The sequence below is a fragment of the Pelophylax lessonae genome, assembly GCF_965119305.1.
Source record: "Pelophylax lessonae genome assembly, chromosome: 3".
Classification (NCBI taxonomy): domain Eukaryota; kingdom Metazoa; phylum Chordata; class Amphibia; order Anura; family Ranidae; genus Pelophylax; species Pelophylax lessonae.
Window position 1 is genome coordinate 666,266,712 of NC_138770.1, and position 72,089 is coordinate 666,338,800.

The 72,089-nt window shown below is 46.5% G+C and overlaps 1 protein-coding gene across 1 annotated transcript; it reads right to left on the bottom strand.

Annotated features, from left to right (window-relative positions):
- Nucleotides 1-8,000: 8,000 nt before the first annotated feature.
- On the bottom strand, nt 8,001-41,200 carry CRIP3 (cysteine rich protein 3). The gene is made up of 9 exons (XM_082252416.1): nt 41,064-41,200; nt 36,860-36,954; nt 26,276-26,333; nt 18,342-18,455; nt 18,189-18,260; nt 17,616-17,710; nt 16,919-16,976; nt 8,501-8,587; nt 8,001-8,389 (listed from the first exon to the last, which is right to left on the bottom strand). The coding sequence occupies exons 1-8, from the start codon at nt 41,104-41,106 to the stop codon at nt 8,511-8,513; spliced, it is 612 nt and encodes a 203-aa protein (XP_082108542.1). The 5' UTR covers nt 41,107-41,200; the 3' UTR covers nt 8,001-8,389; nt 8,501-8,510.
- Between the last annotated feature and the right edge of the window lie 30,889 nt (nt 41,201-72,089).

A 72,089-nucleotide genomic window follows, 5' to 3' on the forward strand; every position in this document is an offset into this window, starting at 1 on the left:
TTCGGCCTCAGTGCCGAACCAGCCAGGGTGTACAAATTGCGGGCCACAGCCTCCGCCTTCCTGTCAGCTGGGGCGTTAAAGGCCAGGGACTCTACAACCGTAATCATGGTTGCCTTGTTTAATCTAGGAAAACCGGAGGGTCCACCACTGGTGGATCAGTCCACTTTTTAAGAAGAGACTCCTCATAGGGGTATCACCTAGCAATTCGCTTAGGAACCCCAAGGGTACACTTTGGTCGTTCTCACTCTTCAGTGACAATTCCGTCAAAATAGGAGGGGGAAAGGGAATTCCTTTGGCGCTCTGGATAACTTGAGAGTGCCAAAGGGAACCTGCGCTTCTGTCACAGGTGCAGCTGCGTCCTCCAACTTAAAGTCTCAAGCACAGATACAATCTTGCATCCACCAGTGCCTTTACGTGCGCAGTTGCAGGAGTGGAGGAATCATCCTCACTATCTGTGGACTCAAGGCGTGTGGTCGCAGAAACAGCAGGGTGACCCATGTCCGCGACGGCCAAATCAGATTCATGATCTGATGGGACAGGTGAGGCAGGGGGTGCTTTTAGTCAGCCCGTCGCCCAAAAACCACCTCCACCCGGGACACAAAGGACTCCAGGACCAACGTCAGTGCATCGATGGATGGATGGAGCCCAGAGGGCCCCGCAACTCTAGAGGGGATCAGGTGGTGAAATGTGCTCCAAAGACTCCATGAGTCACCAGGGGGACCCCACAAAAAAGTGTACAACACTGCTAAGAGACAACCCCCACAGCTTTGGCAGCACCACCCAGTTGCCAGTCGCAGAGCACCAATCGATCCTCAACAGAGAGGGAGAGGACACCACCAGTCTCACCACCCCACAGAAACCAGGAGAATCTGCACTGCACAAGCAGCGATCAGGAAACAAAAGGACCCAGGAGTCAGCACCAGGGGATGAGGGGCTCCCCCCACCGATATCGCCGCCCAGAGGGCTTTACTGTCATGTCCGCCGCTATTTTCAATGGCAAATCATTGAACGCCGGACTACACAAACATGGACGCCGTGCATTGAAGCACACAGGCTACAAGAAAATGGCGGCCCCGCGCACCACCACGAGGCTCCCAGGGACCCAAGAGGGACAGGCCCAGGCAGGATAGGGGGCCCTGGCAGGAGCCCCCACCAGGTACAGCAGTTCGTCTAGTCACCGGCGGCGCACCTCCCCCACCGCCAGCATAGCGCCCTGCCCCCACCCCAGGGGGTGGCCAGACCACCCACACAGCCCCAGCCTGAGTGGAGGGGGGAGGAAGAGAATGGGAGGACAGATGAAGGGGAGTGCCTACGGGAAGGAACCCAGGGGTCCGACTGTCCCAAAGAGGGGCCCACATCCACCCCAGAACCCTCCAGGAGGAGAGGGGGGGGCAGCTACTCACTATACCAGGAACCAGGTGGGCACTGCTCCAGACAGAACTCCTTGCCATCGCAATGGGGGGGGGGGCTGTTGCTCAGGAGGAACACTGCGATTCGGGCCGAGACCTGGTCGTATACGACCTCACAAGGAGTTTAACTCGCAGGCCAGCCCCCCTCTGGTGGGGCTAGGTCATGGCTGACCTAGCGCAGAGCTGAGGTTCGCACGCACGCTTGCTGCCCAGACTGGGGTGACCACTGGACCTACATTATCCAGCCCTTCGTCCGGTCTGCCAGTCGATTGTAGATCTCACAAGAAAAAAATAGAAAATTTTCTCCTGGTTTTTTTATCTAAAAATAAAAAATTACCAGGACCAGAGAGCCCAGCAAGGAACGAGAGAGAGAGAGATAGAGAGATAGAGAGATAGAGAGATAGAGAGATAGAGAGATAGAGAGATAGAGAGATAGAGAGAGAGAGAGTATTCCCCCTGGGACTGCCCATAGGCGTAGCCAGACTTCTCCTGTAGGGGGCAGTATAATCCAATGGTTATGAAGATCAGGAGCTGTGGTGTCCATCAATGTATGAAAGAAATACAGTATATATATTTTAAAAACTATCCATTTTGGCTTCCTTTTTAGGCCAACTGCATCCCAAATTTTCAGTTTCGGTCCAGAATTTTTATTTCAGCGCACCACTAATTCATTCTGTAGATTGCATTATGTCTTTTTTCTTTTTTTTTTTTTAAAGCACACAATAGACAAAAGCCGCATTATCTGGATATATCTAGGAATGCGACATTCACACTGAAGTTCAATGTACGAGTAGCTAGACTCATCTTTAGCACTCACTATGTGTGCATACCACAGAAATGTATGCCGTCGTTCACGCCCTTAAATCGCAACTCCACTTTTCTTAAGAAAAAAAAAAAAAAAACACCCCCTCTGGGTGATGTACACTGCAAATTCCTACTTTGACGCCATTCCACGAGTGTGCTCAATTTTAAACCGTAACATGTTAGGGTATCAATTTACTCAGCATCTTCCACAAAATACAAAAAAATTGGGCTAATTTTACCGTATATTTTCTTTTTCCCAAAAAATTGCGTTTGGACGACCCCTGCGCAAATACCACGCGACAAGAAATATTGCAATGACCGCCATTTTATTCTCCAGAGCCTTTGCTATATAATGTATGGGGGTTCTGAGTAATTTTCTAGCTAAAAATACTGATTTTTAACTTCTAAACAACATGTGTCAGAAATAGGCTTGGTCCTGAAGTGGTTTAAAGTTCACGTAAAGAGAAATATACTTTTCTATATACTAATGGTAGGATCATGAGGAATAAAAATCATCACTGTTGATTGGGAGAGTGAAGTGCCACTTTAAAGAGTAACCCCACTTTCATGGGGAAAAAAAATAAAAAATAGCAAATAAAGAAAAAATAATATACCGTATACAATTGCGACACAAATCAGATTGTAATTTAATGTTATTAAAAATTCCCTTTCCTTTTCAATCTGCAGCTGTTTTAAATTTCTGAAAATGCAATATGGTGACCTGGAGCTGTTCTGTACACAGAATGTATACTGACCACACCCCCAGAAACATCATTTCCTGCTTGTGTGATTGGCTCACCAATTTTCCCAGAAGTTTGCCTAGGATACAAGTCAGATTTCTGGCATCCCCTGCAACAAATGACATTTTTGGTGAGATACTCCCAATAGGAACACGTCTAAAGGGATGCAGGCCCAGCAGATTTCCTCATTGGAGCCCTGCAGGTGCACAGCTGATAGATAATTATGAAACCACTCCCATTAGACCCACTCAGCACAGAGGAACAAGCAATGATTTCTTCAGAATAACAAAAGGCAGGAATGTGCAACAAAGGTGTCCGTTTAAAAAACTGAGATGAGCAGCGATCCTGATGATCACAGCCCATCTCGGATCATTATTGGTTTATGAAACAGATGATCGGGGGGAGAATATCTTCTCCACACACAGAGAATCTGTCATTGACTGACACAGAAATGGCCAGTTTATGAAGCTGCGATCTCCGCACTTCACTGGCAGTCTGTGCCAGAATTCACACTCCCAGATTCACCAGCCTGGAGGTGATTAATCTGCGAGAGAAGACAGAATCCCCGGAGAACTGAAATATGAGTTATATACAGTATCTCACAAAAGTGAGTACACCCCTCACATTTTTGTAAATATTTTATTATCTTTTCATGTGACAACACTGAAGATATTACACTTTGCTACAATGTAAAGTAGTGAGTGTACAGCTTGTATAACAGTGTAAATTTGCTGTCCCCTCAAAGTAACTCAACACACAGCCATTAATGTCTAAACCGCTGGCAACAAAAGTGAGTACACCCCTAAGTTAAAATTGGGCCCAAAGTGTCAATATTTTGTGTGGCCGCCTTTATTTTCCAGCACTGCCTTAACCCTCTTGGGCATGGAGTTCACCAGAGCTTCACAGGTTGCCATTAAAGTCCTCTTCCACTCCTCCATGATGACTTCATGGAGCTGGTGGATGTTAAGCCCCGTACACACGATAAGAAAATCTGAAGGGAAATTTCGTCCGACGACCGATCTGCCGATTTTCGGATTGTTAGTATGGTGCTTTCGACAGCCGACTCCGACTTTTCGGCTGACAAAATCCTCATGTGCAGGCTATAAAATTTTTGTTGTCCGTAATACGTCGTCAGATTTTTGTCTCATTAGTACAGATTTCGATGGAAAAAATCTTAAGAGCAAGACTAGGCATGCTCAGAGATGAAAGAACACATACAAAGCAATCCAACACATGACATCACTTCTGAAGTAGAATTCTGTCGTATGGGAAGATACGTATGAAAAAAAACCTCTTCACTTTCCACATCAGACTAGCATGCCACAAAAAACGGACGACAGATCGTTGGATAATCTGATCCTGTGTACGGGGCTTTAGAGACCTTGCGCTCCTCCACCTTCCATTGGAGGATGCCCCACAGATGCTCAATAGGGTTTAGGTCTGGAGACATGCTTGGCCAGTCCATCACCTTTACCCTCAGCTTCTTTAGCAAGGCAGTGGTCGTCTTGGAGGTGTGTTTGGGGTTGTTATGTTGGAATACTACCAAGCGTACCAGTATCAGAAGAGAGGGGATCATGCTTTACTTCAGTATGTCACAGTGCATGTTGACATTCATGGTTCCCTCAGTGAACTGTAGCTCCCCAGTGCTGGCAGCACTCATGCAGCTTCAGACCATGACACTCCCACCACCATGCTTGACTGCAGGCAAGACACACTTGTCTTTGTACTCCTCACCTGGTTGCCGCCACACACGCTTGGCACCATCTGAACGAAATAATTTTATCTTGGTCTCATCAGACCACAGGACATGGCTCCAGTAATCCATGTCCTTAGTCTGCTTGTCTTCAGCAAACTGTTTGTGGGCCTTCTTGTGCATCATCTTTAGAAGAGGCTTCCTTCTGGGACGACAGCCATGCAGACCAATTTGATGCAGTGTGCGGCGTATGGTCTGAGCACTGACAGGCTGACCCCCCACCCCTTTCAACCTCTGCAGCAATGCTGGCAGCACTCATAAGTCTAATTCCAAATACAACCTCTGGATAGGACACTGAGCATGTTCACTCAACTTCTTTGGTTGACCATGGGGAGGCCTGTTCTGAGTGGAACCTGTCCTGTGAAACCACTATATGGTCTTGACCACCGTGCTGCAGCTCAGTTTCAAGGTCTTGGCAATCTTCTTATAGCCTAGGCCATCTTTATGAAGAACCATTCTTTTTTTCAGATCCTCAGAGAGTTCTTTGCCATGAGGTGCCATGTTGAACTTCTAGTGACCAGTGTGAGAGAGTGATAACACCAAATTTAACACACCTGTTCCCCATTCACACCTGAGACCTTGTAACACTAGCGAGTCTCATGACACCAGAGCCAGCGGTTTACACATTAATGGCTGTGTGTTGAGTTATTTTGAGGGGACAGCAAATTTACACTGTTATACAAGCTGTACACTCACTACTTTACATTGTAGCAAAGTATCATTTCTTCAGTGTTGTCACATGAAAAGATAGAATAAAATATTTACAAAAATGTGAGGGGTGTACTCACTTTTGTGAGATACTGTATATACACACATACACGTGTGTGTGTATATATTTATTGTGTAGGGGGACCAATTCTTTTATTACCATGAGGTGGGGAGTCTCCTCTGAGAATGCACAATTTATCACTGCCTAATAAACGGGCGCCAGTGATTTTCTCGTACTATAATCTCGCTATGTCTCTCGAGATTACAGGCGGCCCATTCGCTTTTACATAGATCTCGGCCGTTTTCAAAAGGGAAACACTTCTCCTCTGTTCTCCACTTCATAAACAGGGTGCCATTTATAATTTTCTTCTGAAAACTGCCGCGAAGTGAACGGAGAAAAAAAAAAAAAAAAAAAACTCAGTTTTATACATTATACCAAAGTTTGTTAAAATCCTTGTAATGTACAGAGATCACCCAGAGGGGATGTTTTTTTTTTTTTCTCTCTCAACAAAAGTGGAGTTACGCTATAAGTAAATCAGGCCACTGATTCTATATAAAAAAAAAAAAAAAAAAAAAAAAAAAAAGCCCCCCCCATCTTCTATAGCTACCCCAAAGCACCCACCATCTCTACCCAAGCTCAGATGATAATCCCGGTCACCGTGGTCTCGCCGTTGCACCCCCTGGAAGGTAAAATGCAGAATAAAGACAGGAACACAACATGTGGAAAGGGGAACTTTTATTGTGCATTTGTTTATTGCAGCAAACATTTCCTCTCCGAACAGACTATGCAGAGGGTCAGTTATGGCGGCAGGGCCATGCAAGAGATCAGTGAGCGTGACAGAGCCGACAAGGTGGTCAATGATGGCAGGGCAGAGGGTCAGTGATGGCAGCAGGTCTGTAATGAAGCCAGAGCCCACAATTGAGAATGGCCAGCGCTGCAGCCGACATGGCTCCACTGGTCAGATTGTTTTACAATCTGCAGCAGACATATAAAAAGCAGATTCTCATACAGAGGACTGACTGGCTGCTCTTTACCACACCGCATAATGAAGCCTGCAGCACCGCAGTGACTGGGCGCCAGCGTGGCACTGCAATCCGATATGACAGACGGGTGCTACAGTGTGAAGAGCCACCAGAGGGAGCCAGAGAGCCGCTGTGAGAGGACCATTAACTGCTTGCGTCCTGGACTGACTATACGCTTACAGACAGAAATGCTGTCATCCAGGATGAAATCCACGGCAATGCTGCGGAAAGCTCTCCTGGGCCCTTCCATCATTCTGCGCACACAGGATCTGTTCTCTTAGGCCTGGTTCACACCTGTGTGTTTTTTGGTGCTTTTTGCAGAAACGCACTACAGTCCGTTTAACATGGTGTCCTAGGGCAGCGTTTCTCAACTCCGGTCCTCAAGGCATACTAACAGACCAGATTTTAAGTATTACCTTGGGGAGATGCAGACTAGAATACTGCAATCACTGAGCAGCAAATGATATCACCTGTGATGTATTTCAGTTTTCTTGCAAACCTGGCCTGTTATGGCGCTTTTCCACTGCATGGAACCGAACGGTTCGGCTCGCTTTTGCGCTTTTCCACTGCATGGTACGGTTCGGTACGGTACAGCGGCACTTTTCCACTACATGGTACGGCTCAGTACGGCTCGCTTAAACAGTACCACCTCGGTTGGGGTTCCAAGCAGGCCGTACCGATACCATATCCCACAATCCTTTGCATGCAGCCTTGACTGTTTGTCCCTACTAGCCACTGATTGGTCAGAGAATTGTTGTTGTTATCCCACCCACTTACTACTTTAGTGGAAAAGCAAACCGTACCAAACCATTCCAACACTGTACCATGCGGTACCATGCAGTGGAAAACCAAACCGAGCCAAGCAGGGCCGAGTGGAGCCGAGCCGGTACTTGCAGTGGAAAAGTGCCATAATGTGCCCTGAGGACCGGAGTTGAGAACCACTGGACTAAGGTACACGTTCACATCAAGGCTTTTTTTCAGCCGCTGCATTTTTGGAAAGGGTTAACCTCTTGGCGTCGTGCGCACGCAAATATGCAGCCACTCTGCGAGGAGCGGGCCGCATATTTGCATGCAATAGAGCTGTGCCGAGAGCGTGCGCCAGGCACAGTGACCGGCGACTCGCAGGAAGCTCCAAATCGCAAGCAGTTTTCGGATCATGTGACCAACATGGCGGTCACATGGCCCCGCCCTGCCTCCCAGCAATCCAAACCCCTTAAAGGGCTGGCGGGAGACGGCGCCAAGGTGTTAAAAGCAAAACCGTACTTTTTTGGTTCAATAGACTTCAATGGAGAAGCGGCAGAAAAGCGCGTTCTTGCCGCAATTTGCATTTTTTAATCTGCCTAACAAATTGGCCAAAAAAAAAAAAAGCAAATTGCGGTAAAATTGTTTGTGAAAAAAACAAAAAAAAAAACAAAACGCAGAACGCACTGCAAAAAGCACTGAAGAAACTATCAAATTCAAACTGCACAGGTGTGAACCGAGCCTTGCTGCGCTCCTTGCTATCGCCTCCCTGCCACCAATCAGTCAGATTTAAACCTGCCATGGAAAAAAACAACAAAAAAAACAAAAAACAAAGATGAAATATGATTGGCTGTGGGAGCTAAACAGACAGTTCTTCTAAAACAATGCGATAAAATATAGCCTACTGGAATGAGAGTGCAGCAACCGCAGGCACCCAGACCGCACTGCCTAACTGACTGACTGAGCTACAGCAGGTGGGCACAACGTCTAAATACAGGAGTCACCAATACAGGAATGATCCAGAGTTATATAAACCTATAATAATAATATTAATAAATACATGGGGGGGGGGGGGGGGGGTCATAACACTTGTTCACCATCATTGTTTAGCGCCCCCCTGAGGAGAATGAAGCGGGGGTCCCATAGTGCATTGCAGTCCAGCAGTGAAGGGTTAAACAAGGCAGAAGAAGCATTTCCTCATCCTGGATCATCTGCAAAGAAGGATGGAGACGTTTGATCAGGTTGGGGGTTCTGAGAGTACGGGGGTGCGATGAACCCCTCAATGTATCCCCAAACACAAATCTTAAAAATATGAGCCGTACCCGATTCCGCTCACATCTGATCCCGGCTTTCTGGGTTGTCCGATGAAGGTTCATAGACGTAACACCCAACATCACCGATATTCACCCCTGGGGAAAACAATAAACATGTCAGATGCATTCACCTCTGGGCAAAACAATTCACCCAAATGCATTTACCCCTGGGGAGAAAAACTCACACATCACGCATTTTCACCCCTGGAGGGAACGATTCACACAGACCCATTCATCTCTGGGCAGAACAATTCACCCATCAAATGCTTTCACCCCTGGAGGAAACAAATTTACACAGGCACATTTACTTCTTGGGAAAACAATTCACCCATTTAGAAGCATTCACCCCGGGTAGGAAAATTCACAGACTCCATTCACCTCTGGGGAAAACAATTCATTCAAAACACATTCACCCCTGAGAGGGGAGGAGATCACAGACACATTAACACATTAGAAGCATTCACCTCTGGGGAGAAACATTCACACAGACATTCACCTCTGACCAAAACAATTCATCCATAAGAAGCATTCACCTAATAAATGCTTTCAACCCTGGGGAGAAAAATTCACAGAGACATTCACCTCTGGGAAGAAAGATTCACACAGGCACATTCACTTCTGGGGAAAACATATAACCCATTAGAAGCATTCACCCAAACGCTTTCACCTCTGGGGAGAAAAATTCAGATATTCACTTCTGGGCAAAACAATTCATCCAAACGCATTCACCCCTGAGGGGGGCAAAGAGGAATCACAGACACAAGAACCCATTAGAAGCATTCACCTCTTGGGAGAAACATTCACACAGACACATTCACCCATAAACAATTCACCCATTAAAAGCATTTACCTATTAAACGCTTTCACCCCTGGGGAGAAGAAAAAATTCACACCGACACATTCACCTAGGCACATTCGCCTCTGGGGAAAATAATTTACCCATTAGAAGCAATCACCTAAATGTTTTCACCTCTGGAGAGTAAAATTCACACAGACATTCACCTTCTGGGAAAAACATAGCATCCAAATGCATTCACCCCGGGGAGAAAGAAAACACAAGGAAAAAAAAAAACAAAACACAAACACATTCACTTCTGGGCAAAGCAATTCATCCAAAACACATTCACCCCCAAGGAGAAAAATTCACCCTTCACATATCTAAACAGATACCTCTGGGGGGATAACACAGACACATTAACCCATTAGAAGCAGTCTTCTCTGGGGAGAAACATTCAGACACATTCACCCCTGAGCAAACCAATTCTCCTATAAGGGGCATTCACCTATTACATACTTTTACCCCTGGGGAGAAAAAGTCACAGACATTCACCCAAACGCATCCACCCGTGTGAAGAAAGATTCACGCAGGCACATTTACCTCTGGGTAAAACAATTCACCCATTAGAAGCATTCCAAACGATTTCACCTCTGGGTAGAAAAATTCACACATTCACTTCTGGGCAAAACATATCCAAACACATTCACCCCGGGGAGGAAAGGGAGAAGAAAAAAAACAAATCAGACACATTCACCTCTGGGCAGAGGTGACTCAGTCTCTTACCCCTGTAGAGAAAAATTCACAGACACATTCACCGGAGAAAAACAATTCACACATCAGACACATTAATTACTGGAGAGAGAGAATAAATCCAGACACCCCCCCTGGAAATAATGCAGGCACACAGAAATATAGCCGTGTGATGCAGACACAGACAGTAGCAGTGTACAGCCCGGCTGTGATGCAGACAGTAGCAGCGTACAGCCCGGCTGTGATGCAGACAGTAGCAGTGTACAGCCTGGCTGTGATGCAGACAGAGACAGTAGCAGTGTACAGCCCGGCTGTGATGCAGACACAGACAGTAGCAGTGTACAGCCCGGCTGTGATGCAGACACAGACAGTAGCAGTGTACAGCCCGGCTGTGATGCAGACACAGACAGTAGCAGAGTACAGCCCGGCTGTGATGCAGACACAGACAGTAGCAGTGTACAGCCCGGCTGTGATGCAGACAGTAGCAGTGTACAGCCCGGCTGTGATGCAGACAGAGACAGTAGCAGTGTACAGCCCGGCTGTGATGCAGACACAGACAGTAGCAGCGTACAGCCCGGCTGTGATGCAGACAGAGACAGTAGCAGTGTACAGCCCGGCTGTGATGCAGACACAGACAGTAGCAGTGTACAGGCCGGCTGTGATGCAGACACAGACAGTAGCAGAGTACAGCCCGGCTGTGATGCAGACAGAGACAGTAGCAGTGTACAGCCCGGCTGTGATGCAGACACAGACAGTAGCAGTGTACAGGCCGGCTGTGATGCAGACACAGACAGTAGCAGTGTACAGCCCGGCTGTGATGCAGACACAGACAGTAGCAGAGTACAGCCCGGCTGTGATGCAGACAGAGACAGTAGCAGTGTACAGCCCGGCTGTGATGCAGACACAGACAGTAGCAGTGTACAGGCCGGCTGTGATGCAGACACAGACAGTAGCAGTGTACAGCCCGGCTGTGATGCAGACACAGACAGTAGCAGTGTACAGCCCGGCTGTGATGCAGACACAGACAGTAGCAGAGTACAGCCCGGCTGTGCCAGAGGAAATTATGCCATCTGGAAAAAAGGATTCATTTCCTGACAAACAGAAAAGCCGTTGTGAGAGCCGAGTCTGAAAATAGAACCGAGCTCCACCCGTCCTCAATGTGTCCCAGTGTATATAGAGGGGCCAAGGCAGAGCCAGCACATTGCTCTACCCCGTCTTCATAGTCTGAGCAGCGATTCACATGGATTTGGGGTAGGGTGCCTCTAACAACCTTATGTGCAGGTGTAGGACATGGGAAAATATTAATCCTCATCAATTAGCGGGGGCCGCTATGCGAGACATGAGAAGCAGATGAGGGTCAAAGCAGGGCAGGGTGTGTATGAGGTGGATGGGTGCTGCACTGTGCGCTCCTCTACATTCCAGCACAAAGTGTTCTCCCCAAATCAAAGCAGATGTGAAGCCGAGACTCCAGATTGGAGAGGAAATGGCTGTACAATGTGCTGTGCTGGAATAAGATAAAACACTCAGGGTAGGATACTGAGGAGGAGAATGGAGTCATATGGTAGAATGATACCGAGGAGGAGAATGGAGTCATATGGTGTAATGATAACGAAGAGGAGAATGGAGTCATATGGTGTAATGATACCGAGGAGGAGAATGGAGTCATATGGTGTAATGATACCGAGGAGGAGAATGGAGTCATATGGTGTAATGATACCGAGGAGGAGAATGGAGTCATATGGTGTAATGATACCGAGGAGGAGAATGGAGCCATATGGACTAATGATACCAAGGTGGAGAATGGGATCATATATGGTGCCCTGATACAGGAGGAGAATGGAGTCATATGGCGTAATGATACCAAGGAGGAGAATGGAGTCATATGGTGTTCCCATACAGAGGAGAATGGAGCAATATGGCGTTCGGATATGGAGGAGAATGGGTTCATATCACAGATACCGCAATCCAACACTCCACCCAGAACCACACCTTATCCAAGACAAGGCCCAATACCCATATATGGGGGTACGTCACAACTCCCGCTACAGGCTGCAGACAATTCCCTAATGCAGAAGACCCTGAATTATCACTGCTTTATGTCACCTGCAACATTTGATTATCTCTTTCTAGTTCCTAAGGGCTCATTTACACTTGCTTCAAAATGTGGCATTGGACACGCTTTAAGGCACTCTGAGTGGCAATAAAAGCCCGTCACATAAAAACAAATAAAATGGTTACATACAGTCCTGTTCACATGTTGCGTTTTCTTTGCTTCAAAAATGATACCCCCTATGGGGATCCGACGACCGAAGAGGCTACGAACAGGCGGGGGGATCCGCCGACCGAAGAGGCTACGAACAGGCAGGAGGATCCGCCGACCGAGGAGGCTATGAACAGGCGGGGGATCCGCCGACCGAGGAGGCTACGAACAGGCGGGGGGATCCGCCGACCGAAGAGGCTACGAACAGGCGGGGGGATCCGCCGACCGAAGAGGCTACGAACAGGCGGGGGGATCCGCCGACCGAAGAGGCTACGAACAGGCGGGGGGATCCGCCGACCGAAGAGGCTACGAACAGGCGGGAGGATCCGCCGACCGAGGAGGCTATGAACAGGCGGGGGATCCGCCGACCGAGGAGGCTACGAACAGGCGGGGGGGGGGGGATCTGCCGACCGAAGAGCCTACGAACAGGCGGGGGATCTGCCAATTTCCCAGCGGTGAATAAATACCACCAAAAGAAAGATCCATTTGTGTGAACAAAATGATTAAAATTACATTTGGGTACAGCGCATGACTAAGTAATTGTCATTCAAAGTGCAAGAGCACTGAAAGCTGAAAATTGGTTTTGGAAGAAAGGAGATGAAAGTGCCATTATTGAAGTGGTTAAAACATATAGAAATATACATCAACACACTGAGCATTTGCCAAGCTTCATTAAAGCTTAGGCGGTAAACGTGGCTAAAGTAGAAGTATAAACGAGCCCCAAGTACCTTTTTTGGGCGTCATGCATCCCGCGATTCTGTTTGCGTGATGTTACTGCGATTCGGCAGGCGGAAATCACGGCAACATCGCACACCGTTTGGGTGCCATTGCAAAGTACGGGCATCGCACAGGCGTCCCGCGATCTGCAATGATTTCCGGATTGCGGGCAGAATTGGCGATTCTGCCTGTGATCCGCTACGCCCACGTGTGAACGTACCCTAAGGGTTTTATTATTGGTATAGATTTTTGTGTCATTTTGTAGGTGAAACTCACAAGGAGTTAAAGTGGTATTAAATATTGAAGCAAACATATTGCAGCTTACCAATTCTTAGATGTGATAGCAGCATTAGTTTTTTTTTTTTTTAGGTTTTTCTTTACTTTTTTTTTTTCACCTGGCCATCGTCTGTTTTTCAACAGAGAAAGCTGTTCTGCAGATGTAGCAGTTACAGGGATGAGACAAACCATTTACCACCAATAGGGGTGTTTGCAATTATCAGCTTTTGTGTAAAACTTTTTATCCCAAAAAAGGGAAAAAAAAACTCCCCCCTTTCTCTGGTGTCCGCTGCCCTGGACCTATACCGCGCTCTTGCAGAAAACATCTCGGTCAGTGCTGAACTGCACAGGGTTTCGGTGTCCAGTGTCATATTACAGGCAATCCCCTTCAAACCATTTCACCACGTCGGTGACTGGGTACCATCCTTTTCATCTTCCATAATGGATCCAGCCAACCAGTTTCTTGATCCCTACTGGAACCAATTTTGGAGACACTTGTAACATACAGAAAACGGACTTCAGTGACCATCACCTTCAAGACACTAGCGGAAAAAAATGGAGGGACTTCCTGTGTGGGAGGAGTTATGTAGGGGAAGGCTTCCTGTCTGACTGTCTTGGACTGCCAGCGTCCACGCACCTATAGGCGGCGCATAACCCAGATGGTAAGGATTACAGCCTGCTCTGTGTCCCGTAATATACAATAAAAAAAAAAAAACACCACTGTTTGCTGTAACTGCTTACACGTTTTAGCTGGAATTCAGCTTGTTAGTGTATCTAAATCCGCTGAATCCAACACTCCCATCCCCCCAGATTAAAGAGGAAGTAAAGCGCTTTTTTTCCCTTTTGTGACCTACAAAAGTAAAAGGCATAATGTGCTGGTATGCATTGCATACCAGCACATTATGTGACGCCTACCTGCAAATTAAGCCCTCGTCACCGCTGGAGGCCGCATCCATCTTCCTTCCGGGTCCATGGACTCCAGCTGTGTGACTGGCTGGAGCCACGCGATGTCACTTGCCCATGTGCGTGGGAGCCCCCGGTCACGGCACAGGGCTCTGAAGAAAGGGCACTGGTAGCCATTACTTCAGAGTGCATGCGCCAATGCCATTATCGGCTGCATATACAATAAATATCTCCTAAACCATGGGTGTCCAACCTTTTGGCTTCTCTGGGCCACATTGAGTGTAGAGAAATTTTCTCGGGCCGCATATAAAATATATACTATAGTTAAGGTATATAAGTAATAAAACACCGCCGCACCCTTCCCGTGCTGCCGCGTCCCCCCCCCCAGCACTAATTTAACACAACTAGTGGATGATCCCCTCCGAGGCTGCCTCTGTGGCCGTGCCCCTGACTCGACCAGCAAAAAAAAAAAAATTGTCAGGGGGCAGTGGGCCGTATTGCCTGCAGTTCTGGGCCACATGCGGCCCCCGGGCCGCAGGTTGGACATGCCTGTCCTAAACGGTGCACGTTTAGGAGATATTTACAGTACCTATTAGGTAACCCTTATTATAGGCTTTCCTATAGGTACAAAGACTCTATGGCAGTTTACTTCCACTTTAACAATGCTGTTGTCCAAAGGCGCCCCCCGTTTTTCTTCATCCAGAGTGGGGGGCATGCCAATACAAGGGGTGTGTTACTGGCCAGATCACCAGGTGAAAAACCGGAGAGAAAAAGAAAAAAAGGCCAAAGAAGAAAACCAATGCAGCCACCACATCTAATAATTTGTAAGATGCAATATATGACATTTTTGTTTTTTCACCTGTAGCACTGCCCCCTAGAGGACTGCTGAGAATTGCACTTTCTGGATTCCCCTTGGTTACCTGTAGCAACAGTCTATGAAACGTATCACTTTAAGTCCTTGGCTCAGACAATGAACAGTCCAGGGGACTTGGTTTTTGTATTTTATTTTAGAACTGGGATAGGAGAAGGGATGAGTGGGATACTCCAAATATGAACTATGCACAAATCTGAAGCCAACTATCTGTAGTGTGCGGAAAGGCCGCTTCTTCACCTTGCCACTGAATTGAAGATAAAGAATATGATCCGGTTAGGATTTCTCTTCAGGGTCCTAACTTGGCACCCCCCTTCTTACTTGCTAGCCCCTGTCCACTGACTCTCCCTGGAGTGGTCCCCTTCCTGGGCAGACCCCTGGCAAGCTTCCCGGTACTCACTAACTCAGTTTTTCCCCAAGGTTGCTCTGCCTTCAATGCCACTTGTCAGCATCCACTGGACCTCCTGGCTCAGCACCACCCCTCTCTGACTCACTAGGTCGACCACCAGGAGGAGAGACAGCGTCACCCTCCTGCTGGAACCTGGCTTCCCACCCAAAGACACCCTGTCACATGTGCCCTTGACTTTTATAACATATCCCAGGATGCACCACTGTCTGTGCCAGCCCACTGGGATAGCTACAAAAGCCTGTGTGTCACTGGCTGGGTTAACTCCACTGTCCAACAGGCTCCCCTATTGGATACAGTGGGGACACTCCCTCAGACCAGATGAATCACACATGGACACATGCAACAGGCAGAACTACTGATCAGGCTCCCCTGAGAAGCAGATGGAGCAATCTATCCACGCAAACTAGCACCTGTCTAGGAGGGTGCTACACACCATTTTACCTTTGATTTATTTAGAAACCAAATAGGGGTCACCCCTGTACACTTGTGGTGTGTGTGCCCAGGACCAGTAGAACAGAACTCACCCACGATCCCCGGTGAAGACTCAAGGATGTACAGGCGCACGCTGATGACACCCTCCAATGACAGCAGAGCCCCACCTGGGAGAATCTCTACGATTAAACCTGCATTAGGGTGAAACTCGGGGCGGTCTCAGGCGAGGCTCCTGTGCAGCTTTGTCCAGAACAATAACATTTTATGAAAAGGCTTGACATCATTGGAGTGCAGCCCTCTGTTCTTGTTCAACAAGTGATTTTGATTTGTGAAATCATAGGATTAGATGAAGAAATTATCCTGAATAGAAAAAAATGTATACGGCTCAGTGAACAGACACAACAGTCTGTAATTGCGGGAATATCCAGTTCAGTGTGTATTACCAGGTTCCAGTATCGGTCCTGAGAGGTCAGAATACACAGACAGAGGGTACCTGGGGGGGCGATGTGCGCCCTCCCTACAGACTGGCCGAGGTAACAAAGCCCTCTACATTTATTGCATTCATAGAATCGGGTTCCCTTGCTGCTCAGTATGCAAAGATCTGCCGTGGAGGATTCATCCGCTACAGACGTGTAATCTCATACCAAGGTCAGGAAATTAATCATGGTGAAGGAATGCACATAGTTACCATAATACAGAGACAGAAGGCAGGCTGTGCCAGGCTCCATGTGCTGCCCTCAGATGTATAGAAGCACTACATACACTGATTACAAAACACGGAATATGCTGGAAGCACAGGCAGAGGAAACGTCCAAACCACAAACAGTCACCATTTTTTATCAGATCAGTAACATTTATGTGGAAAAATAAATAAAATATAGATGAGTTCTGAGAGAGAGAACCAAAAAGGAAAAGCCCCACTCCCCCTGTCCCCCCACCAACACAAGAAAGACCCAGTGTGGGTATGCAGCCTCTGGTTCAATGGAGCCCTAATGATTGAGGAAAGAGAGCTTTGGTACCCCAGCACTGACCTTTTGGTCCAAAGAGATGCCCGTAGCAGGGCACGTGACAGTACGGCAGGCCGTCATGCTGGGGAGAGAGCAGAAAAGAGTCATGGGTTAGCAGTAGCAGTCACTTTGGCACCCTATGAGCTTTATTGCTGTATGAGTTTCCTAATTCCCCCCCCCCCCCCTCCAAATTATCAACGGTCATCACGTCTCTTCTCCCGCCTTATTTGTCCACCTTCGCGTGGACCACCCCCAGCCATCGCGTCCCTTTGTCCACCTTCGCGTGGACCACCCCCAGCCATCGCGTCCCTTTGTCCACCTTCGCGTGGACCACCCCCAGCCATCGCGTCCCTTTGTCCACCTTCGCGTGGACCACCCCCAGCCATCACATCTTCTCACAACTCCATGCATCCCACTCTCCCCTCTTGCCATCACATCTCATGCAGCGTTAAGAAGCATAGTAAATCGGAGCTTCCAAAAATTCCGGCTACAAGACCAATTACGTTACTATTTTCCAAAGGAAACAGCTTTAAAAAAGGACAAAGGTGGGACGTTCCAACATAGCATTCAGATAGCATCATCTGTGACACCATTTGAATGCCACTCTTTAAATCCCACCCAAAAAAATCACACCTTTCCACCCACTTCCACCAAGTTAACACCAGCATTACATCCCTACTCACACTTCCAGGTCCAACAGCTGTCACATCTATGCACCCACCTCTGCATGTCCCCCTGAAGTCAATGTCTTGTTGCAGCGCTGGCATCGGAGACAGGGGCGGTGCCAGCTTCTGCCTAGTGACATCACCTTTTCCGCTGTAAGAAGACAGAACACAGCACATATTTCCAAATGCTTGTTCAGTACAAAAATTGCAGAAAATAAAAAAGGGACAACTTCATCCCCCCTCTCCCAATGAGGTTTAGTTGATAAGAACAAATGTATTCCTTTGCAGGGACTCACATTACATTTGTTTAGGTAGGACTCTAAACATGAGTTAATATTCTTCCGATACATTATCCTGATGGTTGAGAGGGAACAGGAATCTCCTTATAATTCATCAACACTTTGTCATTCTATTATAAAATCACTTAGAGTGAAGTGTATGGAAAGTGTGTTTCTCCCCCCCCCCCCCTTTTTTTGGGAGGGTTCTAGAATAGGTGGTGTTATTAGTAGTTCTAGGTTTTATGTATTAGCAAGGGGATGCACCAAAGGCTATGTTTTTTACCTATACATCTCAATTTTTCAATAAAAAGACATTTTCAAAAAATATATAAATAAAGGACAACTACTCACCAAAGTAAACAACCTTTCCACAGCCTGGGCATAAGGCCGTCTCCCCAGCAAATGTCCGTGTCGGAGCAACAACTGTACAAAAGAATGGAATATAGATTAGGGATCCAGAACACAAGACCTTCCTCCATAGATTCCCCTATGCTGGGAACGCACCTCGTGTAGCTGGCTTAGGAGCATTGTTTGTAGCACTGACCACGGGACCCTTGTCCTCCGAGGCTCGAGGCGTCGTATCATAGATATAGGACCCAACTCCACCAATGTTTACACCTAGAGGAGACATGCAGATAGGACATTAATTGGAAGAACACAAGGACAGGAGAAGGCATACAGCCAATACAATAACGGGACTAAGACGAGTAGAGACCGAGAAGACCCCGATGGGTCGAAGACGAGTAGAGACTGAGAAGACCCCAATGGGTCAAAGACGAGTAGAGACCGAGAAGACCCCAATGGGTCAAAGACGACTAGAGACCGAGAAGACCCCAATGGGTCAAAGACGACTAGAGACCGAGAAGACCCCAATGGGTCAAAGACGACTAGAGACCGAGAAGACCCCAATGGGTCAAAGACGACTAGAGACCGAGAAGACCCCAATGGGTCAAAGACGAGTAGAGACCGAGAAGACCCCAATGGGTCAAAGACGAGTAGAGACCGAGAAGACCCCAATGGGTCAAAGACGAGTAGAGACCAAGAAGATCCCAATGGGTCAAAGACGAGTAGATACCAAGAAGACCCCAATGGGTCAAAGACGAGTAGAGACCGAGAAGACCCCAATGGGTCAAAGACGAGTAGAGACCGAGAAGACCCCAATGGGTCAAAGACGAGTAGAGCCCGAGAAGACCCCAATGGGTCGAAGACTAGGAAAGACAGAGAAGACACCAATGGGACTAAGACTAGGAAAGACAGAGAAGACCCCAATGGGACGAAGACTAGGAAAGAGAGAAGACCCCAATGGGACGAAGACTAGGAAAGAGAGAAGACCCCAATGGGACGAAGACTAGGAAAGACAGAGAAGACCCCAATGGGACGAAGACGAGGAGAGACCGAGAAGACACCAATGGGTCGAAGACAAGGAGAGACAGAGAAGACACCAATGGGACGAAGACTAGGAAAGACAGAGAAGACCCCAAATGGACGAAGACTAGGAAAGACAGAGAAGACACCAATGGGTCGAAGACAAGGAGAGACAGAGAAGACACCAATGGGTCGAAGATGAGGAGAGACCGAGAAGACCCCAATGGGTCAAAGACGAGGAGAGACAGAGAAGACACAAATACATACATAGAGGACCCCCAAAAGGGAAAAATAAAAAAAAAAAAAAGACAGGGGACACACAGAACACAAATAAAAAAGGGAATAGGGAAAATAAATGGACACCAATGTAAAGGAGTAGAGAGAGGTAATGCAAGAGAAAATTACACACACAGAAGACATAGGTGGGAAGAACATGAGACGAGATATCAAAATTGGATGGCAATAAGAACGACTTCAAATCAGTTTAGGAAATGCCAAGATTATTTGAAATGTATTGCTTCATATTGGACAGTTTAGGTTCAAGCTGCTTGATGGAAGAGGGAACTATGCAAACCCTAAAGTTGGAGGAGATATTTCAATGCAGCGGGATTGGGATGTACACAGGAAGTTTGGATCAGTCCCAGCTGTGGTGTCAGTGAACTTGGAGACACAGGATGCGCTCTATTCATGACACTATTAATAGAAGCCCTGACTGCACAGGCCATGACCCGACATACGGGGAGAAGTGACAAAGACGGGCGTCTTCTATTCCAGTGGATGAATAACGCCATTTGTAGGGGGAGAAAGAATATCAAGGATTCCAAACGTAACATACGAATACTGCTAATAGTAAACATTAAAAAAAAAAAAAAAACCCACACACAAAAAATAGAACATTAAAGATAAACCATGGCTCAGCCTTGGTCCTTGTCCCCAGAATCGGCCCTTTTTCTGTACAATGTCATCCCACCCACCCCTGTCCAGGATATTTTACTCTCTTCAGACAGACATTGCTACATTTCTATTATTGAATGTATTTACAGGTTGTGAAGTCATAAGAAAAAAATAAATCAATGAAATTTTGCAGGTAAAAAAAAATAAAAAAAAAACCCCAAAATGTGCATTTACTATTACTGTCTGCCCCCATACATTGTACAGAGAGGCAGTGTAACACTGACCGGGTGACTCCATGAACTACCACAGTGCTGCGGTAGTTCATTGAGAACTACAGGCCGACAGCCGCAAAGAATGCTGGGACTTGTAGTTCATTCATACACAGAGCTGTGTGAATATATGGCGCGGCCATGTGGGCGGAGCCCCGCATGTTTTTCAAAAAGTGACAGCTAGTGGGAGGAACTTCTCCCCGTACTGCTGTCACACAGAGAGATAGCAGCAGTGGGAACATGTAACCTGTTCCCAAAAGGTGAACCTATCCCTTAACCTCTTCAGCCCCAGAGGGTTCCCCCCCATGACCAGACCATTTTTTCCAATATGGCACTGCGTTACTTTGACAATTGTGCGGTCGTGCGACGCTGTACCCAAATGTATGTCCTTTTTTTCCTCACAAATAGAGCTCTCTTTTGGTGGTATTTGTTCACCTTTTTTTGTTTTTGTGCTATAAAACAAAACAAAACAAAAAAAAAAAAAAACTTTTTACTGTAAGCTAAAAAACATATCCAATAAAAAAAAAAATTTTGCTACATGTTTTTGGTGAAAAGAAATCCCTATAAGCGTATATTGTAGGGATAGACCGATATGGTTTTTTCAGGGCCGATACCGATATTTTGTACATTTAAATTTTCGAAAAATAAAGACAATTTTTGACACAAATCTGGTACTGAACATGTTAATTTGTGTTTAATGCTTAATGGCTGGCTGGCACCCTGTGGTGGGTGGCTGGCTGGCACAGGGCCTGTGGGTGGGTGGCTGGCTGGCACAGGGCCTGTGGGGGGACAGGGTGGCTGGCACAGGGCCTGTGGGGGGACAGGGTGGCTGGCACAGGGCCTGTGGGGGGACAGGGTGGCTGGCACAGGGCCTGTGGAGGCATGGGCATCCGCAGGTAGGGGCAAGGGGGGGCACATGCCCCCCCCCTGGAATCTCAACTTCCCCCTTTAAAGTGATTGTTAAGCCACTTTATACCATCCTGTCTGGTCTTTTTAATAGACCTGTTTGCCCCAGAGTCTGTGTTTTAAAAAAAGAAGCCATTCTTTACCAGTTTTCAGAGGGCTGAGGCCGCTCACGTGACCCGTTGTCTCTCTCCTCTCCCTATCTGACAGCTGCCTGCAGCGGACAAAACAGAGGAGGACAGGAGAGATATGGATGACGGAGGCACGTAAACTGACCACAGTGTCAGGGCTTAGTCGCCATGGTATAAGGTGGTCAGTTTATAGAGGGGAGGACATAGCCAGGCAGGATCAGCCTGGTATTTTATGTGATAGAAGGGGCCAAATTACACAGCACAACCACTGTGTTGTATAACATGCTTTAAGGGAACAGGATCAATTTTTTTTTCTTTTTTAGGTTAACAAATGCTTTAAAAATAAATGCTCCTGTTTGCTCTTTAAAAATTAATACTCAAAATAAGTATACGGAATAAGCCCCTCCCCTTCATGACATTTTTGAAAAAGGGGCAGAGCATTGGTGACCTTAAAATGTTGCCCCCCCCCCCCCGAAAAAAGTTCTGCGGACGCCCATGTGTGGAGGACAGGCTGGCTGGCACAGGGCATGTGGGGGGCGGGCTGGCTGGCACAGGGCATGTGGGGGGCTGGCACCCTGTGGTGGGTGGCTGGCACAGGGCCTGTGGTGGACGGTCTGGCTGGCACAGAGCATGTGGGGGGCTGGCACCCTGTGGTGGGTGGCTGGCACAGGGCCTGTGGTGGACGGTCTGGCTGGCACAGAGCATGTGGTGGATGGTCTGGCTGGCACAGAGCATGTGGGTGGCTGGCACAGGGGCTGTGGATGTGGGTGGCTGGCTGGCACAGGGCTGCTGTGGGTGGGTGGGTGTGTGGCTGTGATACACTCCCCACGAGACTAGTCCTGACTCCAGGCGAGGGAGGCGGCCTAAGAAGGCAGAATGATGTCACAAAAATATCGGCCAATTCCGGGGCAGATACCGATATATCGGGGAAAGTGCATATCAGCCTTGCCGATAATCAGTCTATCCCTAGTATATTGATTGGTTTTTCGCCAAAAGTTATATTGTCTACAGACTATGGGATATTTCTACGGAATATTTTTTTTTTTTTTACTAGTAATGGCGGCAATCGTTTAGCGGGACCACAACATTGCGGCGAACAAAGCAGACACTTTTTTTGGGAACCAGTGACATTCTTACAGTGATCAGGGTTAAAAATATGCGCTGTCACTGTACTTATGACACTGGCTGTGAAGGGGTTACCATCAGGGGCGATCTAAGGGTTAAATGTGTTCCCTGGCAGTGCTTACTTACTGTGGGGGAGGTACTGTGACTGGGGGAAGACAAATGTGTGTCTAGCAGAAACACAGGATCTCCATCTCCCGCTCTCACAGAATGGCGGTCTGCCTGGATTACATAGGCAGACCGCCATTCTGCCTCTCCTGAGAACGATCGCTGGGTGTCGGCAAACATCAGGTCCGTTGGACCCGCTGATTGGCTCCCGCTGTGTCCAATGACAGCGCGTGTCCCAGTGCACGTACAGGTATGATTTTGCGCAGTAGGGCCGCCCTGCGGCAGTATATCTGCGTGGGAGGGTCCAGAAGAGGTTAGAGCCCAACTAAGCTTTCAGATGAAATGCGCCAAATACATTCCAGGTGCATCAAAACAGACTGCTTGTAAAGTTGAGGTTCGCAGCTGATTGAAGAGCTCTCGGCTGGTGTGTCAGACCTCTGCTGAGAGACCTCTGCTTCCTCTCAGAGTAAAGCCAGCCATATATTATACAATTGTCCTATTCAATTTCCTTTAATCACTTCTGGACCGGAAGATTTTCCCCCTTAATGACCAGGCCAGCTTTTTGCGATTCAGCACTGCGTTAGTTTAATGCACAATTGCGCGTTTGTGCGACGTTGTACCCAAAAAAAAGCGATGTCTTTTTTTTCCCCCACAAGTAGAGCTTTCTTTTGGTGGTATTTGATTAGCTGTGCGATTTTTTATGTTTTGCGCTATAAACAAAAAAAGTGACAATTCTGAAAAAAATATTTTTCACTTTCTGCTATAAGACCCCATTCACACTAGCGCGACTTGTCAGGCGACCAGTCGCCTGACAAGTTGCGGTGGGTCGCTCGCCATTGAATAGTATAGGAACCGTTCTAATAGGAGCGACACAAGTCGCTCCGACTTAGAAAAAGGGTCCTGTACTACTTTGGGGCGACTTGCATTGACTTCAATGATATGAAGTACGTGCATGTCGCGCCGAGGTCGCGGTGCACAGTCACAGGTCGCCCCAGCAAGTCGCGTCGCCCCTGTCTGAACAGGATCTTAAACATTCACAAAAAAAAAAAAATAATAATAATAATAATAAATAATTAAAAAATTTAATTTTATCCTTTTAGGCCAATCTGCTACATAAAAAAAAAAAAAAAAAAAAAAAATCCCAATAAGCGTATATTGATTGGTTTGCGCAAAAGTTATCACGTCTACAAACTAGGGTAAGATTTATGTCATTTTTATTCACCTATTTATTTTTACTAGTAATGGCGGTGATCTGCGATTTTTAGAAGGACTGTGACATTGCGGCAGACAGATCGGACCCCAGACACTTTTGGGGCTACCAGTTACATTACTACAGTAATCAGTGCTAAACTTATGCACTGTTACTGTAATAATGAGTGGCTCTGAGGAAGAGGCTTATGCCTCGAAACGCGTCAGCCGTCATCCTAATGAGACTATGGACATCTGTATGGACTACTTCTGATACTCAAGTGCATGAGTTTGATGCGATTGATTTTCACCTACGTTTGTGAGTTAATAAAGCCTATATTCAGGATAATGCGCTAGGTCGGTGCGCCCTTTTTCTTGTTTTTTTTTTATTTACTGTAATAATGACACTGGCAGGGAAGGGGTTAACTCCGGGGCGCTCAAAGGGTTAAGTGTGAGCCTAGGGGAGTGTTTTCTAACTGTGTGGGGGATGGGACTTGTGAAATGGGAGGATCACAGGCGCTCTCAGCCGGGGGGGGGGGGGGGGGAACGATCCGCCGATCCCCCGCTGAGCAGGAGGATGACAGCTCCGTCTCCACTCTGTGTGCGGAGACACAGCTGTCAGGTCCCCATTCTTCTCTATGGTGGAATCGGATGGGAACGGACCGCCTGTCCGTTCTCATCCGATCCGCTGGACAGATGGAAAATAGGGTTTCGATCCATCCAGATTTGACGGATCGGATGAGAAGCCGCACAGATGTCTTCAAAGTCGCATTGACAAGTGGCTATGAAATCGCAGAATTTCAGATGAAGTCGCACGATTTCAAAGCCGCACTCAATGTGAACGGGGGGGGCTAAATGGACTTCACTGCCTGCAATAAAACTGCTTTCCAGGGTCTGTTACACTCTCCTCACTGGGCATCCATTAGCACTGCCCAGAGGCGGATTGGCAATGCTGTAGTCTCAGTTCTGGAATGGGCCTGTGCCTGCTTCATACTCCACATATGCCAGTCACAGGAGAATCCCCTAATAAGAAAAAATTACCCAAAAGTCCCCTCTGCTGGCAGCACATACTGGGATAGGAGATAAGAACATGGCAGACGGAAAACTCAACCCAGGGTGTGACTGCCATCCGGAGCCCAATGATAAGATGCTTCACACTGGTCTATCCCACAATCTTCTGTCCTACAGAAGAGCCTGAAAAGTTCCGTCCAACTTTAGACAACGCACTTCTATAATTCACTTCTGCAGCATCGCATTAGAAAAGGTACAAGACCATCCAGGTCCCCTAACCAACAACGCCCCCGGATCCTTTTCAAAACCCTCACCCACACAGATACCCCTTTATCCACTCTGATAACCCTCAGCATGCTGCCCATCTTATCCCGTAGGCACGCAATATGCCATCACCCCCCCCCCCCAATCCAATCCTTTTGCCAACCAGATATCCCTCAGTGTGCCCCCCCCCCCACTTGAACCCTCCCATCTTATACTCCTCAGAATTATCCCCCCCCCACCCCCCCCCCCCCCCATTTTAAACCTATGCCAACCCAACACCACTCATCATGGCCCTCCATACAAACCCCCCCACCCTAGGCCCACATCCATCAGTGTCTTTCTCCATCCGATCTCTCCTCCACCCCGATAGCCCTCAGCAAGTCTCCCATCCAACCCTTTTCTACCCCACTACCCTCAGAGCTCCTTCCCACCTCCATCTGACCGCTCCCTAACCCAACACTCTTCAGCACACCAAATCATTTGAAACCATCCAAGACCCCCAGCAATACTACCCATCAGATTCCTCCCCCACCCCAATACCTCCCTCAAAGCAACACCTTTCTGAATGCCTCCACCCCCAAATACACAAACCCTAATGCCCTTCAGTGTGCCAACCATCTGATCCCTCCTTCCACAACTCCAAATACCCCTTAATGAGCAACTCACCCCCCCCCCCCCCCCAGTGTGGCCCATCCACAATAACCATCAGTGTGCCACCCATCTGATCCCTCCTTCCACCACTCCAAATACCCCTTAATGAGCTTCCCACCCCCCGCAGTGTGGCCCATCCGCAATAATCATCAGTGTGCCACCCATCTGATCCCTCCTTCCACCACTCCAAATACCCCTTAATGAGCAACTCACCCCCCCCCCCCAGTGTGGCCCACCCGCAATAACCATCAGTGTGCCACCCATCTGATCCCTCCCCAACACACCTCAGTCTGACCCTCCATTCAGCCCCACTCCTAAACAAACACCCCCACAGCAAACCCCCCCCCCCCATCCCAAAGCCTCTAAGTGTCCCACCCATCTGTTCCCTTCTTCCACCACTTCAATACCCCTTAATGAGCTACCCCGCCCCCCCCCAATCCCCCTTGGTGTGCCCCATCTGCAATAACCCTCAGTGTGCCCCCCCCCAGATTCTTTGCCCTACCCCTGATACCCCTCAGTATGCAACCTTTACCTTTTGGGCCAAACAGGACAGCGTAGCACGGCTTGTGGCAGTATGGGCGCCCATCGTGCTGGAGAGACAAAGATGGAAAACCGGTTAGAATACAGGATTCAACACATGACAGGAGAGAAACAATACTGATCACCACTGGGTTTATTTTTTTGCAAACGAAACTAAAAAAAAATCCCCAAGAACATTTGTTTAGCGTTTTTTTTTTTTTTTTTGCAAATAAATAATCTTTTAAAAAAATTTAGGTCAAAACGTAATCTGCTACATTTCTTTGGTGAAAATAACCCTAAAATCAATGTATATTTAGTCTGTAGGAAAGCTAGAGAGTTTACAAACTAGAACAGATATATATGAATATCGATAAATCCTGATGTACTGACGGACTAAAGTCTCATTTCTTGAGGCCTAAAAATGCCAGGACAGTACAAATATCCCCCAAATCACCCCTTTTTGGAAAGTAGACAGGCCAAGGTATTTAGTAAGAGGCATCGTAATTTTTTTGAAGTTGTACTTTTGGGAAGTTAGGAAAAAAAAATAAAAAAAATCTTTTTCTACGATTTTATAAACCTTTTTATATACTGTCACCAGTGCAGTACAGCTTCATCAGCAGATTGGGGACAGTTTGTGGGAGGGAGTAGGATTTTTTTTTTTTTTTTTTTTTTTTACATACAGTGACTAGAGCAATACAGTGTTACCACAGTAACTGTGTACTAATCTGGGGAGATGATCAGAATTTTTTTTTATGATTGCTTATAATGGCACAACAAGTACCAGCTCGGCTCTACTCGGCCCTGCTTGGCCCGGTTTGCTTTTCCTCTGCTGGTACGGCATGGTACGGTGTTGGAACGGTTCGGTACGGTACGGTATGGTTTGCTTTTCCACTAAAGTAGTACTAAAGTTAAGTGGGCGGGATAACAACGATTCTCTGACCAATCAGTGGCTAGTAGTGACTGCATGCAAAGGATTGTGGGATATGGTACCTGTTGGAACCACAATCGAGGTGGTACTGTTTTTTGAGAGCCGTACCATTCGGTTCCATGCAGTGGAAAAGCGCCGCCGTACCGTACCGAACCGTTCCTACACCATACCATCCGGTACCAGCAGTGGAAAAGCACAAAAGCGAGCCGAACTGTTCGGTTCCATGCAGTGGAAAAGTGCCAATAGTGAATCTTAGAGCCGGTTCAACTACCGCATCCAGAAAGTCGCGCCATGAAGAAGCGACTTTAGCGCGACTTGTGCACTACTTTGAAGAGACGTAAATGATAGGCGACTGTCTGTGGGGAATGCCTGGCTAATCTTTCTTCTTCCTGGAAAGTCTGATCCCAGTCACTTGAAATAGATAAGGATCCGACTTAGAGGCGACAGAGGTCGCCTTGAAGTAGTACAGGAACCTTTTCTGAAGTTGGAGCGACTTCAGTAGTGCATATTAAGACGGCTCTCATTCATTTACATTGAATTTGTAATGACAATCTACTTGGGGCAACTTGAGGTCGCACAAGTCGTGTCCCAAGGTCAGAGTAGTGTGAACCGGGTCTTAGTTATAAGCAACCATTTTTTCTGAATAAAAACTACTCATTCAGTGTTTACTATTGTGATAAGCTGTGATTGGCCACAGCTAATCAATAGGTACAGAGGGGCTGCGATTGTCCTGGTCTGTACCATGTGATTACTGTGACCAATCACAAAGCTCATTACAATGGTACACAATGAATGGCATGAACCAAAGACTTTCAGACAACTGTCATGTTATCTGCTGTGATTGGCCACAGCGATCACATGGTACCAGAAGCAGGCTTGTACAGTGATCTATCAGCGGTGTACACAGCGGGGGCCTGAGCACAGCCCGTTATAGGATGTCCTCCCAAAAAAGTGCTCCTGCCCGGCCGGGAAGTGCATATATATATATATATATATATATATATATATATATATATATATATATATATATATATATATATATATATATATATATATATATATATATATATATATATATATAATGCTGTTAGGAGAACTTAAGTTCCTGGCATATGATAGATAGAGATTATATATATATATATATATATATATATATATATATATATATATATATATATATAATCTATCTATCTATCTAGAGAGATATATAAAAGATGATGTTAGGAGAACTTAAGTTCTTGGTGTGTATATATATATATATATATATATAGAAGATGCTGTTAGGAGAACTTAAGTTCCTGATAGAGATTACATTATATATATATATGTGTGTGTGTGTGTGTGTGTGTGTATGTATATATATATATATGTGTATGTATGTGTGTATGTATGTATGTGTATATATAATCTCTATCAGGAACTTAAGTTCTCCTAACAGCATCTTATATATATATATATATATATATATATATATATATATATATATATATATATATATATATATATATATATATATATATATATATATATATACACACACACACACACCCCAAGAACTTAAGTTCTCCTAACATCATCTTTTATATATCTCTCTAGATAGAGAGATTATATATATATATATATATATATATATATATATATATATATATATATATATATATATATATATATATATATATATATATATATATATATATATATATATATATATATATATATATATATATATATATATATATATATATATATATATATATATAGAAACATATGCCAGGAACTTAAGTTCTCCTAATAGCATCTTCTATAATATATCTATCTATATCTATATCAAGAACTTAAGTTCTCCTATTCTCCTAACAACATCTTCTATATTAATGAGGACATTGTTAAGCTTGTGTAATAAATACTCATTTACAGATGTCCTTTAAAACATATTAAATTTAAGATTCTATGCATTTTGTGGACAATTCCAGTTCTCCAGAAGGAATATTTAAAAAAATAAATAAATGAATAAAAATTGTATTATTTATAAACCTCATATTCTGCAGTTTTTAATCAAAAGCTACAAGCCCCTACACCCCCAATGGGTAAATGAAGTGGACAGGGGACCCCAGGAGCTATCTGGGTGGGAATCTAACAGCTTTCCTAGCAGCCACCAGAAAAGCTAAAGATGCATCAACTGTGGACTCGTATCAGAATCACATAATAAATAAAAGATGCAAAAAACACCAAAATTTCCAAGGACCACCTGACCGGTTAGACACACTTCTAGTTACTGAGCTCCCAAAAATGTACACATGGCTCTAGCAAGCACTCATATTCCACAAGCACTGTGTAGTAGAAATTATTTTTTCCATGCTATAAGAAAAGATGCCATCAGTTCTCACATTACTCTCATTAAAGATGTAATTAAAGCATGGAAAGAGCAGCAATCAATAGAGACCCCACCCTGGTAGAGGAGTCCTCCATTATCCTCCTCCCCTGGTGTAAAGAGAAGGTTAATGGGAAGACTGAGCTACCAGGGTGGGTCTCTCTTTGATTGCTTCTTTTTCCGTGATTCAATTACATCTTTAATGAGAGAAATGTGAGCTCTGATTGCATCTCTACTTCTAGCATGGAAAAAAAAAAAATAACCACTCCTTACACAGGTACTTCTATACGGAATGCCAGCGCTTATAAGATCTATATACTTTTTAGGGTGCTTAAGCCCCGTACACACGTACCGATTGTTGGCTGTAAATGTTCGGCCAACGTCCAATCGGCCGATTGTCGGCTTGTTAGTATGATGCTTCCGACTGCGACTTTTCGGCCGAACAAAATCTGGTGTGCATGCTATAAATTTTTTGTTGGCCAACAACAGAACGGCCGATTGTTCGCCAGTCAGTACAGATTTCGGCCGACAAACATCAGATGAGCAAGACTGGGCATGCTCAGAGAAGAAAAAACACACGGAAAGTAAACCATCACATGACATCACTTCTGCAGTTGGTTGTTGTTGGCCGACAAAATTCGTCTGCAGTCTAGAGCACATTTCAACCAACACAACAACACTGGACAAAAGTCGGCCGATCGTTCGGCCGACAATCGGTGCGTGTGTACGGGGCTTTAGTCACTAAGTATGGCTCCATCCGGTCTGGAAGCCATTGCCAATTTGGCGTTTGCCATCTTTTATATATTATGCAATTCTGATATGAATTCATTTTTGATACATCTTGGGCACCAACTTTTCTAGTGGCTACCAGGAAAACTATGCTAGGTGACCCTAGATACCAAACCCTGGTAGCCCCGATGCTTGGATCCTCCAGAAGAAACTGAGAAGGCCTTCAATCCCTTGTCAGTCGACCCCAAGAAACAAAAACACTTCTTATGAGCCGAGGAGGGGGGTCTACATCTACGACGAGGGTCCTTGCCCTTAGTAGTCTGTGAAGGAAAGGTAAACTTCCCCCGTGAGACCTTTAATGATGTCATCCAGGGTAGCACCAAACAGGCGATCTCCTTGAAAGTGAAGATCAGTCAAGGCATTTTTAGAAGTCTGGTCTGCAGATCAGCATTTGAGCCAAAAGACATGTCGAAGGACCACTGCCGAAACAGAGAGCTGAGCCACTGGGCGCAGTGATGGCGAACCTTGGCACCCCAGATGTTTTTGAACTACATTTCCCATGATGCTCATGCACTTTGCAGTGTAGTTGAGCATCATGGGAAATGTAGTTCCAAAACATCTGGAGTGCCAAGGTTCGCCATCACTGCTAGGGGAACACTGTATACCAGGGGAGCCCCCGGGACTGTACAGTACAGAACACTGTATACCAGGGAGGGGCCCCCGGGACTGCACAGGACAGAACAACACTGTATACCAGGGAGGGGCCCCCGGGACTGCACAGTACAGAATAAAACTGTATACCAGGGAGGGGCCCCCGGGACTGCACAGTACAGAATAACACTGTATACCAGGGAGGGGCCCCCGGGACTGCACAGTACAGAATAACACTGTATACCAGGGAGGGGCCCCCGGGACTGTACAGAACAGAATAACACTGTATACCGGGGGGGCCCCGGGACTGTACAGTACAGAACACTGTATACGGGGGGCACCCAGGACTGTACAGTACAGAACACCGTATTCGGGGGGGCCCCCGGGACTGTACAGTACAGAATAACACTGTATACCAGGGAGGGGCCCCCGGGACTGTACAGAACAGAATAACACTGTATACCGGGGGGGAGGGCCCCGGGACTGTACAGTACAAAATAACACTGTATACCGGGGGGGCCCCGGGACTGTACAGTACAGAACACTGTATACCAGGGGGGGCCCCCAGGACTGTACAGTACAGAACACTGTATACCAGGGGGGGCCCCCAGGACTGTACAGTACAGAACACTGTATACCAGGGGGGGGCCCCCCGGGACTGTACAGTACAAAATAACACTGTATACCAGGGGGGCCCCCGGGACTGTACAGTACACTGTATACCAGGGGGGGCCCCCGGGACTGTACAGTACAGAATAACACTGTATACCAGGGGGGCCCCCGGGACTGTACAGTACAATATAACACTGTATACCAGGGGGGCCCCCGGGACTGTACAGTACAGAACACTGTATACCAGGGGGGGGCCCAGGACTGTACAACATACACACACCGGCACGGCAGAGATGGTCAGCAGACACCAGGGTGTGGGTTTTAGAACCGTAGCGCTGGGAAGGCAGCGGCACGTTAATGAGTCCATTAGGGAGGACGACACATTCCAGACATCTCCATGCTTCACCGAGCATCAACAGCCTGCTTCATCCACCATCCCCCCACCGCAATCTGGGTCTGCCCAATCACAATGCAGGCAGTGTGCAGTCACACATTAGGAGTCACCCAATGAACAGACAAAGATCAAGGTCACCATCCTATCATAATCCAGACACAGAAAATGGGGCCTCCAGAATACAGGCATGGAAAATCAAGATTACCATCTAATCTCGGTGGTAGAGACACCGAAATCTGTTCACCGTTCCATCACTGTGCGAGCAATACACAAAAAAAAAAAAAAGCAGATTTTGGGGGGGCACCCTCTTGTATCCCAAGCAGTGTACAGACACCGATCGGTTACGGCGCAGCAGGCAGCGTACAGCAGACGGGTAATGATACACCCAGGATTGGCACACATGGCATTCCCAGCATGCTGATCACACCTCAATCTACACCCTGTAGGCGACAGCTGACTCCACACCCCTCCATGCACTGCACATCATCCGCAGCAGCTGCAGATTACCCCCCAGGGGCGGCCATGACAGATGGCGGGGACCCTGCAAGAGTATCGGTCTGCACACAGCTGAATCCTAAATCCACCCACACAGCCTGGAGAGAAAACTTCATCCCCGAAAATGATGGAATGGCTGCTGAGCAGTCAAACATTTTCCCACATTCCGGCTGCTGGAGCAGCTTGGAGTTATTTTTAAAGGTTTTTCCTTCAGTAGCAAGACTGAGCGGCTGCCAAACGGAGGGGAATATGTCAGAGCCAAATGTAGTATAAGAATAATAAAATAATTGTAATCTACAACATTAGAGTGTAAGCTCCTCTGGTTCAGTGTTCACTGTACGGCACTACAGATTGTGTCAGAGCTATATAAAATGTATAATATTTATAAATTATTATTATACTAATAATAATAAATTATTTTTACAAATAAAATAATAATTTTATTTAAATAATGAGAATAGTAATATTCTGCAACATTAGAGTGCAAGATCCTCTGTCTCAGTGTTCTCTGTACAGCACTACAGATTGTGTCAGAGCTATACAAATGTAGAATAATATTTATAAATTATTATTATAATAATAATAATTTTTATAAATAAAATAATTTTATTTAAATAATGAGAATAATAATCTGCAACATTAGAGTGCAAGATCCTCTGTACAGCACTACAGATTGTGTCAGAGCTATACAAATGTATAATAATAATTTATAAATTATTATAATAATAATAATAAATTATTTTATAAATAAAATACATTTTATTTCAATAAATGAGAAAAGTAATCTGCAACATTAGAGTGCAAGATCCTCTGTCTCAGTGTTCTCCGTACAACACTATAGATTGTGTCAGAGCTATACAAATGTATAATAAAATATTATGATCATACTAATAATAAATGATTTTATAAATAAAATAATAATTTTATTTAAATAATGAGAATAGTAATAATCTGCAACATTAGAGTGTAAGATCCTCTGCCTCAGTGTTCTCCGTACAACACTATATATTGTGTCAGAGCTATACGAAATGTATAATAATAATAATTTATAAATTATTATTATTATACTAATAATAATAAATTATTTTATAAATAAAATTAATTTTTTTCAATAAATGAGAATAGTAATAATCCGATAAATTAGAGTGCAAGATCCTCTGTCTCAGTGTTGTCTGTACAGCACTATAGATTGTGTCAGAGCTATACAAATGTATTATAATATTATTATTATTATTAATAATGGGGTTCTAAAGCCTTAAGGTTTTTCACCTTAATCCTATGCATGAAGGTAAAAAAACCTTCTGTGCTGCAAAACACCCCCCCCCCCCATACTTCCCTGAGCCCAATCTGATCCAGCGACATGCACAAGAGCAGTGGCTCTTGCCGCTGTCTCCCTCCTCCCTGGGCAGATTGCCAATCACATGCTGTGTCGAGCAAGCAGGGGGCGGGGCCAAGCTCATGTCCCCATGGAAAGCCGCAGTTGCTAAAGAGGAGGAGACTGGAGAGCCGGCGGGCGGGACACCAGAAGAAGAGGAGGATCGGGGCTACTCTGTGCAAAACCATTACACAGAGCAGGCAATTATAACATGTTTATTTTTTTAATAAAAAAAAATAATAATAATTTTAATAACAGTAGGGGGGGGGAGGCTTAGAGTGTAAGCTCTTCTGGTTCAGAGACTGATGTGACTGGCTTAGTGTTCTCCATACAGCACTATGGTATAGGTCACAGCTATATAAATATAATAATAATAATAATAGTGTGTGGCTGTCGGGGGGGGGGGGGATTAGAGTGTAAGCTCCTCTGGTACAGACACTGATGTGACTGGCTCAGTGTTCTCTGTACAGCACTGCGATATATGTCAGAGCTATATAAATGTATAATAATAATAATAGTGTGTGACTGTGGGGGGAACATTAGAGTGTAAGCTCCTCTGGTACAGAGACTGATGTGACTGGCTCAGTGTTCTCTGTACAGCACTGCGATATATGTCAGAGCTATATAAATGTATAATAGTAACAACAACAGTGTGTGGCTGTGGGGGGAGACAGAGTGTAAGCTCCTCTGGTACAGGGACTGATGTGTCTGGTTCAGTGTACCCTGTACAGCCTTGCTGTATAGGTCAGAGCTATATAAATGTATAATTATTATTATTTTATATAGCTCTGACATATACCCCAGTGCTGTACAGGGTACACTGAACCAGTCACATCAGTCTCTGTACCAGAGGAGCTTACACTCTAATGTCTCCCCCCACAGTCACACACTTATTATTATTATACACTTATATAGCTCTGACATATACCACAGTGCTGTACAGAGAATACTATGCCAGTCACATCAGTCTCTGCACCAGAGGAGCTTACACTCTAATGTCCCCTCCACAGTGATACACTGTTATTAATAACAGTGTGTGCCTGAGGGGAGACATTAGAGTGTAAGCTCCTCTGGTGCAGAGACTGATGTGACTGGCTCAGTGTTCTCTGTACAGCACTATAAAATATGTCAGAGCTATATAAATGTATAATAATAATAATAATAATAATAGTGTGTGACTGTGGGGGGACATTAGAGTGTAAGCTCCTCTGGTACAGAGACTGATGTGACTGGCTCAGTGTTCTCTGCACAGCGCTGTGGTATATGTCGGAGCTATATAAATGTATAATAATAATAATAATAATAATAATAATAATAATAATAGTGTGTAACGGGGGGGGGGGGGGACATTGGAGTGTAAGCTCCTCTGGCACAGAGACTGATGTGATTGGCTCAGTGATCTCTGTACAGGACTGCGGTATATCTCAGAGTTATATAAATGTATAATAATGCAATGGATCTTCTTGCTGTGATTTTATTTCCAGCAGGTTACATTGTGTACCTGACATCATTTGAAGGTCACGTCCATCCTCTGCCCCCCCCCCCGCCTTCACTCCGGGCCGCTGAGCAGTTAAACATTTTCCCACATTCCTGCAGCTGGAGGAGATCGGAGTTATTTTTAAAGGTTTCTCCTTCAATTGTCAGATTGAGCAGCTGCCAAGCGGAGGAATTTCCTGCCCCCCCCCCCCCCCCCATACCCAGGCTGTGTACACTGTCATTATACTGAGGAGCGGATACTCTGTAGTCATGGTAACGGCCCCTGTAAGGGGACAGGAAACTACGGAGCAGAATGACTTGTATATATTTTACTGCAGATTTCACACACTGAGGTCTCAGACCCCCGAGATAGTTACACATTCCACATGAGAGAGGGGACCCCTAAAATATCCCCCCCCCCCCACACACAGAATGAGGGACAGGACACCTGATATACCCCCCCCCTCACGGAGAATAAGGAAGGGGGCCCCTAATATTCCACCTCATACAGAGAATGAGCGAAAGGACCCCCCCATATTCCCCCTTTACCACATAAAATTGGGGATCCCTGATATCCCCCCCCCTACATAAAACAAGGGAGGGGACCCCTGTCTTCCCCCACCCCACACAAAGAAACTGAGGGAGGGGACCTCTGACATTCCCCTCCAATATCCCCCCTCATACAGAGAATGGCAAAGGGGACCCCGATATTCCCCCTCACGCAGAGGACATGGATATTCCTCTGACACAGAATGGCAGAGGAGACCCCAATGTTTCCCTCTTACAGAGAATAAGGGAGGGGACCCCGATATTTTCCTGACACAGAATGGCAGAGGAGACCCCAATGTTTCTCTCATACAGAGAATGAGGGAGGGGACCCCGATATTTCCCTGACACAGAATGGCAGATGAGACCCCAATGTTTCTCTCATACAGAGAATGAGGGAGGGGACCCCGATATTTTGCTGGCACAGAATGGCAGAGGAGACCCCAATGTTTACCTTATACAGAGAACTAGGGAGGGGACCCCCTAATACCCCACTGAGAACAGCGAACAAGACCCCCGATATTCCCCTCACAAATAGAATGTCACCACTATACCCCTATCAGACAGCAGAGAATCAGAGAATGAGGGCCTTTAGATTCCCCCGTACACAGAGAACAGTGAGGGGAGGGGGGGGTGTTAATATTTTCCACACACAGAGAATGGAGGGAGGGGGTACCGCGTCTTCAGAACAGTGCAGCTTCTGTACAATGTGCGTCTGTCTGGCCGGCAGGTCCCGGCACGTCTGATTCTTTACAAGGCGTCTAATGATTGTCTGCAGACACTTCCTAATCTGACAACACTGGAGCGCTCCATCGTCAGGGGCCCCTATTAATAGAGCCACACACTGATAACAGGGGGGGCACATTACAGGAGGGTGAAGAGATTCTCTAAGGAAAGAACAAGCAGCATGGAGGATGAAGGGGAATGAGAGAGAGAGAGGATGGAGGAGGATGCTGGGCACATCTGGTGATGGCACGGTGTTGGATCTGATAACAGGAGGTCTCAGTATCGGGTTCTCACCTCGGCGTGTCCCCCGGCAGAGAGGACCTTGCTGCACATCTCACATTTCAGACAGAATCGGTGCCAGTTCTTCCCCAGAGAGCTGACCTTCTCCGCTGCAAGAAAAACACAGAGACTCATTATTCCTTTGTCGTGCCAGTATGTGGGCCAGACCTACAAAACCCCACCACAGTATACGGCGTGGGCCAGACCTACAAAACCCTGCCATGGTATATGGTATGTGCCCGACCCAAACAAACCCAATCATTGTATATGGCATGTGCCAAACCTAACAAAACGCCACAGTATACAGCATGGGTCAGACCTACCAAAACCCCACCACGGCCAGACTAGACAAGCCCTCCCGTGGTATGTGCCCGACCCAGACAGACAAACCCAATCATTGTACATGGTGTGGGCCAGACCTACAAAAACTCTGCCACACCATTTAGCGCGGGCAAGACTAACCCACCACCACTGCAAATGGCGTGCGTCAAACTAACCCACCACCACTGCAAATGGCGTGGCGGCCAAACTAACCCACCACCACTACAAATGGCGTGGCGGCCAAACTAACCCACCACCACTACAAATGGCGTGGCGGCCAAACTAACCCACCACCACTACAAATGGCGTGGCGGTCAAACTAACCCACCACCACTGCAAATGGCGTGGCGGTCAAACTAACCCACCACCACTGCAAATGGCGTGGCGGTCAAACTAACCCACCACCACTGCAAATGGCGTGGCGGTCAAACTAACCCACCACCACTGCAAATGGCGTGGCGGTCAAACTAACCCACCACCACTGCAAATGGCGTGGCGGTCAAACTAACCCACCACCACTGCAAATGGCGTGGGCCAAACTACCCACTACCACAAATGGCGTGGCGGCCAAACTAACCCACCACCACAAATAGCGTGGCCGCCAAACTAACCCACCACCACAGCATATGGCGTGGCGGTCAAACTAACCCCGCCATGGTATAGTGTGGGCCAAACTAACCCCACTGCGGTATATGGTGTGGGCCAAACTAACCCTGCCACGGTATATGGTGTGGGCTAAAGTAGACTAACCCGGCCAGGGTATATGGCGTGTGCCACCCAGACAAACCTTTTTACAATGAATCTGCCTTTATCTCCCCTCTAGACAACTCAGGGCCCTAACACCCTAGGGGCCAACAGCATAGAAGTTAATATGCAGCCAATAGCCACAGGCTAATACTCTCCTACTGCTAAGACACCAACATTATACTGATGACAGGTCCTCTTGGGTGTCTTAGAATGAGTGATAACCATCGCCCTGTTCCCAGGGGAGCCCAGGAGCCATCATTACCTTGGTGCAGAACTATGGGAGACTACAGCTGACTTCTTCCTGACGGCTGTAGCTGCCCATCTATCATTCTGATCCTTCAATGTCATATTAGGTCCTTGACATGGACTGAGTTTACAGATTGGAGTTGGTGACTTTGCCGGGTGACTGGATGAATATTTGGCATCAGTGAACGGAAGTATTAAAGAGAACCTGTACTGTATACATACAGAACTTCAGGGGATAAGGGACCGGCTACCAGTATTCCCTGTGGCCTTCCTCTCTGAGGACTGGTTGGGTAATGACGGGTGGAGGGTAATGACGGGTGGAGGGTAATGACGGGTGGAGGGTAATGACGGGTGGAGGGTAATGACGGGTGGAGGGTAATGACGGGTGGAGGGTAATGACGGGTGGAGGGTAATGACGGGTGGAGGGTAATGACGGGTGGAGGAAGTACTGACCACAGAACAATGAGGCAGAAGCAGGGAGATTCTTGCACTGCCGGTCCTCAGGCACAGCTTCCTCTCCAGCAAGGAGAACAGAGAGCAGCACAGGAGTGATCACCCAATCCCATGCTGAACCTGGCTGGACCGGCAATCAGACCGATGACCGCCTACTGAAGATATACAGCTATAAGGCCACGGAACAGGACTGACCCCCCCCCCCCCCCATCTCTTATAATTAGATACGGGACTTCAAAGACTTTCCACACACAGTGATACCAGATAGAAGAACATCCCAGGATCAGAGCACATAGGAATCACAGATTGCACAGATCTGGGCGGAGGGGCCACCGACCACAATCATCACTGTGCAGGATGGAGGAACTGGGGGGGGGGGGGGATGGACGGAAACACTTTTCAGAGAAGACAGAGAATAGCCAAAGCAGTTTAGAGGACACAATGGGAGGAAATAGTGGGGGTTATATCAGACACATATACAGAGGGGGGGGGAGATGATGGGGGTTATATCAGACACAAACACACACACAGTGGAGGGAGTTGAATGGGGTTATATTAGACACACAGGGGAGGGGAGGGAGATGATGGGGGTTATATCACACACAGTGGTGGGGGGGGGGGGGAGATGATGGGGGTTATATCACACACAGTGGGGGGGGGGGAAGATGATGGGGGTTATATCAGACACAGAGGAGGTGGGGGAAGATGATGGGGGTTATATCACACACAGTGGAGGGGATAGATGATGGGGGTTATATCACACACAGTGGAGGGGATGGATGATGGGGGTTATATCACACACAGTGGAGGGGATGGATGATGGGGGTTATATCACACACAGTGGAGGGGATGGATGATGGGGGTTATATCACACACAGTGGAGGGGATGGATGATGGGGGTTATATCAGACACAGAGGAGGGGATGGATGATGGGGGTTATATCACATACAGTTGAGGGGGGAGATGATGGGGGTTATATCACACACAGAGGAGGTGGGATAGATGATGGGGGTTATATCACACACAGTGGGGGGGGGAAGATGATGGGGGTTATATCAGACACAGAAGAGGTGGGGGGAGATGATGGGGGTTATATCACATACAGTGGAGGGGATAGATGATGGGGGTTATATCACACACAGTGGAGGGGATAGATGATGGGGGTTATATCACACACAGTGGAGGGGATGGATGATGGGGGTTATATCACACACAGTGGAGGGGATGGATGATGGGGGTTATATCACATACAGTGAAGGGGATGGATGATGGGGGTTATATCACACACAGTGGAGGGGATGGATGATGGGGGTTATATCAGACACAGAGGAGGGGATGGATGATGGGGGTTATATCACATACAGTTGAGGGGGGAGATGATGGGGGTTATATCACACACAGAGGAGGTGGGATAGATGATGGGGGTTATATCACACACAGTGGGGGGGGGAAGATGATGGGGGTTATATCAGACACAGAAGAGGTGGGGGGAGATGATGGGGGTTATATCACATACAGTGGAGGGGATAGATGATGGGGGTTATATCACACACAGTGGAGGGGATAGATGATGGGGGTTATATCACACACAGAGGAGGTGGGATAGATGATGGGGGTTATATCACACACAGTGGGGGGGGGAAGATGATGGGGGTTATATCAGACACAGAAGAGGTGGGGGGAGATGATGGGGGTTATATCACACACAGTGGAGGGGATGGATGATGGGGGTTATATCACACACAGTGGAGGGGATGGATGATGGGGGTTATATCACATACAGTGAAGGGGATGGATGATGGGGGTTATATCACACACAGTGGAGGTGGGATAGATGATGGGGGCTATATCAGACACAGTGGAGGGGATGGATGATGGGGGTTATATCAGACACAGTGGAGGTGGAGTGGAGATAATGGGGGTTATGTCAGACACAGTGGAGGGGAGATGATGGGGGTTATATCAGACACAGTGGAGGTGGGGAGATGATGGGGGTTATGTCACACACAGTGGAGGGGATGGATGATGGGGGTTATATCACACACAGTGGAGGGGATGGATGATGGGGGTTATATCAGACACAGTGGAGGTGGGGAGATGATGGGGGTTATGTCACACACAGTGGAGGGGATGGATGATGGGGGTTATATCACACACAGTGGAGGGGATGGATGATGGGGGTTATATCACATACAGTGAAGGGGATGGATGATGGGGGTTATATCACACACAGTGGAGGTGGAGGGGAGATAATGGGGGTTATGTCAGACACAGTGGAGGGGAGATGATGGGGGTTATATCAGACACAGTGGAGGTGGAGGGGAGATAATGGGGGTTATGTCAGACACAGTGGAGGGGAGATGATGGGGGTTATGTCACACACAGTGGAGGGGATGGATGATGGGGGTTATATCAGACACAGTGGAAGGATGGGGGTTATCTCGGACTCACCGAAGTAGACGGTCTTCTGACAGCGGGGACACTGGGAGCTCATTGTACGGATCACACAGCGCTTCCTCCGATCACCTGATACTAATGATGGGAACGAAGATCCCGCGCAGCATCCCTGCCCTCAGACCACTCCCATCTCCGCACCGAGACCCCGCCCCTCCTAATCATCCCTTCCCAGCCAAGTCAACGAGCGCTTGCAGAACGAACCCGCCCCTAACCAAAACCCCGCCCCGCCAGTGTTGGCTCTCCTTCCTAGAAACCCCGCCTGTCCTGTCCCTGACCCCGCCCCCTGTGTGGTGCAGACTGTCAACGGCATTGACACCCCGTGGCTGATTTTTAATTTCTGCCCCCCCCCCCTCCTCCTTCCTTCTCCATCCTCCCCCCTTATCCTTATTCCCTGTTGACCCTGCCAGCAGATGTATTATTTTTCTGCTTCCTGCAAAAAGGGTGACAACCCAGCGAAATCACAGAACAGCGTTGTCACCTTGCAGACGGGGGGGGGGGGGCTCTTAGATTGCTTTACATGAACCATAACTGCCTGATGACATTTCTCACAAATGTGAAAATCAGCTTTTATTTTTTTTTTACTAGAAAAATAGAAAATAGCATTTATTTTTTTTAATTGTATTTTTTTATAGAAAATAGAACCCCCTAAAAAAAATTATTTTTTAGGAAAAAATAAACTTTAGTGAATTTTATTGCACAAGGACACGATTAAATACCCAGTTTTTTGGTAAAATATAAAAGATGATTTTATGCCGAATAAATAGATACCTAACTAATAGGAACTTTCCTATAAACTCCTGTCACATTGGTATATACTATAATAACTCCTGATAAGTTGAAACCACGGTTCCCACAGTCCTCTGATTTATGTAATGAAATCATTGAAAGGTTCTCTGGTGCATATTTGGTGGAGTTGCCCTCTAATAACCCCATTTTGGTAGAGAATTGGTACATTGATAAAACGTATTAGGGCTCTTTCACACGGGCGCTCCGTATGTCCGCAAATCATCCTATTTTTTTGCGGACATAATGTAAGTCAATGGCATTGCGGATGTCAGTGGAATACCATCCGCTGACATCTGATTTTCCTCCTTTCAGTTCTGTTCCTTTTTTTGGACGGAACAGAACCCTATTTTTCCTCCGTTCAAAAAAGCGGAAAGGAAGGAAAATCGGATGTCAGCGGTGTCATCCACTGACATCCGCAATGCCCATAGACCAGGGCTGCCATCAGGGAGGGACAGCCCATACACATGTAGAGGGCCCAGAGATTCAGAGGGGCCCAGCCACCCAGGCCCCAACCAAGGAGATCGAGTTGTTGTTGTTGTAGTAACTAGCAGTTGCTAAAGCAGAGCAGCTGCGGAGTAAGCCGATGTAGCAGAAGGGATGTCTCTTTGCTGGATTGGGATGTCTCTTTGCTGAATATTTGGGGCTGTATCTTTGCTGGATTGGGGTGTCTCTTTGCTGAATATTTGGGGCTGTATCTTTGCTGGATTGGGGTGTCTCTTTGCTGAATATTTGGGGCTGTATCTTTGCTGGATTGGGATGTCTCTTTGCTGAATATTTGGGGCTGTATCTTTGCTGGATTGGGATGTCTCTTTGCTGAATATATGAGGCCATTTCTTTGCTGGATTGGGATGTCTCTTTGCTGAATATTTGGGGCTGTATCTTTGCTGAATTGGGATGTCTCTTTGCTGAATATTTGGGGCTGTATCTTTGCTGGATTGGGATGTCTCTTTGCTGAATATTTGGGGCTGTATCTTTGCTGGATTGGGATGTCTCTTTGCTGAATATTTAGGGCTGTATCTTTGCTGGATTGGGATGTCTCTTTGCTGAATATATGAGGCAATTTCTTTGCTGGATTGGGATGTCTCTTTGCTGAATATTTGGGGCTGTATCTTTGCTGGATTGGGGTGTCTCTTTGCTGAATATTTGGGGCTGTATCTTTGCTGGATTGGGATGTCTCTTTGCTGAATATTTGGGGCTGTATCTTTGCTGGATTGGGATGTCTCTTTGCTGAATATATGAGGCCATTTCTTTGCTGGATTGGGATGTCTCTTTGCTGAATATTTGGGGCTGTATCTTTGCTGGATTGGGATGTCTCTTTGCTGAATATTTGGGGCTGTATCTTTGCTGGATTGGGGTGTCTCTTTGCTGAATATTTGGGGCTGTATCTTTGCTGGATTGGGATGTCTCTTTGCTGAATATTTGGGGCTGTATCTTTGCTGGATTGGGATGTCTCTTTGCTGAATATATGAGGCCATTTCTTTGCTGGATTGGGATGTCTCTTTGCTGAATATTTGGGGCTGTATCTTTGCTGAATTGGGATGTCTCTTTGCTGAATATTTGGGGCTGTATCTTTGCTGGATTGGGATGTCTCTTTGCTGAATATTTGGGGCTGTATCTTTGCTGGATTGGGATGTCTCTTTGCTGAATATTTAGGGCTGTATCTTTGCTGGATTGGGATGTCTCTTTGCTGAATATATGAGGCAATTTCTTTGCTGGATTGGGATGTCTCTTTGCTGAATATTTGGGGCTGTATCTTTGCTGGATTGGGGTGTCTCTTTGCTGAATATTTGGGGCTGTATCTTTGCTGGATTGGGATGTCTCTTTGCTGAATATTTGGGGCTGTATCTTTGCTGGATTGGGATGTCTCTTTGCTGAATATATGAGGCCATTTCTTTGCTGGATTGGGATGTCTCTTTGCTGAATATTTGGGGCTGTATCTTTGCTGGATTGGGATGTCTCTTTGCTGAATATTTGGGGCTGTATCTTTGCTGTATTGGGATGTCTCTTTGCTGAATATTTGGGGCTGTATCTTTGCTGGATTGGGATGTCTCTTTGCTGAATATTTGGGGCTGTATCTTTGCTGGATTGGGATGTCTCTTTGCTGAATATTTGGGGCTGTATCTTTGCTGGATTGGGATGTCTCTTTGCTGAATATTTGGGGCTGTATCTTTGCTGGATTGGGATGTCTCTTTGCTGAATATTTGGGGCTGTATCTTTGCTGTATTGGGATGTCTCTTTGCTGAATATTTGGGGCTGTATCTTTGCTGGATTGGGATGTCTCTTTGCTGAATATTTGGGGCTGTATCTTTGCTGGATTGGACTAATTTTCATAAATGAGGTTGTAAGTGTTAAAATAAAATTGCGTGCACTAAAGGACTCGTGGGATGTCCAATGGGCAGATTCGGCAGGACGGCCAGAGGGCGGGCCCTGGGGAATATTGGTTGTCAGGCCGGAGGGCCGCAGTGCCATCTTAAGAGCATTATAGGCCCCCGGGCAATGCAGTGCACTGGGGCCCTGCCTACACAATCACCCACGAGAATAAAAATGCAAATTATCGATAAGGTGATATTTAATGGTACAGCAGTGCCAGGGTAATGACAGCTTCCAAATTCGGTGGCTGGGTCCAATGAACACACACATGGATAAAAGTCACACTCGACTGTCCTGTGTGTGCCTGTTCCCGTGGAGGCAGACAGGCATTCCTGCAGTTGTTCCCCCTCCATGGCCCAAGTGCGGCGAGATGCACACAGTCGGGACTAACGCATGACTGGGGCTGGGACGCTGGACAGGTGGGGCCCCCCCGGGGAAGTGGGGCCCCCGGGCAACTGCCCAGCGTGCCCATTCGGTAAGACAGCCCTGCGGAGGGGCCCAGGTCTAAAGCTGTGTGAGGGGCCCAAAAGTTTCTGATGGCTGCCCTGCCATAGACTTACATTATGTCCGTATATCATCCGCAAACGGATGGGATGATATGCGGACATACGGAGCGGATGACACAAGCAGGGCCGCTGATAAGGGGGGACCAGCAGCCCTCTTGTAGGGGCCCGAGCACACAGGGGGGCCCACACAGAGAGGGGGATTGGTGATTGACAACAAATACAGAAATCTTCCTCCAGCACCTGAATCTGATCTGTCCCTCTCCCTGCTATCAGCTTTTATCTGTTGAGAAAGAGACAGTTGTCCCTCACTAATCCCCCTCCCTTGTGTGGCCCCCCTCCCAGCACTGGCTCTAATGTTGTCTCTGCTCAGGAGTTTATTTGTAAATTGTAACTTTGTTTCTCTCTCTCTGTCTCTCTGATCACTGAGCTCCAACTGCCAATCGTTTTTTTTTTTTCTTAGATTTAGCAGGAATTATGCGAGTTATGTTATATTTGTGTCTGCTAATAGTGATTTTGTTGTAATTTTAGCTAAATATATCTTTAATATTTTCTTGGGGGGGCCCTGCCAGGTAGTCTGTATGGGGCACCGCGATTCCTAACAGCAGCCCTGGACACAAGTGTCATTCGCTCAGTGAAAAAAAAAAAAAAAGTGCCAGAGCAGATCGCAATGCGGTCCGCTCCGTGTGAAAGAGCCCTTACTGATATTAGATTGACACCAGCCCGTTGCTTACTTCATATTTCTAAATGCTACATGAAAAAAAAATTAAAAGATTAGATTTGCGGGACTGCCACATTGCGGCGGACAGATCGGACCCTTGACTGACATTTTTTACACTTTTGGGGGTACCAGTGACATTACTGTAGTAATCAGTGCTATAAATATGCACTGTTACTGTACTAATGACACTGGCAGGGAAGGGGTTAATTTTATTGGTAAACAGTAGGTTAAATGTATCCCTAGGGGCGTGTTTCTAACTGTGGGGGGGGGCGTGGCTTTTGATGTAACCACAGAGACATACGATCCTACATAGCAGGATCGTATGATCTCTGCAGTTACACAGGGAAGAATGACAGACGGCTTTGTTTACATCAGCCGCCTGCCTTTCTCCCTCTCCTGCGGGAGATCGCGAGTGGCCAGCGAACATCGGAGCCACCGGTCACTCACGCGGGGATGTCAGGGAACGAGCGGGAGCAGGAGTGCGCCCCCTAGAGGCTCATGGGCGAGCGACGTACCCCTACGTCACTTTGCCCAGGAGGGGCTGACCGCCGCAGTAAATATACTGACGGCGGTCAGCAAGTGGTTAAGGCCCCTTTCACACGAATGATCCAATCAGCGGTGCCATCTCCGCTGACACCCGCTGCCATCCACATCCGATCCTGTCTGTGAAATCCGGAGGGATGGAAACCCTATTTTCCGTCCGTCAGGGGAATCGGATCGGATGAGAGCGGACAGGCGGTCCGCTCTCATCCGATTCCCCATAGAGAACAGCGAGGTTCTGACACCTCCCTCTCCTCACACAGAACGGAGAGGGAGCTGTCATCCGCGTGCTAAGCAGGGATTGGCGAAGCAATCCCCCGCTGAGCAGCACGGAGATGGAGGCAGACCGTGTGAAAGAAATCTAAGTCCGGAAGGATTTGCCCCCCCCAAAATGACCAGGCCCTATTTTGCGATTCGGCACTGCGTTACTTTAATGGACAACTGCGCGGTCGTGCGACGCTGTACCCAAATAAAATTGACGTCCTTTTTATTCCCACAAATAGAGCTTTCTATTGGTGGTATTTGATCACCTGTGCGATTTTTTGCGCTATTAACAAAAAAATAGCGACGATTTTGAAAAAAAAAAAAACATATTTATAATATTCTGCTATATGACATTCCCCCAATAAATATATTTTTTTTACATTTTAGGCCAATTTGTTTTCTGCTACATATTTTTGTTAAAAAAATGGTCTGCGCAAAAGTTATTGCGTCTACTAACTACGGTAAAGATTTATTTAATTTTTAATGTTTTTTTTTTTTTTACTAGTAATTGCGGCGATCTGCAATTTTTTGCGGGACTGCTACATTGCGTCCGACAGATGGGACCCCCAACTGACATTTTTGACACTTTTGGGGGTACCAGTGACATTACTACAGTAATCAGTGCTAAAAATATGCACTGTTATTGTAATAGTGATTCTAACTATGGGGGGGGCGTGACTTGTGAAATAATCATAGAGACCTGTGATCCTACATAGAAGGATCACAGGAGCTCTGTGATCTTTTCAGGGAGAAGAACAGTCAGCTGTGTTTACAACGGCCGACCGTCCTTCTCTCTCAGCGGGGAGCGATCGCGGGTGTCAGGCGGCAATCGGAGCCGCCTAACCTGTGCATCGGCTCCCCCGCTGCCGATTTAGGCGAGCGCCGTATCCCTACGTTGCTTTGCCTGTATGAGCCAGCCTGCTGCAGTAAATAAACAGGAGGCGGTCGGCAACTGGTCAAAGAATGGATTAATATAATTAAGGCGCCTCTGAAGACGTCGTTGGATGACAAAACGCGTAAGACGGGGGGCGGTACGATTGACGGAAGCATGCTGTTAGCCGCGGTCCTTGAATACAAGCTGTATACATGCTGTTTTTTTATCCATCACATTGTAAGTGCAATCTATTTATTAAACTTTTGCCGGTTTGGACATACTACACCAAGGATTCTCAAACTACGGCCCTCCAGCTGTTGCAGAACTACACATCCCATGAGGCATTATAAAACTCTGACATGACTAGGCATGATGGGAATTGTAGTTCCTGAACAACTGGAGGGCCATAGTTTAAAGACCCCTGGCCTACACCATTGTAGCCTGTTTTCATCCTGAGGAATCCTGAATATCTGTGTTCCTGTATGGGTGTGAGATGATCTTTTGGTTACCATCACTGCTTTCCCTAGGACAGTGATAGTGAACCTTGGCACCCCAGATGTTTTGGAACTACATTTCCCATGATGCACAACTACACTGCAGAGTGCATGAGCATCATGGGAAATGTAGTTCCAAAACATCTGGGGTGCCAAGGTTCGCCATCACTGCCATAGATCGAGCTGGATGTACAATAGCCAATTCCGAAAACCACATTCATTTATACGATCCTCGCTGGTGCTGACCTCTCTATCAATTGAGGGTCAACACCATCTGGTGAGAGTCCATCTTATTTCCACCTGGTGTTTTGGCGATTTTTTTCCTTCATCTAATCTACTGGTGTATGGAGGAGCTTTATCTGTCCACCCTTTTTTGTCATGGACTTCTAATTGGACTATGATTACTTTTTGTTGAAATTTACCCATTTGCATTGGCGCTGCCCTCTATTTCTCTATATGTTATTTATGGCGTGTAATCTTGCCATTTTTGCTGGCTGCCTTCGTTTTTTGTTATTCTTTGTTCTGAGCGCAGATATATTGCTTTTTACTGAGGCTCCGTTCACATGTGAGCATATGGATCGCGGGCAGAACCGCCGCGGTTCCGCCCACGATCCGGAGATTTATTGCAAATCGCGGGACGCCTAGCGTTGCCCGTTGATTTGCAATAGCCCCCCAAACGCCGAGCGATGTTGCCGCGATTTCCGCCTGCCGAATCGCGGCAACATCGCGCAAACAAAATCGCGGGACGCAATACGCTCCAAAGAAGCTCTTTTGCGCGATGTTGCCGCGATTCGGCAGGCGGAAATCGCGGCAACATCGCTCGGCGTTTGGGGGGCTATTGCAAATCAACGGGCAACGCTAGGCGTCCCGCGATTTGCAATAATCTCCGGATCGCGGGCGGAACCGCGGCGGTTCTGCCCGCGATCCAAACGCTGACATGTGAATGCAGCCTAATATAATTGAGGAGCTTTACAATATGGAGGAATTAGTAGCATCAACTAATGGATCAATAGAGTAATTTAATGAGATGTGGTCACCATGGGTTATTTTCAGAAATTCACCAGACTTCACTCACGTTACAACTTAGGGATTCAGTCAATTAGATATGTCTAGACCCTTATATAAATCTTCATTTATGAGTTTACACTATATCGCCTATTATCTTTATTATTTTATTATTTAACTCAGATTTAAATTTTTTCAAATTTTTTCATTTTTTTTTTAATGTTTTACTACTATATCTAAAATGGTTATATTTTATGATTAGACTTTCTTAAGGCCGATTGGTTGTATATTCATATTAACCACTTGCCGACCAGCTGCCGTAATTTTACGGCGGCAGGTCAACTCTGGCCCGCGAAACAATGTACCTGTACGTCGCTTTGCAGGGGCGAGCGTGTGCCCATTCGCTACAGGGGAAGCTGATCAGCGGGGTCGGCACCCGCTATTGCTGCCAGGCACCCGCGTTGGCTCCCCGTGGAGACAGAACAGCGGTCTGCTGTTGTAAACGCGGCAGACCGCTGTTCTGTCAGTGATGAACACAGGGATCCTGTGTTCCTCTTATTTAGGAACACAGGTCTCTGTGTTAATGCAGCAAGCCCAACCCCCACAGAGTTAGAAAGCACCCCCTAGGGACACATTTAACACTTTGATCGCCAGTGGTGTTAACCCCTTCCCTGCCAGTGTCATTATTACAGTAACAGTGCATATTTGTAGCACTGATCACTGTAGTAATGTCACTGGTCCCCCCAAAAGTGTCAAAAATGTCAGTTAGGGGGTTCGATCTGTCCGCCGCAATGTCGCAGTCCCGCTAAAAATTGCCGATCGCCGCATTAGTAAAAAAATGAATAAATAAATAAAAATGGCATAAATCTTTCCCCTAGTTTGTAGACGCGATGACTTTTGTGCAAACCAATAAATATACACTTATTGGGATGATTTTTTTTACCAAAAATATGTAGCAGAAAACAAATTGGCCTAAAATTATGAAAAATATTGATTTTTTTCTTTTAAAGGTAATGGTATTATGAAAAATATTGATTTTTTTCTTTTAAAGGTAATGGTATATAGCAGAAAGTAAAAAATATTGTTTTTTTTCAAAATTGTTGCTCTTTTTTTGTTTATAGCGCAAAAAATAAAAATTGCACAGGTGATCAAATACCACCAAAAGAAAGCTCTATTTGTGGGGAAAAAAGGACATCAATTTTGTTTGGGTACAGTGTCGCATGACCGCGCAATTGTCAGTTAAAGTAACACAGTGCCAAATCAAAAAATATGGCCTGGTCATTAAGGGTGCAAATCCTTCCGGTCCAGAAGTGGTTAATAACTAAGGCCCCTTTCACACAGGCGGACCGTTCAGATCCGCCTGTCCATTTTTTTTGGCAGGTCTGAATGGTCCCCCCATGCATCTCTATGGGGGATCGGACGTCAGCGGAGACATGTCCGCTGACATCCGATCTGATCCGTCAAATCTGGATCCAAAAAGCCATTGATTTCTATCTGGCCCGTTTCCACTGCCGCGACTTGAGTTGCGGCGACTTCAAAAGTAGTTCGTACACTACTTTTGAGCCGTCTTCAGTGCGACTTCCCTCTATAATGAGGGACAAGTCTCACTGAAAGCCGCAAACAACTTTAGCTAAGAAGTCGCGCTAGAAGTAGCACGACTTCGTAGCCACACTAGTGGAAACTGAGCCTTACCCTCAGCTTCTTTAGCAAGGCAGTGGTCATCTTGAAGGTGTGGTTGTGGTTCTTATGATGTTGGAATACTGGCTAAGTCTAGTCCCTGAAGGGTTAAGATCATCCTCTGCTTTAGTATGTCACAGTACATGTTGGCATTCTTGGTTCCCTCAATGAACTGTAGCTCCCCAGTGCCAGCAGCACTCATGCAGCCCCAGACCATGACACTCCCACCACCATGCTTGACTGTAGGCAAGACACACTTGTCTTTGTACTCCTCACCTGGTTGCTGCCACACACGCTTGACACCATCTGAACCAAAATGTTGATCATGGTCTCATCAGACCACAGGACATGGTTCCAGTAATCCATGTCCTTAGTCTGCTTGTCTTCAGCAAACTGTTTGCAGGCTTTCTTGTGCATCATCTTTAGAAGAGACTTCCGTCTGGGATGACAGCCATGCAGACCAATTTGATGCAGTGTGCGGCGTATGGTCTGAGCACTGACAGGCTGACCCCCCCTCCCCACCCCCACCCCTTCAACCTCTGCAGCAATGCTGGCAGCACTCATACGTCTATTTCCCAAAGATAACCTCTGGATATAACACTGAGCACGTGCACTCAACTTCTTTGGTCGACCATGGCGAGGCCTGTTCTGAGTGGAACCTGTCCTGTTAAACCGCTGTATGGTCTTGGCCACGGTGCTGCAGCTCAGTTTCAGGGTCTTGGCAATCTTCTTATAGTCTAGGCCATCTTTATGTAGAGCAACATTTTTTTTATTTTTAGATCCTCAGAGTTCTTGGCCATGAGGTGCCATGTTGAACTTCCAGTGACCAGTATGAGAGAGTGAGAGCGATAACACCAAATTTAACACATCTGCTCCCCATTCACACCTGAGACCTTGTAATACTAACAAGTCACAGGACACTGGGGAGGGAAAATGGCTAATTGGGCCCAATTTGGACATTTTCACTTAGGGGTGTACTCACTTTTGTTGCCAGCGGTTTAGATATTAATGGCTGTGTGTTGAGTTATTTTGGGGGGGCAGCAAACTTACACTGCTAGGCCCCTAACCCAGCATCTGGTGATGTCTATGCGTTCCAGACTTCAGGCTGTAATTGACTGCAAAGGATTTGCAACCAAGTAGTAAAAAGTGAAAGTTTGATTTATGATTGTTAATCTGTCCCATTACTTTTGGACCCTTAAAAAGTGTGAGGCACATATACAAACTGTTGTAATTCCTACACCTTTCACCTGATTTGGATGTAAATACCCTCAAATTAAAGCTGGAAGTCTGCAGTTAAAGCACATCTTGTTTGTTTAATTTCAAATCCATTGTGGTGGTGTATAGAGCCAAAAAGATTAGAATTGTGTCGATGTCTCAATATTTATATATATATATATATATATATATATATATATATATATATGTGTGTGTGTGTGTGTAAAGAGCTGCGTAAATTGACGGCGCTATATAAGTATCTGTAATAAATATATAAATAAAATAGGTGCCCCCATTGGAAGATTTTTCATTTATTCCTGTTCTGATGACTCCCATGCACAGGAGTTACTTCCAATAGTCAATCAAGAGGATGAAAACTTGGCACTGAGGAGAAGATGTCAGGGGCCCACAAAGGAAATTTAACCACTTAATTACCCACAATTTACAAAGTCACTGATTACCCACAATTCCACATTCCACCCACTCGATGGATCCCATGGTCAGCTGACAGCAATTGTTATGTCTACAGCCATCAGCCTGGCAACATACATAGAATGGGGGGGGGGGGGCATTCAGGCCTGCCACAGCTACACACACTAAATAAGACCAAACAAATTTCTGAGATGTTCCTGGATTCCTAGGAGGTGGGCATTTCTGCTTGGATCCGCCTTCTCTCTGCCCCCACAGATCATCATTGGTAAACATTTCCTATTAAAGAAGTTTCCCAGTTCTAGATCAGCTTTGTTCACTTCCACTTCCAATCTTTCCTCTTATCTCAGGACATACTGCTGCACCCATGACCAGAGCGTCTGGAACTGTTGTGGTCAACTTTCTTGATATAGGGGGGTTCAGGTATGGCCCTGACATAACCAAAGGGCCACACATTATGTCTATGAGTATTATGCTACACAAAGACTGCAGACATACTTTAGGAAATGGTCAGACTAAGATACTGATACAGGCAGGGCCACTGATAGGGGGGGGGGAACCACCAGCCCTCTTGTAGGGGGCCCGAGCACACAGGGGGACCCACACAGAGAGGGGGATTAGTGAAGGACAACAAATACAGAAATTTTCCTCCAGCACCTGAATCTGATCTGTCCTTCTCTTTGCTATCAGCTTTTATCTGTTGAGAAAGAGACAGTCGTCCCTCACTAATCCCCCTCCCTGTGTGGGCCCCCCTCCCAGCACTGGCTCTAATGTTATCTCTGCTCAGGTGTTTATTTGTAAATTGTAACTTTGTTTCTCTCCCTCTGTCTCTCTGATCACTGAGCTCCAACTGCCTAGCCTATATATTTTTCTCATCTCATCTTCTTTTTTATTTAACATAATAGTGATTTTGTTGAAATTTTAGCTAAATATATCTTTAATATTTTCTTGGGGGGGGGGGGGGGGGCCTGCCAGGTAGTCTATACGGGGCCCCGTGATTTCTAACAGCAGCCCTGGATACAGGAGATGGTTAGAGACTGCTGTCATGCTGCAGGAGAATATCAGAGATGGAGAACACCCTACAGGAGCTGTTAAAGACTGAGAACATATTTCCGGAGGCAGCTGTAGACTAAAGAAAAATCACGAGAGTTTTATCAATCAACACTTCCACATTCATGCTCCATACATCCCCCTTTGAAAAGCTGCTTGTCCCGCATTTGGTATTTCTCTCAGGAAGCTCCATTATACATGATCAGAGGAAAAAAAGCAAAATAAAAAGAGGAAATGGGTGGACAGCAGAGACAAAAGTAAGACAGCATGAAAAAATAAACCAAACTCTCTAACTACGAGAAATGAGTCTAAAAAATATTTTCCTTTCAGTGGCTTGAGGAAGTACCAAAACAGTGTGTGCAGGGGCCCCGATTGGCTGCACATGTGCCAAAGGGTGTCAAGTTGGGCATCAGAGGTTTAGATGTTGACAGGTGAAAGTTAGAGAACCTAGGATGCCGTGACTTGCTTAGAGCCTGAAAAGCCTCACTTACCAATAAATCCGGGATATATCAATCTCAGTCAGCAGAAGGCATCCTGTATTTGCTACAACCTGAGCTTGCTCAGATGCAAGAGATTGTCCAGAGACCTGAATCTATGCTTGGGTCTCAACTTCATCAATTTCCAAGTTTCAGTTCTCTTGACCTGAACGTATAACTAAAGGCAAAACTATGCTTTTAGTTTTGGTTAGAGTGGAGAGGGATTAGAACGCCTATCAGTTTTTATTGCTGTCTGCGCCCCTGTTAACCACTTAAGCCCCGGAAGATTTGACCCCCTTCTTGACCAGGGCCTGTTTTGCGATTCGGCACTGCGTGACTTTAACGGACAATTGCGCGGTCGTGCGACGCTGTACCCAAACTAATTTGACGTCCTTTTTTTCCCACAAACAGAGCTTTCTTTTGGTGGTATTTGATCACCTGTGTGATTTTTTGATCATGCGCTATAAACAAAAAAAGAGCGACAATTTTGCAAAAATAACAATATTTTTCACATTTTTTTATATGAAATTCCCCCAAAAAAAATGTAAAAATCAAAATTTTTTAACATTTTTGGCCAATTTGTTTTCTGCTACACATGCTTGGTAAAAAAAAATGACAATAAGCGTATTTTGATTGGTTTGCGCACAAGTTATTGCGTTTACTAACTAAGGGAAAGATTTTTGTCATTTTTGTTGTTTTTTTTTTTTTAACGAGTAATGGCAGCGATCTGCAATTTTTTTTGCAGGACTGCGACATTGCAGCGGACAGATCCGACCCTTGACTGACATTTTTGACACTTTTGGGGGTACCTTTGACATTACTACAGTAATCAGTGCTATACATATGCACTGTTACTGTAAAAATTACACTGGCAGGGAAGGGGTTAACTTTATTGGGGAAGGAGTGGTTAAGTATGTCCCTAGGGGCGTGCTTCTAACTGTGATGGGACATGGCTACTGGTGTAAGAACAGAGATCAACGGTCCTACATAGTAGAACCGTATGATCTCCATTTTTACACAGGGGAGAATGACAGGCGGCTTTGTTTACATTAGCCGCCTGCCTTTCTCCCTTCACGGCAGACGATCGCGAGTGACCGGTGGACATCGGGTCCGCCAGTCACACGCACTGACTTCTTAGGGAACGAGCCGGGGCAGAAGCACGCCTTCAGGTATCCAAACTTTTTAAACAAAGGGACTCTTTACTATCCTTCCATCTTTAGGGGAGAAGAAAGTGCCCTGGCATCACTGGGAGTAAACAATGCCCCATCATTGATGTCAGTGGGAGGAATAGTGCCCCATCATTGGTATTAGTAGGAGGAATAGTGCCCCATCATTGGTATCAGTGGGAGCAGTAGTGCCCCATCATTAGTGTCAGGGGGAGGAATAGTGCCCTATCATTGGTGTCAGTGGGAGGAATAGTGCCCTATCATTGGTGTCAGTGGGAGGAATAGTGCCCCATCATTGGTGTCAGTGGGGGGATTAGTGCCCTATCATTGGTGTCAGTGGGAGGAATAGTGCCCTATCACTGGTGTCAGTGGGAGGAGTAGTGCCCCATCATTGGTGTCGGGGGGGGGGGGGATTAGTGCCCTATCATTGGTGTCAGAGGGAGGAATAGTGCCCCATCATTGGTGTCGGGGGGGATTAGTGCCCTATCATTGGTGTCAGTGGGAGGAATAGTGCCCTATCACTGGTGTCAGTGGGAGGAGTAGTGCCCCATCATTGGTGTCGGGGGGGGGGGGGATTAGTGCCCTATCATTGGTGTCAGAGGGAGGAATAGTGCCCCATCATTGGTGTCAGTGGGGGGATTAGTGCCCTATCATTGGTGTCAGTGGGAGGAATAGTGCCCCATCATTGGTATCAGTGGGAGCAGTAGTGCCCCATCATTGGTGTCGGGGGGGGGGGGATTAGTGCCCTATCATTGGTGTCAGAGGGAGGAATAGTGCCCCCTCATTGGTATCAGTGGGAGCAGTAATGCCCCATCATTGGTATCAGTGGGAGCAGTAATGCCCCATCATTGGTATCAGTGGGAGCAGTAGTGCCCCATCATTGGTATCAGTGGGAGGAGTAGTGCCCCATCATTGGTGTCAGTGGGAGGAATAGTGCCCCATCATTGGTGTCAGTGGGAGGAATAGTGCCCCATCATTGGTATCAGTGGGAGGAATAGTGCCCCATCATTGGTATCAGTGGGAGGAATAGTGCCCCGTCATTGGTGTCAGAGGGAGGAATAGTGCCCCGTCATTGGTGTCAGTGGGAGGAATAGTGCCCCATCATTGGTATCAGTGGGAGGAATAGTGCCCCATAATTGGTGTCAGTGGGAGGAATAGAGCCCCATCATTGGTGTCAGTGGGAGGAATAGTGTCCCATCATTGGTGTCAGTGGGAGGAATAGAGCACCATCATTGGTGTCAGTGGGAGAATTAGTACTCCATTTTTGGTCTCAGTGGGAGAAATAGTGCCCCGTCATTGGTGTCAGTGGGAGGAATAGAGCCCCATCATTAGTGTCAGTGGGTGGAATAGACCCCCATCATTGGTGTCAGTGGGAGGAATAGTGCTCCATTTTTGGTGTCAGTGGGAGCAGTAGTGCCCCATCATTGGTGTCGGGGGGGATTAGTGCCCTATCATTGGTGTCAGAGGGAGGAATAGTGCCCCCTCATTGGTATCAGTGGGAGCAGTAATGCCCCATCATTGGTATCAGTGGGAGCAGTAATGCCCCATCATTGGTATCAGTGGGAGCAGTAGTGCCCCATTATTGGTATCAGTGGGAGGAATAGTGCCCCATCATTGGTGTCAGTGGGAGGAATAGTGCCCCATCATTGGTATCAGTGGGAGGAATAGTGCCCCATCATTGGTATCAGTGGGAGGAATAGTGCCCCGTCATTGGTGTCAGAGGGAGGAATAGTGCCCCGTCATTGGTGTCAGAGGGAGGAATAGTGCCCCGTCATTGGTGTCAGTGGGAGGAATAGTGCCCCGTCATTGGTGTCAGAGGGAGGAATAGTGCCCCATCATTGGTATCAGTGGGAGGAATAGTGCCCCATCATTGGTGTCAGTGGGAGGAATAGAGCCCCATCATTGGTGTCAGTGGGAGGAATAGTGTCCCATCATTGGTGTCAGTGGGAGGAATAGAGCACCATCATTGGTGTCAGTGGGAGGAATAGTACTCCATTTTTGGTCTCAGTGGGAGAAATAGTGCCCCGTCATTGGTGTCAGTGGGAGGAATAGAGCCCAATTATTGGTGTCAGTGGGAGGAATAGTGCTCCATTTTTGGTGTCAGTGGGAGGAATAGAGCTCCAACCTGGTGTCAGTGGGAGGAATAGTGCCCCATCATTGGTGTCAGTGGGAGGAATAGTGCCCCATCATTGGTGTCAGTGGGAGGAATAGTGCTCCATGATAAGTCCGCACTGCTGAAGTGCTTTGAAATGTAAGTGCGATTTCACCGTTTATAGTTACATAGTTACATAGTAGGTGAAGTTGAATAAAGACAATAGTCCATCTAGTTCAACCTGTGTAGGTGTGTGTGGCTGTAATCATCTCACATGCCCCTGAATGTTCTGATCCTTGAGATGTAAGTCTAAGAGTCTTTTGAAAGCCACCATACTACCCGCAGAAACCACCTCTTGTGGTAGAGAATTCCACAATCTTGTTGCCCTAACAGTAAAGAACCCCCCGCGTTGCCTGAGGTTAAAACGCTTCTCCTCTAATCGCATTGTATGCCCTCGAGTCCTCATGCAATCCCTTCGAATGAACAGCTTTTTTTCTAAGCTGGGATCCCCATTAAGATATTTATAAATTGCTATCATGTCCCCCCTCAGACGTCTCTTCTCCAGGGAGAATAAATCGAGCGATTGTAGACGCTCTTCATAGTCAAGGTCCTCCAATCCCCTAATTAGTTTAGTTGCCCTTCTCTGGACTCTCTCCAGCTCCAACACATCCCTCCTGAGGACTGGCGACCAGAACTGGACAGAATACTCCAGATGCGGTCGGACCAGAGTTTTATAAAGTGGAAGGATTATAGTCTTATCTCTGGAATGCATCCCTTTCTTTATGCATGCTAATGTTCTGCTGGCTTTGGCAGCTGCCGCTTGACATTGCATGCTGTTTCCTAATCTATCATCAACTAAGACTCCCAGATCCTTCTCCATTTTTGATTCCCCCAAGGGCTCCCCTCCTAACGTGTATTGTGTTTTTATGTTTTTAGTCCCCAAGTGCAAAACCTTACACTTCTCCACGTTAAACCTCATTTGCCATGTCGTTGCCCACTCCGTTATTTTGTCCAGGTCATTCTGTAGGATATCTGCTTCATGTTGTGAAGTTATTGCCCTGCCCAATTTTGTGTCATCTGCAAAAACTGATATCGAACTACTGATCCCGACCTCAATGTTGTTTATGAATAAATTGAACAAGGTTGGTCCCAAGACTGAGCCTTGGGGGACCCCGCTTACCACCTCAGACCAGTCTGAGTATGCGCTGTTTATTACTTCCCTTTGGACACGGCCTTTTTAGCCAGTTCCGTATCCAAGAGCAAACCCTGCTATCGATACCTGCAGACCTTATTTTATAAATTAAGCGCTTGTGGGGAACTGTATCAAACGCCTTAGCGAAATCCAAGTACACCACATCCACTGGTCTCCCCTATCAATCTCCCAGCTCACCTCCTCGTAGAATGTTAGGAGATTGGTTTGACAAGAACGCCCATTTGTAAACCCGTGCTGATTACTGCTGATGATGTTGTTGTCTTTAGCAAACTCTACGATATAGTCCCTTATCATCCCCTCCAGAAGTTTACATACTACTGATGTCAAACTGACAGGCCTATAATTTCCCGGGATATGCCTCTGGCCCTTTTTGAATATTGGAATCACGTTAGCTTTCCTACAATCCCCTGGTACATCTCCTGTCCTAATACTGTCAGCAAAGATCAGGAACAGTGGTCTCAATATAACTTTACTGAGTTCCTTGAGTACTCTCGGATGTACGCCATCCGGTCCTGGTGATTTGTTTGTGTTAAGTTTATCCAGCCTTTCCCTGATTTCCCCCTCTGTTAGCCATAGTGGCAAGTCCTGTGTATTACTACTAACCATACAGTCATGGTCAGTGTACCCCTCCTTTTCCTGTGTAAAGACTGACGAGAAAAAAGCATTAAGCACGGTTGCTTTTTCAGTGTCCTCTGTAACCATCCTCCCATCATTGTTAATTATGTGTGCAATATGCTCTGCCTTAGTTTTTTTGCTGTTGATATATTTAAAGAATTTCTTTGGGGTTTTTTTACTATCCTCTGCTATTTGTCTCTCAAAGTTGATTTTAGCCATCTTGATTTCTTGTTTCTATAAAAAGTCGCGCTAACTTGAATAATGGAAAATAAAGTCCATAAAGTCCATATAAATCAGGAACACAGTATCCAAACAGGCTCCCTATGGGTATACGCTTACCAGAACTGGTAAATCAAAAGGCAGTTTCTCAGAAGCTAATCTCGTCTCTTTGATAGTAGACTGGAACCAATATCTCGCGTAGACTCAAAAAATTGGAGGAAAGATAAAAAAGCAATAGCATAAAACCCAACAAAAACGGATGAAAAAATACACCAAAGTGAGTGACTAACAACTGGATGAATAGTGTGAACTCCGCCAGTGTATGGAAATCAGAAAAAAGAAAAAAAGAAATGCTCTAATAGGGACACCTAAGGTACCCCTTACCAAAGATAGCTGAAAAACATGCAATCATATAAGTGCAATCCTGTGACAGCCGGAGTCGCCTCTTACCACAGTGTAAAAATATGTTTGCCAATGTGAAATAGAAAATCCTGAATGGGTGTCTTCTATGTAGATAACCACCACCAATATCACTCGCCTCTTACCAGATAGAAATCAGATTGAGCCAACTAGAGCAAGAGAGTCAAGTATAACAGGACGCCAGCCTTCACCAGTAGGATTTGCCTCTTACCCTAAGGGGATGGTGAATGAGCCTATAGGGATGATGAGCTTCACGGAACCTGCAGTGGACTCCAGGGCAAGTGACTCCAATACGAGTGACTCCAATGAGACCTTTCCTTTTCAATCTGCAGCTGCTGTCATTTTCTGAAAATGCAATGCAATATGGATATATGGATACCTGGAGTTTTTCTGTACACAGAATGTGTACTTACCTACTTTTCTTATTTGCCTCCTTGTATTGCTCGAAAGCCGATACTGTGCCCTCTGATTTATACTTCTTGAAGGCCAATTTTTTCCCCCTAATAAGTTTTTTGACGCTACAGTTTAGCCAGCCAGGTTTGGCTTTGTGTCTTCTAAATTTATTTCCCATAGGAATGCACTGCAAGATGCCTTTGCCTAATATGTTCCTAAAGCATTCCCATTTTCCCTCTGTGGTCAGGGATCCCAGGGTTTGGTCCCAGTTTACCCTTTCCATCAATGAGTACAATTTTGGAAAGTTTGCCCTTCTGAAGTTTAGGGTTCTTATGTTCCCCACTTGCCTTGTTATATTGTTATTTACACTAAATGTGATCATCCTGTGATCGCTAGAGCCCAGGTTGTCCTGGACTCCTACCTCCGAGATTATGTCTGGGTCATTAGTGATCAATAGATCCAGGACTGCGTTTTGTCTGGTAGGGGAATCCACCAACTGTGACATGTAATTATCCAGTAAGGTTTCCATGAATAGACGGGCCTTCTGTGAGTGTGCAGTCCCCTCTTCCCAGTCAATGTCGAGATAATTGAAGTCCCCCAATACGATGACAGATCCCAATTTTGCCACTTTACCCATTAGTGCTAAAAATTCCAGCTCTACCTCCTCCCCTTGGTTAGGTGGCCTATAGCAAACCCCCACAATTACTTTCCCCTTTTCTCCTTCCCTATGGAGTTCAACCCACACAGATTCTAAATCCATGCTCATCCCATCCGTAATGTCACTCCTTTCTATCACCTTTATATTGTTCTTGACATACCCCTCCCCCTCTTTTTCCTACCCTGTCCTTCCGGTACACCGAATACCCTTGGATATTGGCCAGCCAGTCATGTGAGGGGTCGAACCAAGTCTCCGCTATTCCCACAAGGTCTATGTCCTCCTCATGTACTAACATTTCCAACTCATCCATTTTATTAAAAAGATAATAGAATCCGCGCTAAGGAATCAAAGGATATAAATAAGTACTAATAAGCTGCAGCCTCACTTAAACTATAGCCAAAAGACTATATAAATAGATAAGAATGGAGGTGATGGCGCTGCTTATATTATAAGGTGTAATTAGGTGGATATTCCTATGTAAACATATATCATCGGATGAATTGTATATAAAAAAGGCTATGGAGAATAGCCACCAGGTGGCGAAGTGTAATGTGCAAAGAAGTGCGGAGATAAATAAATATGTGTATATATACAATATGCAATAGTGATAAAAATAAATAGTCAACAGAGTGAATCTATAAACAACATTAAATAAATCAATCAATAAATAATATAAAATGACTCAAAAATCACGATGATAAAAATTAGTAAAATAGTGCGGGAAAAGCTTGACCAAACAGAATAAATGTGCAAATATACAGGAGAGTATTATTCAAAGTGTACAAATAGGTGATAGTACTAAAAATATAAAAATTATTATAAAAATTAAAGTTCGTGATCAAAAAATTGTGCAAAAGCAATAAAGTGCGGGAAACTTCTTTCCAAAGTGTGCCAATACGTAATAATCAGTCAATTCATATACTAGAATACATCCATAAGTAGGTGAGTGTACCCAGTGAGATAGGTGGGCAGTGACTTACGGTGACCCCCAAGGTGGGTGACTGGTGAGCTGCAAAGTGGCTACTGATGAAAAACCTACTCACCAGATATACCCACCCCACACAGGGGTATAGAGTGGGTATTGTAGATATGCCTCGCTGGTCCTTACTCTGTGTAGTGGTTCCCTTCCTGGGGGAGAATGGTGTGGGGTCCGCGGGGTATCGCAGATATCCTAGCGTGGGGTCCAGTACTAGGGTCTTGTTCCAATATGTCCGATGCTCCGTGGAGGGATCTAGTATGGCCACTCACAAGTATATGGATGGGAGGGTCATAGGAAGTGGAAAGACTCGATAGTGTGATATCGTAGGGGATATTTTATTCAGCAGTATACAATAAATGAATACTCACATTCAATCATATGGAAAACAGCGTGGTATTGGCGTCCCGGAACGCAATGCGTTCCAACTGGAAACCGGAACCGGAAATGACGCACAGCGCCGTCACGTCATTTCCGGTTCCGGTTTCCAGTTGGAACGCATTGCGTTCCGGGACGCCAATACCACGCTGTTTTCCATATGATTGAATGTGAGTATTCATTTATTGTATACTGCTGAATAAAATATCCCCTACGATATCACACTATCGAGTCTTTCCACTTCCTATGACCCTCCCATCCATATACTTGTGAGTGGCCATACTAGATCCCTCCACGGAGCATCGGACATATTGGAACAAGACCCTAGTACTGGACCCCACGCTAGGATATCTGCGATACCCCGCGGACCCCACACCATTCTCCCCCAGGAAGGGAACCACTACACAGAGTAAGGACCAGCGAGGCATATCTACAATACCCACTCTATACCCCTGTGTGGGGTGGGTATATCTGGTGAGTAGGTTTTTCATCAGTAGCCACTTTGCAGCTCACCAGTCACCCACCTTGGGGGTCACCGTAAGTCACTGCCCACCTATCTCACTGGGTACACTCACCTACTTATGGATGTATTCTAGTATATGAATTGACTGATTATTACGTATTGGCACACTTTGGAAAGAAGTTTCCCGCACTTTATTGCTTTTGCACAATTTTTTGATCACGAACTTTAATTTTTATAATAATTTTTATATTTTTAGTACTATCACCTATTTGTACACTTTGAATAATACTCTCCTGTATATTTGCACATTTATTCTGTTTGGTCAAGCTTTTCCCGCACTATTTTACTAATTTTTATCATCGTGATTTTTGAGTCATTTTATATTATTTATTGATTGATTTATTTAATGTTGTTTATAGATTCACTCTGTTGACTATTTATTTTTATCACTATTGCATATTGTATATATACACATATTTATTTATCTCCGCACTTCTTTGCACATTACACTTCGCCACCTGGTGGCTATTCTCCATAGCCTTTTTTATATACAATTCATCCGATGATATATGTTTACATAGGAATATCCACCTAATTACACCTTATAATATAAGCAGCGCCATCACCTCCATTCTCATCCATTTTATTAGCTAGGCTCCTGGCATTAGCATATACCCCTCTTAGTTTTACGGAAGTTAAACGTGATTGGCGGTTATGTTTATTCCTGTTTGGTCTGAGATTTTCCCGCACAGACCTGCCAATTGACATTGTGGACCTACTGTCGCTGCTGACACTACAGCTGCCTTCTGTCCTCTGCTCCCTCCTGACTGACTCTACTTCTGAGCCCTCCCCCCCGTCTCCTAGTTTAAAAGCCCCTCCAACTTGGTGGCCATCTTTCTCCCCAAAAGAGCTGTACCGTCCCCATTAAGGTGCAGCCCATCCTTACTAAAGAGCCGGTAGCCGACTGAGAAGTCAGCCCAGTTCTCCAGGAACCCAAACCCCTCCTTCCTACACCAATTCCTCAGCCACTTGTTAACTTCCCTAATCTCCTTCTGCCTCTCCTGTGTGGCTCGAGGTACCGGCAGTATTTCAGAGAAAACCACCTTGGAGGTCCTTTTCCTCAATCTATTACCTAAGTCCCTGAAATCGTTCTTAAGGATCCTCCACCTACCTTTAACTTTGTCATTAGTGCCCACATGCACCATGACCGCTGGGTCATCCCCAGCCCCACACAATAATCTGTCTGCCAGATCTGCGATGTGCCGAACGCGGGCGCCCGGTAAACAACAAACTGTTCGGTTCACGAGATCTTTTTTACAGATTGCCCTCTCTGCCCTTTTGATAATTGAGTCCCCAACTACCACAACCTTTCTAACCTTTCCTGAGTTACCGCCCCCCTTCTTCCTGGAGCCTTCCCTCTCCTGGCAGCTGGGGGAGGGTGCCTGCTCCAGCTCTGCCACCCCTGAGCTGATATCCCCCTCAACCTGCAACTCGGCAGATTTGTTAGGGTGTACCAACTCAGGATTGGCCTCCCTGGCACTCCTCCCTCTACCCTTCCTAACAGTCACCCAGCTGCGTGCCTTTGCTGCTTGCGTCTCCTCTGTTCCTCCCTCCTCTATGCTGGCCCCTGCCAGCGCCTGATGGGTAATGTCCAAGCTCCTTTCTAGGTTGTTGATGCCACGCAGTGTTGCCACTGTGTTCTGTAGGTCCAGGATCTGGTCTACCAGAGCAACAAGTTGCTCACATCTTGCACAGCAGTATTCGCCCTCGAATGGTTCATCAAGGAACGCATACATGCAGCAAGAAGTGCACTGAGTGGCATCCGCAATCCTGTCGGACATTATTACCCACTACTCTATGGGGATATATTAACGAACTGCTCTTCCTAACCTACACTACCTCTAACTTCCCTGGTACTAACCTGGGGTCCTCACCAGTCGCTAATATACTAACCAGTCTCTAAGATACTCACCAGTCGCAAAGATCCAACAGACGCAAAGATACTCACCAGTTGCAAGATACTCACCAGTCGCAACGATACTCACCAGTCGCAAAGATACAACAGACGCAAGGATCCAACAGACGCAAAGATACTCACCAGTCGCAAAGATACTCACCAGTCGCAAAGATACTCACCAGATACACACCAGTTGCAAATATACTCACCAGTCGCAAGATGCTAACCCTCGCAAGATGCTAACCAGTCGCAAAATGCTCACTAGTCGCTAAGATACTCACCAGTCTCTAAAATACTCACGGTCGATCAGTCAAGAGCGCCGTCGGTCGGTCAGTCGCAGAACAGTCTTGCCAGTCGCAGAACAGTCTTGTCAGTCGCAGAACAGTCTTGTCAGTCGCAGAGCAGTCTTGTCAGTCGCAGAGCAGTCTTGTCAGTCGCAGAACAGTCTTGTCAGTCGCAGAGCAGTCTTGTCAGTCGCAGAGCAGTCTTGTCAGTCGCAGAGCAGTCAGTCAGTCGTTGACGGTCGCAAGCAAGGTCAGTCAGTCACAGATCCCTATGGTCAGTCAGTCACAGGTTGGTCTGTCAGTCCGTCAGTCACAGGTCCCAAAGCACCGTCACACAGCTGCAGAGAGATACTCACCAGTCGCCACTGCTCCTCCTCCCCTGCTTCCGTGAACCTCCCTCCTCAATACTGTGTGATGTCCGTTCACCGCCGCAGCCGCCGCTCCGCCATCTACCGCCGCGGCTTACAGTCTCGGTCCTTCACGTCCCGGTCCCGCTGCTCTTAGTCCCGGTCCCGCCGCTCTTTGTTCCGGTCTCTCTGTCCCGGTCCCCTGCACCCGCGCCGGCTTCTGGTGACCTAGTGCGGCTCCCCCGCACGTGTCACCCGGCTCTCCTCTACACACACTCCTCCAGTTGCTCGCTCGCTGCTGCTTGCTCCTCCCACTTCCAGATCTGGACAGCTGCATTGTCATTTAATAAAATAGCCTTAAAATCAGAGAGCACTAGATCTTGCTTTTATTTTTCCACACCGATGCCATATAAACCTGGAGGGACTATCAGGAGGCGGTGATGGGAAGGCAAACCAGACTGCAGTGATTATCCCAGAGTGTGTATTGACTCTCAGGAGTCTGTTCCTAAAGCCCCGTACACACGCACAGATCGTCGTCATACAAACGTCGGCGGACGAAAGATCTGCCGATTGTACGCGTGTTAGTATGGTGCCTCCGACAGCTGTCTGCACACAATCCGCGGACAAGAGTCTTTCTTGCAAACATGAAAATTTTTGTCTGCGGACACCAGAACGGACGATTGTTCGCCTGTCAGTACAGAAATCAGCCGACAGACCGCAGATTTGCAAGACTGGGCATGCTCAGAAAATAAAAAACACAGGGAAAGTTAACCATTACATGACATCACTTCTGCAGTCAGCTGAAGTCTGCGGACAAAATTCTTGTGCTGTCCTTGTGCTGTCTTTGCACTTTTCAACAGACACCGACATCCCGGGGAGAAAAGACGAACATTTGTATGACGACGATCTGTGCGTGTGTACGGGGCTTAAGTCACTATTTTCACTGAGGATTGGGACTATTAATATTATTGATTTTATAATCACGGCTCAGAAATTGATTTATCACTTTAGTATCACAGTTGATGGACTGATTTAGAGTTATTGTGATAACATTTTGTACACCAAAGATATTTATTTATTTATTTATCTCCAATGAAAGACTTGGCGCAGCAATATTATTTTCTTTAAGTTTTCACAGGTGTTTTTGTGTTTGGCACTGATTGTTTGCAGCCTTGTGCACAAGAACTTTGATTGATTATTTTTTTCTGTTTAATGTGGGCTTGCGCTGATTATTTTTGATTTACATATTGTCACTAAGCAAGGTTAGCCTGGTAACAGCAGCACTAGTAATGAGCAGTATGAGCAATGAACTGTATAAACAATGAACAGTATAAACAGTAGTAAAAATTCTCACAGTAACTCCTTTGCAGTAAATGACCAACAGGTATCTCAGGGTGCACCATGTGTATCCCCTGTGTGTAGGTATGTATTTATTTCCTGAAATAGGTACCCCTGGGAGGCAGTTGTTCAGTATCTGGCGCCTGACCTGAAAACTTCAGCTGGCTAACAGTGGGGCTCAGTCTGTACAGTGGTGCACTTAATTACTGGTTCTGTAAATCTACATGTAGTGATTTGTTTTTGGAGCTACTAGGCAAATAGGCAGTCTCTTCTTTTCCTGATCTGCTAAACAGGGGTAAAGTCAGCACAGCCACAGCAGCTCACCCTGCAAAACTTGTTCTGGTCACCCATCGGTCTCTGGTCCTCAAGAACCTCAAGAACACACACATGTGTACAGCTAAGGTCCCCACATAACAAGACCCTCTTCCTCTCTGGAAACCCTCCTTCCCGTACTGGGTTTTTATGGGCATTGTAGTTTGCAGCCCCACAGCACAGTACTCACAACAAACTACAGCTCCCATGATCCAGCGCAGCATAGTCATCCTGGTCCTTTGTATCTCTCTCCCTAGTGTGCGGAGGGGAGACAGCATGGCGAGTATGGTAGAGGGATGTCAACAAACAGGAAAACACAGAGGCGCTATCTGTGTATAAAGCCCAGCCACTGCTGGCATCATATAGGACGCTGCTTTGGCTCCTCCATTCCATTAACTGACATTGAAAAGGATTGCAGTGAATGGCAGGCGCACAGCTTTGACCAATTGCATAGGAGTATGAAGGTTGTAGCTTGGCCCCTGGACATCCACCTGGCCATAGCTAATTTAGTATTAATCAACACATTTTATTGAAGGTGTCCATAGATGTTTTTTGGGGTGGATAGATGGTTACATGACAAAATGAGGGTTAGGGTTCGGCACAACATTCCATCGCTCTGTACAGGGAAGGTAGTACAGTACACCATGCCATGGCTCTGTATGCAGAAGGCACACCTTTCCATGGCTCTGTACAGGAAAGGAACACCTTTCCATGGCTCTGTTCAGGAAGGCACACCTCCCATGGCTCTGTACAGGAAAGGAAGGCCTTTCCATGGCTATGTACAGGGAAGGCACACCTTCCATGGCTTTGTACAGGAATGGAACATCTTTCCATGGCTCTGTACAGGGAAGGCACACCTTCCATGGCTCTGTACAGGAATGGAACATCTTTCCATGGCTATGTACAGGGAAGGCACACCTTCCATGGCTCTGTACAGGGAAGGCACACCTTCTATGGCTATGTACAGGGAAGGCACACCTTCCATGACTCGGTACAGGAAAGGAACACCTTTCTATGGTTATGCACAGGGTAGGCACACCTTCCATGGCTATTTACAGGGAAGCACACCTTCCATGGCTCTGCACAGGGAAGGAACACCTTTCCATGGCTCTGTATGGGGAAGGTCCACCTCTCCATAATCCTGTATTGTTATGGCACGCTGTTCTTTGGCTCTGAACCGGCAATAAATATCATGCCATGGCTCTGTATGGAGAAGGCACACCATGCTATGGCCCTGTATGGGAAAGACACATAATTCTTTGGCTCTGCATGGGGAAGGCACACCATGCCATGGCACTGTATGGGGAAGGCCCACTATTCCATGGCCCTGTATGGGAAGGCACACTGTTCCATGCCTCTGTATTGGGAAGGCCCACCATTCCATGGTCCTGTATGGGAAGGCACACCGTTGAATGCCTCTGTATTGGGAAGGCCCACCATTCCATGGTCCTGTATGGGAAGGCAGACTGTTGCATGCCTCTGTATTGGGAAGGCCCACCATCCCATGGTCCTGTATGGGAAGGCACACCGTTGCATGCCTCTGTATTGGGAAGGCACACTGTTCCATGGCTCTGTATAGGGAAGATATAATATTCCATGGATCTGTATGGGGAAGGCACACTGTTCCATGGCTCTGTATAGGGAAGACACACCGTTCCATGCCTCTGTATGGGGAAGGCACACTGTTCCATGGCTCTGTATAGGGAAGATATAATATTCCATGGATCTGTATGGGGAAGGCACACCGTTCCATGCCTCTGTATGGGGAAGGCACACTGTTCCATGGCTCTGTATAGGGAAGACACACCGTTCCATGCCCCTGTATGGGGAAGGCACACCGTTCCATGCCCCTGTATGGGGAAGGCACTCCGTTCCATGCCCCTGTATGGGGAAGGCACACCGTTCCATGCCCCTGTATGGGGAAGGCACACCGTTCCATGCCTCTGTATGGGGAAGGCACACTGTTCCATGGCTCTGTATGGGGAAGGCACACTGTTCCATGGCTCTGTATAGGGAAGACACACCGTTCCATGCCCCTGTATGGGGAAGGCACACCGTTCCATGCCTCTGTATGGGGAAGGCACCCCGTTCCATGGCTCTGTATAGGGAAGGCACACTGTTGTTAGATTTTTCCAGGGCAGAACACTATCACTTGGCCTGCATGGTTTAATAACTTTGCCTAATGATGAACAGCCCACTTTGGGAATGCACAGCGTTACCTAAACAGAGATGTTTATGTGTCCTCCCTTCCAGCTCAGGACAATTTGTATTCACCTGATTGGAATTTTCTAATTAGCCTCCCATGTGTTTGTGTTCTGTGATGGGACTCAGGCTGATAACGCAGCTTTGAGGGACAGTAGACGATGTGACCGGTCAGACCAGCCAGTTCTCTGTTAGTTTGGCTTTTCGTAAATTCCATACAGAGATATTCTGCAGCTACAACAGAATTGTGGAATGAGGCGGGAGTTTCCCAGGATGGCATCTCCGGAGAGCATTGACCTTTACATCGGACAAAGGAGGTTCAGTAATCGCATGGATCACAAAGCCTCTGATATCTGATTCCTGGAACTGGACGCAGTGTCCCGCATCACAGAAGGAAGAATTGTTACCTAGAGCAGTGGAGTGTGAGCTTTCTTATTGAACAGGACTATTCTTACCTTCATTACCTCCGTATTCTATGGCCGTGTTTCCCAGACCTGTCTTCACACCATAGAAATGAGATGAGAACTGCAGGCCATCTCACATCACCCAAGTGAAATCCTTAAGTCTCTACCATGTGATCTACCAACCGGTAGTAGCACATAGGTCCTAGGGTGACAACGCCAACTGTACAATATCTATGGAGGAGCAGTGTTGTCACCCTGCTGAAAAACGTTTGTCCAGCACAGGAACTAGTCTAACAAAATTATTTTTTTTTATTATTTTTTGCCCCATTGAACGAATGTACAGGCATTTTCACTTGGAGAATTGCTATGCAAATTTGCTATAAATGCACCCCTATGTTTTAAACATCCGGCTCTTATTTTCTTTTTAATAAAAGCTGAACTCCTGTGATCATAAATTTTGCATACTGACATTGGGCCAGCAAATGTAAAATCAGATCTACCACTATAGAATCTGTAAATAATTGTAGTAGCCCAATCCGGCTCTGCTACAAAAATAGTTTGGAGGTCTCAGCACATTGTAAGTCTGGAATGTGGATTTTTTTTGGCGGATTTAACTGCTTCCCGCCTGCGTATTTTAAAATGAAGGAAGGGACGGGCCGCTCTTGTTCTGGGAGGACGTCATATGACGTCCTCCCATTCCTGCAGGGGTGCGCAGCAATCTGTGGTCTGCTGTGTTCCTCGGACACAGCCCATCAAGAATCGTGGTAAAGAGCTGATGACTTTATTTTCCAATCACAGCTGATCACATGTAAACAAATGCCCGTTATCAGCATTTCCTTTCCTCAATGCTGTCAGTGTCTGAGGAAAGACATGCCGATAACTGGCTTTCCTGTGGTGTCAGGGGCATTTACACTGATAATCAGGGCACTGATCATCAGTGCAGCCCTTACAGTGTCCATCAGTGCTGCATATCAGTGCTCATCAGTGCCACCTATCAGTGGTCATCAATGCTACCTTATCAGTTCCGCCCTATCAGTGCAACCTCATCAATGCCCAGCAGTGCAACCTCATCAATGCCCAGCAGTGCAACCTCACCAGTGCCCATCAGTGCAGCCTCATCAGTATCCCATCAGTGCAGCCTCATCAGTATCCCATCAGTGCAGCCTCATCAGTATCCCATCAGTGCAGCCTCATCAGTATCCCATCAGTGCAGCCCTATAAGTGCCCATCAGTGAAGAAAATAAATTACTTATTTGCAAAATTTTACAACAGGAGCAAAGAAAAAGGATATTTTTTAAAAAAATATTCTGTCTTTTCTCATTTGTTTAGCAAAAAATAAAAACCAAGGTGGTGATTAAATACCACCAAAAGAAAACTCTATCTGACTCGTCTCAAAAAAATTATAAAAATGTCATTTGTATGCAGTGTTGCATGACCATGCAATTGTCAGTCTAAATGTGACAGCGCTAAAAGCTGAAAATTGGCCTGGGCAGGAAGGGGGTGAAAGTGCCCAGTATTGAAGTGGTTTAACCACTTTACCACCGGAGGATTTTGCTGTCTTACGTCCAGGCCACTTTTTGCGATTCGGCACTGTGTGACTTTAACTGACAATTGCGCGGTCGTGCGACACCGTAACCAAACGAAATTTACGTCCTTTTTTTCCCACAAACAGAGCTTTCTTTTGGTGGTATTTGATCACCTGTGCGATTTTTACTTTTTGCGCTATAAACAAAAAAAGAGTGTAAGTTTTGAAAAAATAACAATATTTTTCATATTTTATTATATGAAATTCCCCCCCAAAAAAATGTAAAAATCAAATTTTTTTTACATTTTTGGCCAATTTGTTTTCTGCTACCTATGTTTGGTAAAAAAAAAAATCACAATAAGCGTATTTTGATTGGTTTGCGCAAAAGTTATTGCGTTTACTAACTAAGGGAAAGATTTCTGTCATTTTTGGTGTTTTTTTTTTTTAACGAGTAATGGCGGCGATCTGCGATTTTTTTTGCGGGACTGCGACATTGCGGCGGACAGATCGGACCCTTGACTGACATTCTTGACACTTTTGGGGGTACCAGTGACATTACTACAGTAATCAGTGCTATAAATATGCACTGTTACTGTAAAAAGGACACTGGCAGGGAAGGGGTTAATTGTATTGGAGAGGGAGGGGTTAATGTATGCCTGGTGCTTACTGACGTGTAGGGGGGGAGGTGACTGAGTGACACAGGGACAGATCGCCGGTTCAGCTTTGCTGAACCCTGCAATCTGACCCTGTCTGTCACTTAGGCGATCCGCCCGCTCTGTTTACACAAGCGGGCGGATCTCCAAACTCGATTCCCCGACGATCGGGGAAGAGCGGCGGCGATCACTGCCGCTCCTCCCCAGGCCCGACTCCCGCTGTGACTGAATACAGCGGGAGCGAGCCTCCGGCGGTGCGCGCGCGCCGCCCGCATGGGAAGGAGTCCAGCGACGTAGGTCTACGTCGCTGGACGGGAACTAACCACTTTGCCGCAGTACGGTCAACGTGACTGGTCGGCAAGTGGTTAAATCAATAGTTGAGCCATCTGAGGTCCAGAATTAGCGGCAGTGACATGGTTAAGACTGAATATTCTCATTCTTCCCTAAGCCCGGCCAGGACTAGTTCACTTTAAAAGGTCAGTCCACCCAAAACTGACATTTCCGTGTTCTGGTGGGTGGAGATGGAGCCGGGACCTGTGATGGGGAGAACGTGGTGGCAAATTCCTCGAATGGTATCAGAAGCGAGCGGGGTCAGTCAGCCCACAAATACCCACCAACAGCCGAAACGTCATTTGTGGGTGCAAAGACATGTTTATAAGACAAGATTCATTGAGTGTATACGATGGAATAAAACATCTGGAAAAGTAGAGAAGAAAAACGGGACAATCAGAAGAAGAAGCTGGGAATGAAAAGAGAAGGGGGGGTTGGGGGGCTGAGAGAAGGCCGTGTGGAGAGGAGACTGGCACAGAAGAGAGGCTGGCACTGTGTGCTGGGAAACAAAGGAACACGGAGACCACAGGGATGGAGAGATGCACAGATGCTGCAGGGCTGAGGAGGGATGCAGGGACCACAGGACGAGGTGGGGGGGGGTACAGAGGCTGCAAGACTGGGGGGATACAGAGACAGGTGAATTGGGGGGCTGGGGGGGCTGGGGGGGCAGA

What these genes read in the sequence shown, in the direction of transcription:
- CRIP3 (XM_082252416.1), bottom strand. Translation starts at nt 41,106, where the DNA reads ATGAGCTCCCAGTGTCCCCGCTGTCAGAAGACCGTCTACTTCG. An exon ending in TCAGAAGACCGTCTACTTCG is followed by an intron (nt 36,955 to 41,063) that starts GTGAGTCCGAGA and finishes TTTTTCTTGCAG; the next exon opens with CGGAGAAGGTCAGCTCTCTG. An exon ending in GCATCTCTTTGGACCAAAAG is followed by an intron (nt 8,588 to 16,918) that starts GTCAGTGCTGGG and finishes TGTTTTCCCCAG; the next exon opens with GGGTGAATATCGGTGATGTT.